The sequence below is a fragment of the Telmatherina bonti genome, assembly GCF_933228915.1.
Source record: "Telmatherina bonti genome assembly, chromosome: 8".
NCBI classification, from domain to species: Eukaryota; Metazoa; Chordata; class Actinopteri; order Atheriniformes; family Telmatherinidae; genus Telmatherina; species Telmatherina bonti.
This window is the reverse complement of record NC_136626.1, coordinates 30,723,713-30,795,801: the sequence shown is the minus strand read 5'-3', so window position 1 is coordinate 30,795,801 and position 72,089 is coordinate 30,723,713. Positions and strand designations below refer to the sequence as shown.

Below are 72,089 nucleotides of genomic sequence, written 5' to 3'. Positions count from 1 at the left end.
ACCACAAATTTAATAAAAGTGTGTAATATGGACAAAATTAGATTTAAAACCAATGAACACTGGCGGATTTCCTTGTTTTACTGTCTGGTTAGGCTCAGCATGGCAGTGTTGAGATTGCAACATGGTAGAGTGGACACGCTTCAGTGGAAATACAACACATTCAAGGTAAGAATAGTCTCATATCTCATGCATTACCCCCCCCCCCCCCCCCCCCCCCCCCACCCCCCACCCCCACCCCACCGCCCGCCCACCCCCAGCTGTTTAAGTTCTCACTATGGTCAAAAAGCTGCAACATACTTCCCCACAGGATTATGTTCCTGCTCCTTTGAGTATTTTTTTTAAGTTTGTTGCCAGTTTACTTGTTGACCTAAAGAACGTTTCACTGCCCATTTCCATGTGTTTTGTAAATTGCAACCTCAAACCTCTTCTGTCTGAGCTAAATGCATAGTGGCATTCAGTGTTCACAGAGCAGATCACATTTCACCCTTATGATTGCAAACCATCAGTCATGAGCAGCTTCTTCATTCTTCTGTCACACTGATCTGTCAGCTGTTATGAAACGTCATGTCGGCTCAGTACAAAAATGGTCCAATCATTAAATACAAGTGGTATTTTAAAAGTATCATTGCTTCTTTTAAAGTTGAATCAAACAACTCCAGACAGCCAGATCGCGAATAATGATTCAGCCACGGTGGGAAACTCCATGAAATTATCAAACCTCCCTGTTGTGCTTTTCACTTAGCCACACTTAAGGCCTATCAAGAAATGTAATGGATGTTTGTAATGCATTTATTCATGCTTTTTAGTAATAATGTATTTTTGACTGATTCCATTAAATGTTCAAGGATATTTAAAGCAGAAGAATTCACTCTAAAACTCTAATTCGTTGGTCATATTCATGATTTAGCGAGAGAAGAAATACTCAGAAATATTGCTGCCTTATAAATGTAGCTTTTATTTTGTTGTATTGGTAAGATTAAATTGACAATGAGACAAAGTGGGAGGGAGTCTAACTATTAACCAACTGGAGAAGTTTCACCCCCAGTGAATTTAGAGGAAAAGGCTAAAGTCTTCCCCGCCACAGTAACAAGCTGCATTAAATGAGTTTTTTAAAGTCGAATGAAGAGGGCTTCCTCTCATTGTTCTGTGTTCCACAGAAAAACAACTTGGTTTGGTTGTCTTGTTGATTCCTTCGTTGATGTTATTTAGCACAGATAAATTCAAATTATTCAGATGCCACAAATTCAGATTTGTTCGTTCAATTATTATCTAGTGTTTCCAGATATTCTCTAGCTTTATCAAAATAAGCTAGCTGTTATTAATATTAAATCTATTATATAATCTTTGACTCTGCATCAACCTTTTTCTAAAACAATTTTGAGACCTCACAAAGTTCTCATTCATTCGTTCATTTTCTGAACTGCTTATTCCAATTCAGGGTCGCGGGGAAGCTGGAGCCTATCCCAGCTGGCTTTGGGTGACAGGCAGGGTACACCCTGGACAGCTTGCCAGTCCATCGCAGGGCCACACAGAGAGATGAACAACCACACTCACGCTCACACTCACACTCACTCCCAGGGGCAATTTAGAGTGACCAATTAACCTAACATGCATGTCTTTGGATGGTGGGAGGAAGCCAGAGTACCCGGAGAGAACCCACGCATACACAGGGAGAACATGCAAACTCCACACAGAAAGGCCACTGACCAAACCAGCCAAGGATCAAACCAGTGACCTTCTTGCTGTGAGGCCACAGTGCTAACCACTGCGCCACCGTGCAGCCCCTCACAAAGTTCTCTTAACTAAAAAAAAACCTTTCCACCAAAAAAATTATAAGATCTTTTTTCAATTGTACAGCATAATTAAACTATCAGGAGTTTCTCAATACGCATTAAAAAAAAAAAAAAAAAGATTTTATAGTCACTTCATTAAGACAATAGTAATTGTAAATGTGATCACTTTAAGGAACTGCTCAGTGTATATGTGGAAAAATGAGTGATAAGTAGTGTCCGCATTACTCCAGACGCCGCACCTATCCGCCTGTCGATCTAATGCTCCATCCTTTCCTCACTAGTGGAAAAGACCCCGAGATATTTACACTCCTCCACTTGAGGTAGGACCTCACTCCCAACACGGAGAGGGGAATCCACCCTATTCCGGCTGAGGACCATGGTCTCCCAGCTGCTTCACTCTCGGCTGCGAATTACTCATGCAAGAGCTGGAGATCACGGCCAGATGAAGCTAACAGGACCACGTCATCTGCAAATCCTGGGGTCACCAATTCCGATCCCCTCAACACCTCGGCTGCACCTAGAAATTCTGTCCATAAAAGTTATGAACAGAATCGGTGATAAAGGACAGCCTTGGCAGAGTCCAACCCTCACCAGAAACGAATCCGACTTACTGCCGGCAATGCAGACCAAGCTCTGACACCTGTCATACAGGGACCTGACAGCTCGTACTCCATATTCCTGGAGTACCCCACACAGGAGGCCCTGGGGGACACAGTCGAACACCTTCTCCAAGTCCACAAAGCTCATATAGACTGGTTGCGCAAACTCCCATGCTCCCTCCAGGACCCCAAAGGGCGTATAGAGCTGGTCCACTCTCTGCGACCAGGACAAAAACCACACTGTTCCTCCTCAATCCGGGATTCGACTACCTGATGGACCTTCTTCTCCAGAACCCCTGAATAAACCTTTCCAGGGAGGCTGAGAAGTGTGATTACACTGTAGTTTGTTGGAGCACACCCTCCGGTCCCCCTTCTTGAAAACGGGGACAACCACCCGAGTCTGCCAGTCCAGAGGCACTGTCCCCAATGTCTATGCAATGCTGCAGAGATGTGTCAGCCAGGACAGCCTCATAGCATCCAGAGCCTTAAGGAAGTCTGAGCGGATCTCATTCATCCCCGGGGCCTCGCCACCAAGGAGCTTTTTAACCACCTCAGTGACCTCAGCCCCAGAGGAGAGAGTCCTTCCCCGGGTTCTCCAGCTCTGCTTCCTCATCAGAAGTCTTGTTGGTAGAATTAAGGGGGTCTTCGAATTATTCTCTCCACCAACCCACAATGTCCCAAGTTGAGGTCAGCAGCTCCCCATCTCCACTGTACACAGGCCTTATGGCCTTATGGCCTGTGTACAGTCGGGTCGCGGGGGCAGCAGCCTAAGCAGGGAAGCCCAGACTTCCCTCTTCCCAGCCACATTTGCCAAGCCGAGATATATATATATATATATATATATATATATATATATATATATATATATATATATATATATATATATAAATATATATATATATATATATATATATATATATATATACATATATATATATATATATATATATATATATATATATATATATATATATATATATATATATATATATTTATATCGGCTTGGCATATATACATATTTATATATATATATATATATATATATATATATATATATATATATATATATATATATATATCTCGGCTTGGCAAATGTGGCTGGGAAGAGGGAAGTCTGGGCTTCCCTGCTTAGGCTGCTGCCCCCACGACCCGACCCCGGATAAGTGGCACGAAGACGAGACGAGACGAAAAAAAAACAAATAAGTCACAGACTGTACCTTTAAGAAGAAAGTACAGTATAAACTTTACAAAAGTTTGCAATACATTCAAGCACATTAAATTTTTATTCCTTTGCTTTTAAACCAGTGTGACACTGCTTCTGTTCCGTGTGTTATTGTTTAAATTATTGGTTTTATTTACTTTTTTTTTGTTTTATTGTAGTGATTTCTTATTCCTTGAGTCATCAATTGTTTTATTGCGTCTTTTTATCTCTCTTTCAACAGTTTTATTCTCTTGATGTTTTGGCTGATTGTTTACAGTGGAACTCTGGCTGCATTTTAAAGGCTTATAACTAAAGTTGAGTTGAGAGTTGAGTTGAGTAATGTCGTACAAATAAATAAATCCGCATGTGATATCAAACCAATCTTGGTTTGATATCACAAGCATATCTCTTTCCTCAAAGCTGCAGTTTTCATTCATATCTGCATCATAAATATGTCTGAACTCAAACAACCAGCCACTCCCTCTTGCTGGGAAACTGGACTTTTTAATATCTAAAGGGTGATGCATGAGTGACAGCTGCACAAACCAGCCTGGAATACACAATATCAAAGTATAACTGTGCCAGCCCTGCTACTTCCTCTCTTGTGACTCCCAGAGATTCATTGCAGTCTGTTGGTATCATGTTGATAGGTTTATGGCCTTTAACAAACAAAGTATTATATCTGCGAGAGATTGCAGCAAGTTCATGTGATTCATATAAAATTAAAGGAAGGGTAAAGTTGACACTGCACGCTAGGGAACTGCAAACGATAAGTGCTCTTTTTGTCATCCTGGGTCTATTTAAAAGCAGCCTTTTTGTATCCTGGGAAGTGTGAGTGGTCCGGTGAGGTTATGGAAATCATGATTGACAATATCTGCAAGTGTATGCTTCTTTTGGATGACACTATAAGTGGTAATACATTTAACAAGAATATAGTATGAAACTTGGTAAATTAGGAGGAAACAGTGAAAGTTTGTGTCTCTGCTACATTGTGTTGCTTAACTAGCTGATAGCTGTTAATCTAAAATGAATGAATACAAAGATTAATTCCGTTGTTGTCCTTTGAGAGTCATAATCAAGACACTTAAAGGTAGTAGTATCAGTCAATAAATAGCTTATAGTATTATAACACACCCTTTGTGGTACTGTTTCCTCACAGTATACCGCTTTAAATAATCTAGAGTAACACTGGCTGAAAAAAGAGAGAAAGTAAGATGGTTTTAATATTAGACTTTTTTTTTAATCAAAAGCTCTGCCAATAAAAAAAGCAGTATACTAGTAATAACAATTTAATGTGGACAATTTAATCTTGGATACCTCCAGATTAGCTTTGCTGAACTATATGCAATAAAGATTAAATATTTGAGAGAAATTTGTTAATGTATCAACCAGTTTTGACAATGGCCACTGAAATGAGCCATTAAAAGTGTAGTATAGCCAAAAATGTGATATTTGAGCTATTTTTAATGGAGTATTACTTAATTATCATTTTAAATAAAAACTATGATGTTGATAAAATTAGCATTTTTTAAGAATTTAATTTTTTTTTTTTTAATTCACCTACAGGTGACATCACGTAGGCTCTGTCCATCTTTTATATGCAGTCTATGGTCGTGACCAAGCCTCATTATGTGACAAACAGGAAACAAGAAGATCAGTATCCAGTAATATCAAAACGGTATGAATGAATGAATCAGTCAGTTAGACAGTCAACCAATCAATCAGTCAACTTTGTTGTTATAAAAGTACAATGACATTTACATCATTTACATGTCTAACAAAGAATTAAGTGAAAACACAGGAAAGTGGTAAAATAGAAACAATAGAATCCTTTTCTGTTCTAACCAGATCCCCTCCTCTGCCCAACTGGGCCCTTAGATCCTGTCCATCAACACCATAAACAAGACTGGGAACACAGGCAAATGGCAGAGTCTTGACTGTGTGTTGAGAAAGTGGAAACAGCTCTTGCTTTGGGCATTCAGAGACCTAATAGCACCCAACAGTCCTCTGGCACCCCATACTTCCAAAACACCCCACAGGATCGCCTGAGGAACATGTTCATAAAGCTTCTTCAAGTCCACAAAACACATCAGACTGGATAGTACAAAAATTGTTTATGAAAAACCATATTTAACAGTACAATTCATGCACTTTTAGCACCAAAAGAAAATACAGGAAAGTAGTAGAAACTGGTTTGTAAGAAAGCTATTTCCCCTAAAACAAGTTTAGAATCAAACCATGTAATGGAATCAAACAAGGCTGCAGATCCTGCTGTAGCATGTTCCAAGTCCAAGAGGCATGATGAGAACATGTAGTTTACCTAGCTCTGTACACACTAAAGGATTACTGAACAAACAAAGTGGAGGGCAATGGTGTTCACATGACAATAAAATATCAGCAGGCTAAAGATGACATATTGTTAAAGCATCAGTAATAGTCAGGCCTGAAATGTTCATGTGGATCAAAAAGAGAGAAGGTTTAAAAACAACTGTACCTTGGGGCACACCTTTAGTGACATTTAGATAAGTTGACTAAAGGCCACTGAGTTGCACAACCTGCCTACAACCAGAAAGGTAGTTTGACAAACCCGACTATGGAAAACTAAAAGAGGCATATTTAATTAGCCTCTGACTCTACTTCCAACCTACTACTGGTAGGATGGTGGTAGTAGAAGCAAAATGAAACCTGAGTGCATTTCCTTCACATTCATTAATTAAAACATAACTTTCAATTTGTTACTGCTGCATGTTTTGTCATTTTTGTCGGAGCTTTTCAGTCACACCAGCATGACAGACAAACACTCTGTAGATATCACTACAGAGTTGTGTGGGCATATCTGGGTGCGCACTGCTGAATTCCTGACATGCGAATTTCATGACATCTCTGATTGTTTTAATGAACTTCTTCGAATTAATGCTATTGTTGTTTTCATGGTGCTTCTTTAGTAATTTGTTATTTTGTGGTTCAAATGTTTGCCATCCCATCTTGAGAAGAATTCCTGCTGGTTTTTTCCACAGCATTCTCCTTTGAGTCCACGTCAGGTTTTGTTTTGTGTGGTTTTTATCCTGTTTTGACCAGCATTTAACTTCCCTTGTTTTATTTAGTTTGTTTCCTGTGTGTGAGCATGTGTGTATGAGGATGTGAGCTTGTTTTAACTTATGATGGGGTTTACTTTAACGAAAACATTATTTGTAAGTGTGAGAACAGTAAATTTGTCCCCAACAGGTACAAAATGACTTTGGATAGTTCAGAGGGTGAGGAGTTAGATTTTGCGTTGGGCTGGGCATTCTGTTGTTGAGTTAGGGTTCGGATAAGAGGCATGCATTGTGCCTACAAGTCATTATAATTGTGTGCATGTGTGTGTGTGTGTATTCCTCAGGATGTGCCTTTGCACTGAAAAAAATTCTGTTTTACTTTTGCCCTTGAGTTAAATCATTGGTACTTCAACAGTCTAAGTGCCCACTAATCGATCCTCTTTTCAGCCCAAATGGCCTCTTGTTGGCCAGTGTGTCACTCTGTGGAAGACTGTGGGAAAAACAAAACACAATCAAACACAAAAAACTTCCTTTTTTACTCCTGACCCTCACACAGCAGTCTCAGGATGTAATAGCTCTTTTGTTAAATAATGTTAAACAAGGATGTGGAAAAGAAAGCAAATGCTTTCAATTCATTTCTAAAGTTTAAACTAGTCCTCCCAAATAAAGCTCAGATAAACTAACATGTGACATTGCATTGATTGTGTCAGTGTCTAAGGAAAAAATACAGAAATGTACTATTAGTGTTTCCATAGAAATCAAATCAAATTTTATTAATAAAGTGTGCAAAGTGCATTACATTATAAAAAACAATTTATACATATTAAAAGTAAACTGTAAGAAGCATTTACATACCAGAGTACAAAACAGCAATTTCAAAACACACACCTCATTATTGGCTTTTCCGGACACACACAAACAATGTGCACGTACATTTCCCTTATCTACCCCCACCCCATTTGGCATAGACATAAACTCCCACCACTCATTAATGTCTCTTAACTGAACATATAAAACTACAAACAGAATAAAAACGTGCTTGATGCTGCTGTAATGAAACAATCCTGAGGATCCATAGACACCAGAAAGCCAGCCCACCATGGCCACATAGGTCAGGGCATTCAAGCTGGAGTCCAGTTACAGTCACAGGGCTGCAGTGCAGGACCCCCATAGCCACCCATACTGGGACTGTCACCACGGCAACAACCCTGCAAGCCAAGCAGTGGAGTAATCCCCATGAGGAAATCACTGGAGTTAAAAAGTCAAAACAAGTTCAAATACATATTAAAAAAAAAAAAAAAAAAAAAAAAGAGAGAACAGATAAGAGCAACAAGAATACAAATACAGGTGAAGAAATTTACGATCAAATTAATTTAAATATAATAGAATAAAATAATATAAATGAGATTATAAAAACAGTGTACTCAAGTTAAGCAATAAAAACACAGAGCCACATAAATAAGTGGTATTTAAAATTAATGGACAACCATGTAAATAATTAGATATGTAAAACTTTGTAAAATCAATAAATTTATAAAAACTGATGATAAAATAAAAAAGATTAAATCAAAATCAAACTAGAAACGCACTCGGTGAGCACAATCTCCACCTTTAAAAAGTTCCTGAATCCAAATGGTGATCACACCAAAATTGAATCAGTTCTTCCTTTTCACTTTTCCAACAACTCTTTGAGTTATCTTGAACACAAACAAACAAACAAACAGATAAATGCTGGTAAAAACATAACCTCTATGTCGGAAGCAAGCTTTTTTTTTTTTTTTTTTTTGTAAGTAATTAATAACTTCCAAATAGACGAACAACTGTGATGTCTCGCAGTGATGATGCAAAAAAGGTGAAAAGTTCAAAACTTCATCTCCTGTTCAAATATCCTAAAATCTTATAATAACTGCATAAAAACATAAAGAACACACTGGTGATATCTAATGTGTAGCAGTAGCAATGCAGGAAAAAATGTGAAAAACACTAGAACTCCTGTGATCATATCTTAATATCTAGTCTTTTCTAAATAAACATAAAACATGAAAAGTCAACATGAGAACATCTGTGGTCACACCTGCAAAACTAAAAATTTCTAAATAAACATAAAAAAAGCAACACTAGAACTCCTGTGGTCCTATCTTAATATCTAATTATTTCTAAATAAACGCAAGTCAAGGCAAGTTTATTTGTATAGCACCTTTCATGTACAGGACAATTCAAAGTGCTTTACATGAAACATTAAAAGCATTACAGAAAAAAAACATAAAAGAAAATACAAATAACAAAATTACCATAAAATCAGACATTTTTAAAAATAATTAAAAGTTAAATTAATTAAAAGTTACTGTGCAGATTTCATGCATAGACGCATGAGAAAAGAAATGTTTTTAACCTGGAGTTTCTACATTTGGTAAAAGTTTAATCTCCACTGGCAGTTTGTTCCACTTGTTTGCAACGTAACAGCTAAATGCTGCTTCTCCATGTTTAGTCTGGACTCTGGTCTGGACTCTGGTCTGATCTCTGGTCTGGACTCTGGTCTGGACTCTGGTCTGGACTAGTTGACCAGAGTCTTTGGATCAAAAAGGTCTGCTTGGTTTATATTCTCTGAACATATCCCAGATGTGTTCTGGTCCTACACCATTCTGGGATTTGTAAACAATCAGCAGCGTTTTGAAATCTATCCTGTAATTGACTGGAAACCAGTTTAAAGATTTTAAAACTGGTGTGATGTGTTCAGACCTCTTAGGTCTAATTAAAGCTCTAGCAGCAGCATCTGGATGAGTTGCAGATGTTTAATGCTCTTTTGGCTGCTGAAAGTCAGATCTGAGTCTTTCAACACTACAAGGTTACAGACTTGATTGGTAGTTTTGAGAGCTCGAGTCTCCAGGTGTTTACCAATGCTGACCCTCTTCTCTTTGATACCTAACAGAATAATCGTAGTTTTGTCTTCATTTATTTGAAGAAAATTCTCTCTCATCCAGGTGTTTACTTGCTCCAAACACAGGCACAGTAAGTCTATTGGACTGTGGTCATCTGGTGACAAAGACACATAAAGCTGCGTGTCATCTGCATAGCTGTGATAATTGATGTTAAAGTTCTGTATTATTTGACCCAAAGGTAGCATATATAAGTTGAACAGAAGAGGTCCAAGGACTGACCCCGAGGCACTCACAAGTCACGGCCACTCGCTCAGATTCATAGCTGTCAATTGTAACAAAATCACTCCAGCCTTCTAAATAGGACCTGAACCAGTTAAGGACCACTCCAGAAAATCCAACCCAGTTTTCCAGCCTGTCCAACAGAATTCTGTGATCTACAGTATCAAATGCAGCACTGAGATCCAGCAGAACCAGAACTGACACTTGACCAGAATCCATATTCAACCTAATATTATTTAAGACTTTGATCATAGCCGTTTCAGTGCTGTGATGAGGTCGAAAGCCTGACTGGAATTTATCAAGATTTCCACTTTCATTTAAAAGGTCATTAAGCTGATGGAACACAACTTTCTCAATTATCTTGGATAAAAAAGAGAGGTTAGAGACAGGTCTATAGTTGTCCATTACAGAGGCATCCAGAGTCCTTTTCTTTAGGAGTGGCTTAATAGCAGCTATCTTTAGAGACTTGGGAAAAATACCTGATGCCAGTGAGCTGTTGACAATAAGCAGGTGATCATTTTCTACAGAGGAAAAAACTACTTTTAAGAAGTCGGATGGGAAACTGTTTCTTGTAGAATTTTTAAATCAATCATATTAAATTCTGAAATAACATCAGAGTTATTTCTAAGTTTTGGACAAAGACTAGCTTTCTTGCTTAAATATGTGACATTAATATTTTATCGAATTGTTTTAACTTTTTCTATAAAAAAGTAAGCATATTCATTGCATTTCTCAGTGGAGAGGAGGTCTGAGCTGAACTGTTTAAGAGGATTTGTAAGTTTTTCTATCATAGCAAACAGAGTGCGGGAATTGTTGACATTCTTGTTAATCATATGAGATAGATACTGCTCTCTGGCCCTGCACAGCTCATTGTTATAATCTCGCTTGTTTGAACAGCTCATAATGGATCTGAAGGTTTGTTTTCCTCCACTTATGTTCTGCTTTTCTGCATTCTCTTTTTAGGTTTACAACCAAACTGGTATTTTACCATGGTGTCTTCTGTTTGCTTAAGTTACTCGTGATTCTTATCATCCATCACATTCAAGATTTTCAGATTGAAATTATCTAGGAGTCCATCAACTGACTCTGAAGTTGTTGTTGGCAACAGAGTTATGACCTTGATAAACTCTGCACTTGTTCTTTCATTAATAAACATAAAACATAAGAAGTCAACATGAGAACATCTGTGATCACACCTGCAAAACTAAAAATTTCTAAATAAACTTAAAAAAAAACAACACAAGAACACCTGTGGTCATACCTTAAAAATTCATATTTTCTAAATAAACAAAAAGAACTCACCAGCAATACCTATCTGTAGCAGTGCCGATTTCTAACCCTGTTTAGAAGTAATTTAATCTCGAAGTACGGCATATTTGGGGGCGTGTCCTTTTGATTGACAGGTACCAATCTCTCGCTTCAAGTAAGAAGAACGTAGAACAACAATTAAATTCAGTACGGTTGTTCTACGTTTTTCTTACTTGAAGCAAGAGATCGGTACCTGTTGATCAAAAGGACACGCCCCCAAATATGCCGAACTTCAAGATTAAATTACTTTTAAACAGGGTTAGAAAAAAATTCACTCCCCCCACAGTTGTCATAAAGGTAAACCTGACCTATAAACCGAAAATAGATTTTTGAACCAGGCTGTAAACATGTTTATTTCTGCCGTGAAGTTGGCCTTTTTAATATGGGAGTCTATGGGGATTTGCTCTGTTTTGGAGCCAGCCCCTAGCAGATGAAGGGGGAACTGCAGTTTTATGCACTTCCGCATAGTCTTGACTTTTAACCGCCGGAGGTTGCCGCTTGGTCAAGACTGAGGAGCTGTGTGTAAACACAACCAGAAATAAGACAAAGACAACCAAAAACCAAACCAGAAGACATTCAAAATGGCAACAGAATGACTTAAATTCAGAATATTGCATGATAATTTGTTTGTTCCAATTTCTAAAGTGGTTTACTTGGTTAAAAATAATCACACTGTAGGATTAAAGTACTACAAAGGCAGCTTTCTGGACAAACAGGTAATTAATCACTTCCAAACTTCAGCAGTGAACAGGCAGTATCCCATCAGGAAATACACCCTAGTGGTGTATTGGTGAAAGAATAGGTGCTACACTGTAGCATTAATTAACTGGACATTGTATGTTTTTTTTTGTTTTTTTTAAAAGCAAATTACCTCCTGAAATGTCCAAACACATGTAGCATAAAAAAATCCATTGTCTTGACCACTTAGTCAATTTAAGAGTCACAAGGTAGCTGTACTGTAATTTTACTGTTGTTTTTGAATGGATGTAACAGAAGTCAACACAACTCTGTTCAAGCATTTCAGCCCTCACCCGAGTTGGTATTAATCAGATACCAAGTAAATCCAGGTCAAGTGTTGTGGATACCAATATAATTATAATACTTTTTGCTAGAAATTTCACAATCATTTAATGATGCTGCCATGATCATTATCATAATAATTGATATTTTGAATATAATTTTGATTTATCAATTTTAATTGATAAATTGAATGGGAGAATTGAGATATTTTAATACATTCTCTTTGTTTGCAAATATATATATAATAATAACATGAACAATGTCGTAAAATAATAAAATAACTATTATTCCCTTTTATGACAGACTTTTTTTAGTCATTTATACATGTCCACTGAAATCACCATAGAGACTTGTGTTTATCAGGAAAATTAGAACAATGCAAGAAAGTTGTTGGGTATTTGACTGTTTCAGTAGAACAGGAGGAAAGTCATGTAAACGGGGAATAAGTTTTTATTGGCGAGCAACCTAGAATTGTGCAGCTGGTTGCACAACCTGAAAGCCAATGCTCTGGTACCTGTTACGCAGTGCTCATTTCGTCAATGGTTGGCCAACTGATGATTCCAAAGATATCAGCAACTGCCTGTCTGTGGACATGAGGGAAAAAAAACGGAGGCCAGTAGCCCTACTGGGATGTTTCATTGGGTCTATTGCCAGTAAATTGTTAAGGTAAGCACTGGCACCCACTATATTCACTGCTTATTTATCTGAAAATGTTGCGATTAAAGAAAAGATTTAGATGACTTATTGAACAGGTTAGAATAACCGTTGGCAATATCTAATAATTGTCTTTTTTCAGCTTCTTCAAACCTGCTTTCATGTCAGCCATTTTGTTGGAATTGAAAAAAAAATCCACTTTCAATCAAAAATGCAATGCAAATAAATTATTCTGGCCCCCTGTAGTAGTTGAGCATGTTGTGAGCATGTGCGAGTAACATTTGCATTACAAAAAGGATATGTTGTTTGTGAACACTGCAAATTAGCTAAACAAAAGCAAAACCTACAGTTGGTTCTCATTTACATCCTTTTGCTTGTTGCCTGGAGTCCTTGGTCAGAAAACTATCACTCTTGTCACACTGGTATGGAACGATACTGATACTAGCACTGGTATCATTGCTATCACTATCAACATTTGGATCTGCCCTGCCCTAAACCTCACATGTTTGTAAAAAGTAGCCCGCTCCTTATAATAAGAAAAAATCCAATGAAGCAGCATGTAAAGAATTCTATGAATGCATTACTTTTAATAAAAATTCCCAAGTAGGACTTTAAAACTAATGACTTTATGAGAGTGGTTGGTCAATGAGGACCATTGCTCCTAAAGGTGGTTCTACAAGTGGTTAAAATGTATTCCTATGCTTCTGTATTGTAGTTTTGGCTAACAGCAAGTTGGGTGATGCAGATTTGCTCTTCTAAAAGAAAACTTGACCCTCAGTTACCTTTCCATGTTCATTACTTCAGTCCCAAGGAAAGAAATCTGGTTTCAGAGAATATTTATTCTAACCAGGCTTGTATATTGTTTTTATTGTCCGGTCCGAGTCTGCAGTCACGAGGTGGGACAGAGGAGGACTGTTGAAATTTTGCATCACTTGAGTTATTTCCCAATCTGAGGTTGGGAAAACAGTGCAGATCTTTGTAGTTGCATCAAACCTGCCAACATGAATATCACAATAACACTGAGGTTTTCCACAAGTTTGGCTCTATCAATCATAATCAATCAAAGTTTATTTCCAAAGCACTTTTCATACACAGAGCAACACAAAGTGCTTTAATTATAATAACACTTTATATATATTAAAGAAAAAAATATTTAAAAACCCTTCACACAAGAGAATATATGGCAACAATTTAAAAACACACACTTCATTATAGTTTTTTTTAACACACCAGATACACACACACACAAAAAGAGCGCATACATTCCCTTTACCTAGCCCTACTCCATTTTGCAAAAACATGAACACCCACCGTTCGTTACTGTCTTAACTGAATATAGGTATCAAAGTATAAAAAAAAATAAAAACATCCGGCTTGATGCTGCGGTGAAGAAATACGATCTTGAGGATCCAAGCACACCAGAAGCCAGCCCACCATGGCCACAGGAGGCACCACTACAGGAACTGCTCAGTTCAGGGCAGGCCAGGATCCACACCACAGCCATAAGGCTGCAGTGCAGGACCCCCACAGCCTCCCAGACCAGGACAGTCACCGTGGCAAGAACTCTGCAAAACAAGCAGGCAAAGCCACCGGTGGAAAGGATCCCTGGGAAAAATCAATCCAAGATCAAATAACCTTAAAAACAATAAGAACAGATGACAAAAATTAAGAAGAGTTGTCAATTAAAATGAAGCCATAGTTTTTCCCGCACACTTGAAAAGGAAAAGTGAGTCAGAATTACGCACAAAGATGAACTGATACCTAAAGTGTTAGGTTGACATCAGGTTCGGAGAATTCACATGCGGACTCGGCTTGGAATTTCAATAATAATTTATTTGCTTCTTTCTGATTCTTGATTCTTTCCCAGGTGGATGCGGAAACTAGGTTTAGTCGGCAGGCAGACAAGCGGGGAGGAAAACCTAGCGGATAGAGAGGCGGGCAGGCAGGCGGGCAGGCAGGCAGGCAGGCCGGCCAGCAATCGGGCAAACAGGCAGGATCTCTGACGGGAAAAAACACACAGGTTATCGACCAGGACTATACACAGGGAAGAATCTTTCAGGCCGAGAGTTGTACCGCAGGAAGTTCAACAATCTGGCGATGAACAGCAGGCCGGGCGGATCTTAAGTAGTGCTGCAGCTGATTGCCAGGATGAGGATCAGGTGTTTAGGATGCCAGGCACGCCCACCAAGGAACAGGATCACAACAGTACCCCCCCCTCAACGGGAGCCACCAGGCGACAGAAAACGGTCAGGATGAGCCCGGCGAAAGTCACGAACCAGGGAGGCATCCAAAATGAAAGAGCGGGGGACCCAGGCACGCTCCTCAGGACCATACCCCTCCCAGTCCACCAGGTACTGAAAACCCCGACCACGACGGCGCACATCAAGGAGACGGCGGACCGTGTAAGCCGGGCGACCAGCCACAAGCCGGGCGGGAGGAGGGGGCCTGGAAGGAGGGACCAGAGGACTGGACGAAACAGGCTTAAGTTGGGAGACGTGGAATGAGGGATGAACCCGCATGGAACTGGGGCGTTTGAGTTGGACCACAGTAGGGTTGATGATCCGTTGAACTTCAAAGGGGCCCAAGTAACGAGGGGTCAGTTTCCGGGCATCGGTTCGTAAGGGAATATTCCTGGATGAAAGCCAAACCTTCTGACCGGGGGAATAATCGGGCGCAGGAGTCCGGTGACGATCCGCCTGGCGCTGATTCCGTTCCCCAGTGCGGAGAAGCGCAGCCCGAGCCTTCTGCCAGACCCGTTGGCAGCGGCGGATGTGAAGCTGGACGGATGGCACCGAAACCTCACCCTCCTGGGCGGGGAATAGTGGTGGCTGGTACCCTAGGGAGCACTCAAAAGGGGACAAGCCAGAGGCTGAGGAGGTGAGAGAATTGTGTGCATACTCCACCCAGTCCAGATGTTCGCTCCAAGAGGACGGGTTAGCTTCTGACACACACCGGAGGGCAGTCTCCAAGTCCTGATTAGCCCTTTCAGCTTGACCATTGGTTTGGGGGTGAAAACCAGACGACAGACTCAGAGTGGCACCAATAGACTGACAGAAAGCCCGCCATACCTGAGACGTGAATTGGGGCCCTCTGTCAGACACGATGTCCGCGGGTAGCCCGTGGAGCCGAAACACGTGGTGAACCAGTAGATCAGCCGTTTCCTTGGCCGAGGGGAGCAACAAAATGCACGGCCTTGGAAAAACGGTCAACAATGGTTAGGATAGTGTCTTTACCTCTGGAGACGGGTAAGCCGGTGACGAAGTCCAGGGCAATGTGGGACCAGGGCCGGCTGGGAACAGGTAAGGGTCGTAGGAGACCGGCCGGTGGTTTATGCGAGGCCTTACTCCGGGCACAGGTAGTGCAGGCAGCTACAAACTCCCGAGCATCCTTATCCATAGTGGGCCACCAAAACCTACGCTTGATGAGGGATAGGGTGCGTGTGGATCCAGGGTGGCAAGCCAGGCGAGAAGAGTGACCCCACTGGAGGACCAAGGAACGGGCGGTATCTGGAACAAATAAACGGTTAGGCGGACCTGTGCCTGGGTCAGGTTGCCGTCGCTGGGCCGCGAGGACCTTATCCTCCACGTCCCAGGTAACTGCAGCAGCAATGCAGGTGGCAGGCAGGATTGTGTCCGTGGAGGGAGCGGAACCTGATGTGAACTGGCGGGAAAGGGAGTCTGGCTTCTGGTTCTTGGAACCGGGTCGGTACGACAGAGTGAAATTGAAACGGTTAAAGAAAAGGGACCAACGGGCTTGACGGGGATTCAACTGTTTCGCGGACTGCAGATACTCCAAGTTTTTATGATCTGTCCAAATGAGGAATGGCAGCCTAGAACCCTCCAGCCAGTGACGCCACTGTTCGAGCGCCAATTTTATGGCTAGTAGCTCACGATCACCGACGTGGTAATTCTGTTCGGCCGGGGTGAGACGTCGAGAAAAATAAGCGCAGGGATGGAGTTTCTGAGTCCTGGTAGATCGTTGAGACAGCACGGCTCCAACCCCCTTGTCCGAGGCATCGACCTCAACCACAAATTGACTACTGAGATCAGGGTGGAGGAGAACTGGTGCTGTGGTGAAAAGTTCCTTCAGTCTAAGGAAGGCCTGATCTGCAGGTCTAGACCAGGTAAAGGGAACCGAAGGTGAGGTAAGGCGAGTAAGAGGGGCTGCAATCTGACTATAGTTACGGATGAAGCGACGGTAGAAATTGGCAAATCCCAGGAAGCGTTGCAGGTCCTTTACAGAGGTGGGAGTGGGCCAATTTACAACCGCCTCGATCTTCTCCGGGTCTGCACGGACCTGCCCGGTCTCAAAGATGTATCCAAGGAAGGTCACTGTATTAGCATGGAACTCGCACTTCTCAGCCTTGACGAACAAGCGGTTTTCCAAAAGTCTCTGTAAGACAAGTCGGACATGTTGTACGTGCTCTGACTGGGTCCGGGAGAAGATGAGGATGTCGTCTAGATAGACGAAGACGAAGCGGTTAAGGAAGTCACGTAATACATCGTTTACCAGGGCCTGAAACACAGCAGGAGCATTGCAAAGGCCGAACGGCATTACCAGGTATTCAAAATGGCCCAGGGGAGTTCGAAACGCGGTCTTCCATTCATCTCCTTCCCTCATTCTGACCAAGTGGTAAGCATTACGGAGGTCGAGCTTAGTGTAGATTGTGGAGCCATGAAGGGAATTGAAAACCGACTCCAGTAGTGGTAGAGGGTACTTGTTCTTCACGGTGATTGCATTTAAGCCCCGGTAATCAATGCAGGGCCTAAGGGAGCCATCCTTCTTAGAGACAAAGAAGAATCCTGCTCCGACGGGTGAAGATGAGGTCCTGATCAATCCAGCTGCCAGGGAATCTGAGATGTACCCCTCCAAGGCCTCCATCTCAGGTCGGGATATATTGTAAAGTCGGCAGGTAGGTAACAGAGCACCTGGGAGTAATTCAATGGAGCAATCATAAGGCCGATGGGGTGGCAGCGCTAGGGCTTTATCCTTGCTGAAAACCTCCGTTAGGTCGTGATAAGCCGTAGGGACTGCGGATAGGTCCGGGGTAACGGGGAGTAGACCAGAAACGGATGAATGGAGGGAACAGCCGACTGAAGACAAGTGGCATGACAGAAAGTGCTCCAGTTAATTATTCTCCCGGTCTGCCAATCCAGGTGCGGGTTATGTTGTGACAGCCAGGGGTGACCCAACACTAGCGCAGATTTAGGTGAGTCAACTATGAAGAAGGGGATGTATTCTTGGTGGTTGCCAGAGACTATCAATCTAACGGGGATGGACTGTAGGGTTATGGAGTAGAGATGGCTCCCATCTAGAGCTTGTACAGACATGGGGGAAGAAAGAGTCTCTGTACCTATTCCCAGGGTGGTGGCCAAGGTCTTATCCAAGAATTTGGCCTCAGCTCCGGAATCAATTAATGCCTCAACAGAATGGGGGGTCTGGTCTGTGAACAGGATTACCGGGATAAGTGTCCTTGTGTGCGGGACCTCCTTGGGGGATGTGGTCGCCAGTACTCCCGCTGCTACTGACGACCCTGGTCTTTTACCCGGTTAGGGCAGAGAGATATCCTGTGTCCTGATCTCCCACAGTAATAGCAATCACCAGAATCTCTTCTCCTCTGCCGTTCCTCTGAGGAAAGGTGAGCCATGCCCAGCTGCATGGGTTCCTCCATAGATATGTTTGTGGGAGGCAGAGGGAAAGTAGTTGCTTCAGAGGGAACCTCAGGATATTGGCTAGACCGCCGTTCTCTGTCCCTTTCCCGTAGCCGGTTGTCGAGTCGTATGGCGAGATATATCAACTCATCCAGAGAGCCAGGTGTGTCTCGGGTGGCCAGCTCGTCTTTCATCCGACTACTTAACCCGTTAGCGAAGATGTCCCGGAGTGCTTCGTTGTTCCAGCCTGAATCCGCAGCTGCTATCCTGAAATCAATGGAAAAGTCAGCAACACACCGATCTCCCTGACGGAGATTAAGTAGCCGTTTGACTGCTTCACCTCCCCTAACTGGGTGGTCAAAAACCTTCCTCATCTCCTCGACAAACGAGGAGTACGATGAGTATCTGAAACCCTGCTGTTCATATGCTGACTCCGCCCATGCCAGTGCCTTTCCTTCCAGAAGCCCAATAACATAAGAAACCCTGGATCTATCATTAGCATAGGTGAGTGGTTTCTGGTCAAAGACAAGGGAGCATTGAAGGAGGAATCCTCTACATTCTCCCAAATTCCCTGCGTAGGGCTTAGGATCTGGGATGTGTGTCTCTCTTACTGTGACTGTGGGACCGTGCTGAGGTGCGGGTGCGTCGGGAACCGGATGCTGGAGAGGAGCAGGAGGGGTTAATCTAGCGATATGCACTGTTAGTTGAGCCAGCTGATAGAGTATGGTGCGATAATTCTGTTCCAGAGTCAACATCATCTGCTCATGTCGAGCGAGGCGAGCATTCTGACCTGAGAGGGTTTGTTGCAGTGGGTCCGAGGCGATTTCCGGGTTCGAGTCCGCTGAATCCATTTGTGGCCAGATTGTTCTGTTAGGTTGACATCAGGTTCGGAGAATTCACATGCGGACTCGGCTTGGAATTTCAATAATAATTTATTTGCTTCTTTCTGATTCTTGATTCTTTCCCAGGTGGATGCGGAAACTAGGTTTAGTCGGCAGGCAGACAAGCGGGGAGGAAAACCTAGCGGATAGAGAGGCGGGCAGGCAGGCGGGCAGGCGGGCAGGCAGGCAGGCAGGACAGCAATCGGGCAAACAGGCAGGATCTCTGACGGGAAAAAACACACAGGTTATCGACCAGGACTATACACAGGGAAGAATCTTTCAGGCCGAGAGTTGTACCGCAGGAAGTTCAACAATCTGGCGATGAACAGCAGGCCGGGCGGATCTTAAGTAGTGCTGCAGCTGATTGCCAGGATGAGGATCAGGTGTTTAGGATGCCAGGCACGCCCACCAAGGAACAGGATCACAACATAAAGTAAAGACTGTTATTCAACAGAACCTTTACGCTAGTTACGTTCTGTCCTTACAGTAACCCTTTTGAGAAATGTGTCACAGGCATGCATTGTACATAAATGTACCATTATACCCAAGAGACTGAATACATTTTACTCTTTGTTGTATACACGTCACCCAGTAGTAAATCATCACAGCTGACTGACAACATATGACAAGTTACTACCCAGTTAAAGTTTAACTTGGGTGTTTGGACATTTTCAAGGTGGGGGGTGAAGATGACATGACAGCCCTTTAAAATGATTAAGCACACTCTTGGTACAATTCAATTCAATTCAATTCAGCTTTATTTATATAGCGTCAAATCACGGCAATGCCATCTCAAGACGCTTTACAGACAGAGGGGAAAACATAATGAAAGCCAATTCATAATAGCCTATAAAAGGAAACCAAAATCTCTCATCCTGAACAAGCACACTGGCAACAGTGGGAAGGAAAAAACTCCCTTTTAACAGGGAGGAAACCTCCGGCAGAACTCGGCTCAAGGACAGGCAGCCATCTGCCTCTGCTGTGTGGGGGGAAGAGGACAGAAAGACAGCAGACAACAGGAACTGCTACTCCCGGCCAGGGAGACCTGCTGAGATAGGAGACATACATGTTAATGATGCAACACTGTTATTGGGGGGGGATAAAAGAGAGAGATAAAGAGAAAGAAGCTCAGTGTATCAGGAAATGTCCCTCAGCAGTCTAAACCTATAGCAGCATAACTAAGGGATGCTAACCATCCCTAGCTATAGGACTTATCAAAAAGATAAGTCTTCAGCCTAGTCTTAAAGGTGGGGAGGGTGTCTGCTTCCCTAACACTAACTGGGAGCTTATTCCATAAGAGAGGGGCCTGATAACCAAAGGCTCTGCCTCCTGCTCGGCTCTTTGAGACTCTAGGAACCACAAGTAAGCCTGCAGTCCGCAAACAAAGTACTCTGGTTGGTATATAAGGAACTATGAGGTCTTTGATATATGGTGGTGCCTGGTTGTGGAGGGCTTTATATGTAAGGAGAAGGATTTTAAATTCTATTCTAGATTCAACAGGCAGCCAATGAAGAGAGGCTAAAACTGGAGAAATATGATCTCTCATGCTGGTTCTGGTCAGGACTCTGGCTGCAGAATTCTGGATCAGCTGAAGGCTTTTCAGGGCATATTTAGGACAGCTCAGTAATAGAGTTACAGTAATCTAGTCTCGAAGTAACAAAAGCGTGAACCAGTTTTTCTGCATCACTCTGAGACAGAATATCCCTAATTTTGGCTATATTACATAAATGAAAGAAGGCTGTTTTAGTAACCTGCTTAATATGTGGGCCAAAGGACAGGTCCGAGTCAAATATTACTCCAAGGTTTCTCACTGTAGCACTGGAAGCTAAAGTAATGCCATCCAGTTTCATTACAAAACTGGAGAATTTAGCTCTGAGTTTTTCAGATCCAACGAGAATTACTTCAGTCTTATCTGAGTTTAAAAGGAGAAAATTTCTAGACATCCAAGTCTTATGTCTATGAGACAATTTTGTAGCCTATTGGGCTGATTTGTTTAATCTGGTTTAAAGGATAAGTATATTTGAGTATCATCTGCATAACAATGAAAGTTTATTCCATGCTGTCTAATAATTTTGCCTAAAGGGAGCATATATAGCGTGAAGAGTACTGGTCCAAGTACAGAACCTTGAGGAACTCCATGACTTACTGTAGTTTGTGAGGAGGACTTGTCATTTACATGAACGAACTGAAGTCTATCAGATAAATATGATTTAAACCATTAAAATTTTATTCCTGAAAAAATACATGAAATCATCACAGCTAAGTGAGAAAGGAATACATGGCTCCACAGCGCTCCGGCTCCTAGTAAGCCTCACTACAGTGCTGAAAAGAAACCAAGGGTTGTTTTTGTTTTCCTCTATCAATGATAAATAATAAGCTGTTCTTGCCGTACGTAAGGCTTTTTTGTATACAATTAAACTTTCTTTCCAGCTTAAGTTAGATTCATCTAATCCTGATGATCGCCATTTGTTTTCCAAACGCCGTGAGGCCTGTTTTAGAGCTCGAAGCTGGGAATTAAACCAGGGAGCCTTCATAGTCTTACCCAATTTCTTCTTCTTTAAGGGAGCAACATGATCCAAGGTTGTACGCATTGAAGCTGTTATAGTATCAGCATGTTGATCAATCTGAGCAGGAGTAAAGCTTAAAGGGGGACTCTCAGTCATGCTAACACATGGTAGAGGGGGGAAAATTGATTCAATTGATTGTTTAAATTTTGTAATATTATTGTCTGATGAACATCTACTATAGTAGAATTTATTTTTGGTCAGTGAGTAATCAAATAAAGTGAATTCAAAGGTTAATAAGAAGTGATCAGACAAGACAGGGTTTTGAGGAAATACTTTGAGCTTATCAGTCTCAATACCATATGTTAGAACAAGATCAAGAGTATGGCCATGAGAGTGAGTGGCTCCATGCACATTTTGTGAAAACCCAATTGAGTTTAGAATAGAGCTAAAGGAAATGTTTAAACTATGATTTTCATGGTCAACATGAATATTAAAATCACCTAGTACAATGACCTTATCAGTAGTCAGCACTAACTCAGACAAGAGATCAGAGAATTCGGTCAGAAACTCGGAGTAAGGTCCAGGTGGGCGATAGACTAATGCTAAAAGGAGCGGTTTCTCTGAATTCCATTTTGGATGAGATAAATTTAATGTCAGGAATTCAAAGGATTTATAGTTAGTTTTGTGCTTAGGATTAATTAATAATTCTGACTTAAAAATAGCTGCAACACCTCCTCCTCTGCCTGTAGTTCTAGGAATGTGAAAGTTTAAATAGTTAGCTGGCGTAGCTTCATTAATACTAACATAATCCTCTTGCTGTAACCAGGTTTCCGTAAGACAGAATAAATCAATGTGGTGATCACCTATCAAGTCATTGACTAATAAAGACTTATTTGGGAGGGATCTAATATTCAGTAGGCCACACTTTATTGTTATATTTTCAGATTTTATTAGATCCATTGTTTTTATTTTTATGAGGTTTTCACGATTAACCCCAGAAGTGTTTTTGTGTTGTTTAATTCTTACTGCTGGGGAGTTGTATAAGGTCGGAATGGGGTTTTGGGTGGGCGGCGGCAGGTGGGAAGCTGCAGAAAAGTGTGTAGGACTACAATTCTGCCTCCTGGTCCCAACCCTGAGTTGTCAATTTAGCTGACTAATAAAAGAGTCCATATTGCTAGATAAGAGAGCGGCTCCATCCAACGTGGGATGGATGCCATCTCTCCTAATAAGACCAGGTTTTCCCAAAAAAGCGCTCCAATTATCTATAAAACCCACGTTGTTATCAGGACACCACCTAGACAACCAGCGGTTGAAGGAATACATGCGGCTAAACATGTCATCGCTGATTAAATTTGGCAAGGGACCAGAGAAAACTACGGAGTCCGACATGCTCTTGGCAAAGTTACACACCGAAGCGACATTAATTTTAGTGACCTCCGATTGGCGTAACCGGTCGTTACCGCCGACGTGAATTACAATCTTACGGTATTTACGTTTAGCCTTACCCAGCAGTTTCAAATACGATTCGACGTCGCCCGCTCTGGCCCCAGGAATGCATTTGACTATGGTCCCCGGTGTCTCTAGTGCCACGTTTCTGACGATGGAACTGCCTATAATCAGGGTTTCTGCCTCAGCGGGTGTGTCGCCGAGCGGGGAAAATCTGTTAGAAACGTGAACAGGTTGGTGGTGGCCAGTGGGTTTTGGTTTGGGGCTGGCTGACCGCCGTCCAGCCCACCTCGGCTCCCGGCTGCGCGGAAACTGCTGAGGGACCACTAGGGTTAACTGCCCTGGCTGGTAGATCTGCACTGGCTAATGGGGGCTTGCTAACTAACTGCTTCCCTAACTGAGTGCGGAGCTGGGGTTCTAACTCACAGAGCCCCGCCTCCAAAGCTGCCAAGCTGCTACACTTAATACACCTACCGTTATCACTAAAGGAGGCGGAGGAGTAGCTAAACATCGGACACACCGAGCAAGAAAAGGCAGGGGACCGGGGTGTGGGAAGAGAGCTAGCAGCCATGCTACTAAACAACTGACTGTTCTTCACAAAGGAAGCTTAAATCTAACCAAACATTTAATGTAACCATGGACATAAAGTTATTGTCATGAAAGTGTTTTTCAGAAACAAAGTCATGTATGACAGTAACAGCACTATCAGTCTGTTTTGCAGAAGAAAAACACTTTCACCACCACATTTGAATAAATTGCGTGCTCTGGAAACTGACACATACTTGCTTTCATTTTTTAAATGCAAGTAACTCTTATTCTCTTAATTAATTCAGCACTTTTCTTAAGAAGAACTTTGACATGAACTGACTCAGCTTTGAAAACCCATTTTTTAGGCTTCCACATGGGATGGGAATTTTATTTAGAACAGTATAAACTCAGACGCCTGCATGCAGAACAGTTTGTGTGGTAAGAAGCTCTTTGTGTTGAGAGATAACTATAGTGCAAAGACACTTTTGAATTATTGGATGCAGCTAAAGCAGGTTGACTTCTGCAATAATCCAGCCCAGTTGGTGGTTAATGGTTGAATTAAATTAACAAGAGAATCCTGTGAAATTGAATGACTTATTATATTTATTCACTATTCTGTCTGAATAATGAATAAATGTATTCCTAAGAGGAACGTAAATACTTAATTTAATAATAATCATAATAATGCCTTACAGCAAGAAGGTCAATGGTTTAAGCCTTGGCAGTGGCTTCTCTGTGTAGAGTTTCCATATTCTCCCCGTGTATGCGTGGGTTCTTTCTGGGTATCCTGGCTTCCTCCCACCGTTGAAAGACATGCATGTTATGTTAACCAAGCACTCTTCTAAGAGTGCATGTAAGCACAGATAGTCGTTTTGTCCTTGTGATGACCCTGTGATGGAGTGGTGACCTGTCCAAGGAGTACCCTGCCTCTGATGATTGCCAAAATAGGGTCCAACTTATATTACTTATATAAGTAATATACTTATATATATTACTTATATATATATATATATATATATATATATATATATATATATATATATATATATATATATATATATAGTTTAAAAACAAAAAAAATAGTTTAAAACTTAATTTTGAGACATTGTCTGACTTGACGACACAGATGAGTTAAATTTACTTTAACTTTTCTTTTCCTTGCTTTCACACATGGTTGATTGCTGTGTTTTATAATGCTTTTACCTCTGATGCCATTTACTGTAACAGTTTTCTTTTCTAGATAAGCAGGATTGACAATGCTCCTTTGCATACAGGTAGAGATACTGACACCAACATTTCTTCTAAAAATGGGCATATACGCCTCAGACGTGAACCCTGACAACATGGTGTTGGGTAAACCCTTCAGGTGGAGAATTTGATCAGGATTGTACAACATATCGACATGTACATGGGTGCATATCCTATTTCATTCGTTTTAATCACACTAATAAGGATCAATTTAACTGAGGTGATGCAACAGTAGTCAATAGTAAAATTATCATTGTAAAATCTAACAAGAATTTGGCTGTTTTTGTCAAGGTTTTGTGGTTCATTAGTTCACCTGGTTTTATTTAGCTCATTAACTGACCTGTGTTTTAGTATTTCACTTTATCTTTTCCAATTCATTAGTCATTCTCATCAATCTTTTCATTGCTGCTGTTGTCATTTTTCTTTTGTTTAGATAAAACCATTAGTCCTGCATCCAGTCCACCTGCTGTTTTGTCAGCTTGCAAATAGGTCCACACCCCCACTGTTCTGTGACAGATTTCTAATTGTCCTGTGACTTATTTCTAACCTGCAGAAAAGAATGTATGATGCAATAATAAACTAGTGTTTGTGTTGATAAAATGTGAATGGTTTGAGTGAAACTTAATGTGTTTTGAAATGCTAATATGTGTCCCTGCTGTTACTTTCCATGTATGAATCACACATAATTCTAACAAGCTTAACTGATAATATGACAACAATGTGTTACAGCATGAAAAAAAAACACACACCAACTGTGTTTCTGAAGGACACAAATGAAACACATTGTTGACTGAACTGTTCCTCCATTCTTGTGACTTCATGTCTCACAGGGAGAGGGTTAATAGCATATATAGGACAAAGGTCATAACAGCTATCTAAATTTGAGGACCTCTGCTTTAAGCAAGAGCACTTTTTGTGTCTTGACATATTTTAATGTTGATAGTGCTAATCAGTTTTTGTGGGTTTTTTTCCCATGGGATCCATTTCGGGGTGAAATCATGTTGGTTGTGAACTGAATTCCTAATTCCATTTCTCAAGTCTGCTCCATTCCTCTCTCATCTTTTTTACTGTATTCTGATGGTTCTCCCATGTTATTACCACCCCCCTCCATCACATGTACAGCAGTGAACCTTAGCTCTCATGTGGGACTATGTGTACCCAGATCTTTTCCTAAGTTGACACTGCAGTATCAGTGGGCATGACAGTGTATACAGACCCCCATGGAAGGGTGAAATTTTACTTCTGGCGGAAGAGGCAAATAAAGCGTCTCTGCCCAGTGTTTAATTGAACATAGTCCACAGCCCTAAAGTGACATGATGTCAGAAACCCTATCATGAGGCAGAAGTGTGTTCTGTTTGTGTTAGCCAGACAGACTTCAATAAGGCAGAAGAATGGCCAAAGTGCCACTTTGAAAGATTTAGGATTGCTACTGGACTAGAGCCAGGGATAAATCAAGCAAATACCTTCATTTGGCCCCGTTTACATGAGACTTTTACATTACACAGTGACATAAGAGCTGTAGCCTAGTGGGAACAAAAGACAAGAGACTTTCAGAGCAGCTACAAATGGATCCAGAGCTGACCCTTGAAAAATCTGTCACCCATAAATATATATATATATATATATATATATATATATATATATATATAATATTCACTAGCATGAGCTGGTAAAAAAAAACAACAAAACAATGGGACTTCCTCAAAAATTATTTCAAGTCTGAAAGTCACAGTTGTAGTATGGACAGCATCAAAGCACACCCTAAACCGAATAAACCTGTCATAGAAGTGGAGCCAAAAAACCTCAGGCTAAATGGAAACAGATAGAAGGCGACAGAGATGCCGCAGGTGTGGTAGAACACCTAAACATCAGCGTCCTGCCAGAGCTGTTATTTGCTGTTAGAGTGTTGTTTACAACTGTGCAAGTAAATGAGCAAGAATGTGAACTAAAAATAGACACAGGGTGAGATGTAATCGGATTACTAGAGAATCAGTATCAAGCCTTAAAAGAAAGTTTTGGGTGCAAGTTTGTCTCCTTTCGCAGTCAGAGGTAAATTTATGACAAAACTAAGCACAACAATTAAAAACATTGTCAAGGCTGTGTATGTAGTGGCAGGATTAACAAAGGAGCTAGCCGCCACGCTAACATAGCTCTGGGACTGGTAACGCGGGTCACCGCAATATCACTGGTCTCAACAGTCTGTGAAACAACAGTTCCCAGTGCCTGGGGGTCTAGAAAGAATGAGGGAGAACACAGAATAGAACTAAAAGATTATGCCAAACCATTTGCCTTGTTAACACCAAGACGTGTTCCTGTCTCCCTCCTACCAAAACGTGGGGCAGGCCCAGTACGTCCGATGCTAAAAACAGCTACAAATAGCAAGCTAACTGACAGCAGCAGCTTTCTGAATTCAACCATTTATGTTTGAACCCGAGCCTGAGAGAGAAGATATGGAGACGGTCAAAGAAGCATGTTTACAACAAACTGTCTCTGAATGGTAAAGTCATCATTTTAATGTTTGCTCACCTTGCTGTAAAGTCAGATAGCATGTTGACAACAAGGCATGTCATTCATGTTAATACATCTCAATTTTATTCTGTTGAACCATTATTTAAACTATGAATGTACTTTTTAAAAAAATCTGAAGTTAGATATGTAAAAAATGAAGTAAGGTTGACCGCTGCATTATATTTCCCTACCAAACTTACACTACATGGCACACCGAACTTACCGTCAATGAAAATAAAATGTCTCTTTTTCATTTCTCAGGTGCTCAAACAGAAGGCTGAGGCTCCAAACTCCCCCGTGTCTGATCCAATATCCCGGCGGGGAACCTGTCTGTTTAAATGCTTTTTCATTTCAAATCAAATCAAATCAAACTTTATTTCTTGAGCACTTTTCATGCCTCAGGCAACACAAAGTGCTTTACAGGATAAAATCAAGTCATGAGGATTAAAACAAACAGTGGATAAAAAGGCATTTAAAAATAATAGACACAAGCTATTTCCACACACTCACACACACACACACAAGGACATACAGCAAAGAACCCACCCACATTCCCTGAAAAACATCATTCCCTGAATACTGTCTCTTTAACTGAATTCTGGTTAATAAAACAACTAAAAACATTAAGTAAGTGATAAAAATTCTGACTTGGTGCTGATTTGAGGAGACAATACCTTGGGATCCATCCACACCAGGAGCCAGTCCCTCGCATGCTCATAGGGGCTGCTGCCACAGCAACCGCACAACTCCCAGGCAGCAAAGGGGCCACCCCGCAGCTGTGAAGCTGCAGTGGTGGACCCCGCGCCACCCAAACAGCAGCGGTCATCATGACAACAGCCCCCAGACCAAACAGGCAGGGCCCCCAGTGTGCTGTATCCCCATAAGGAAAACACTGGAGTTAAAACCAGAAGATGAATAACCTTAAGAAGCAGTAAGAAATAAGAGCAACAATAAAAGAAAATAAACATATATACATAGAAGGACTTCACAATAATGTATTAAAAATAAGAAATCTAATAAAACATTTTAAAAATAAATAAATTAATAAATGAAGTAAATTAAGATAAGTAAATAAAGTAAAATAAAATTCAGTTAAATGCTAAGCTAAAAAGGTGTGTCTTGAGCCTCTTCTTAAAAACATCAACAGTCTCCGCGGCCCTGAGGTCCTCTGGCAGGCTGTTCCACAGTCGAGGACCATAACAATGGAAAGAGGTCTCACCGTATGTCTTAGTTCTGACTTTAGGAACCACTAAAAGGCCAGTACCAGAGGACCTCAGGGTCCGCGAAGGCTCATAATTAAAAAGAAGGTCGAATAAATAAGAAGGCCCAAGACCATTAAGGCATTTATAAACAAGTAAAAGAATCTTAAAATCAATCCTGAAGCACACAGGAAGCCAATGCAGTGATTTTAAAACTGGTGTAACGTGTTCCCGCCCTCTGGTCCTCGTCAGAACTCGTGCTGCTGAATTCTGTAGTAATTGTAGGCTGGAAAGAGACTTTTTAGGAAGACCAGAGAGCAGGGCGTTACAGTAATCTAATCTACTGGAAATAAAAGCATGCATCAGCACCTCTGTGCTGGCAAGAGAGAGAAATGGACGGAGTCTGGCAATGTTTTTTAGATGATAAAAACCGGTTTTTGTTACATTTTTTATGTGTGGAATAAGCCAACCTAAGTCACATGACACTCGTGTGTTCACCACCACACAAACATTTATGTGGCAGAACAAAAGATAGATATAATAAAATAAAAATGGGGCTCATTTGTACACAGCAGGAGGTTAAACCTTGATGCTTGTCCCATTAGTGTCAGCGTTAGCATTATCTGCATCAGGTTACATCACGTCTCAGTCACGGCAAAAAATAACTTATCAGTAGCAAAACTTACTGACTGCATTGATGGTGAGCCGCTTAAAGTTGCAAATGCCCCTCTCTCCAGCCGCAGCAGGGTTGATGTTGTCTTCACCTGGTATTTTCCCAAATGTTTGCAAAATGGAAAAGCAGGCCACAGCCGACAGAGATGCAAGTGCATCTAGCAACAAAAAATAAAGTAATCCACCTCTCCCTGGTAGTTTGGTCTGCTGATGAAGGGAGAGCAAAAACATCCCGGTGTTGGTTTTGGCAACATACAGCCGAGCAGTGGACATGGGACTGCTGTTTTCACATCTTCTCACAGCTTGTTGATAAGTGCGAAAGGCTTCCGGGGATGACACTTCTGACCACCACTAATACACACGTTTTAACTTGAAAGAGTGCAATTTCCTGGTGATGACCCCTGTAATCAAAAGCCCCTTGGAGATCTAGCATCTCATTTGCAAGGGGGGAACCAAAGATCAACTTTAATACATTTTTTTATTAATATGCTGAATGCTGCTTTAATCAACCTTGCTTTGGCACCTATATGCACCAGAATATTTTCAGAAGAGGATGTCACAGCTTCTAAAGGGCCTACATGACATTTATTTATTAATTCATTTTTCAAACCACTTAATCCAATTCAGGGTCGCAGGGAAGCTGGAGCCTATCCCAGCTGTCTTTTGGGCAAAAGGCAGGGTACACCCTGGACAGCTCGCCAGTCCATCGCAGCACCTACATGGTATAGTGTGCTTAAAATGATGCGCATGTTGTGGAAACACAAGCCCATGTTTGATAAAAGACTGCTAGCAGCCATGCAAAAACTGGAACAAGCAGGTGTGAGACTGAAAGCAGAAAAATGTGAGTTTCCTACGATTTCTGTCAAGTTTCTGTGACAAATCATCAATGGAGAAGAAGTGAGGGCTGACCCAGACAAAGTTGGAGCAGTCACCAATATGGAAGAGCCTGTGGATGTCAGTAGGGTCTGAAGATTGGGATTGTTACTCATCTGGGTAAATATTACCCTCACTTGGCTCTAAAGACAAAACCAAAGTGACAACTTTTGAGCTTGGAAAATGTGTGGACATGGGATAAAGCACTGCAAAATGCTGAAAAGAAAAAACAGAAGAAGAGACAGAAACAATGGTGTAACTTCTGTGACTAACACCGAGCAAATGACTTGATCAGCCTAAACCCAGCTGACTCTGTATGGATATCTGACATGAGAGAGAAAGGAGTAGTAAGTGCTACTGCAGAGATAACCTGATCCTATCTTATTGGGACACCAAGAGGAACTCTGCCTCACAATCGCAACCACCTTGTGTCTTTATCAAGCACCTGTAAGAGGCAGATGGACTCGCAGAATATCTTCGCCAGACAACATAACAGAAGTTAGCATGATGAGTTCACCAGCCTCTACACCACCACATGCTCCACGTGTGGAGAAACGATACCCAATCAGAGAGAAATTTCACTCTGGTACCTCAGAGAAGCTCTATGATATTTTGAGCTTTCTGACCTTTCCACAGAGTTATAGTGTGAAATTCTCACCAGACAAGTGAGCGGTGCAGTTTTTTTTTAATCACATAAATGCATGTTTGAGTTTTTCAGCATGTCTCTACATTCAGTTTCCATGGCGCTAAATTATTTGGTTAGGAGATTATGTTCTACTTCCATATTGTCATGATGTGGGAGACTCAGTGACTGGTCGTCTGTTCTAGGTTGTGGACGTTCACAAGAAGAAAGCCACACCCACCATCACTGCTCAGTAAAGACCCAGGAATATTTACAGTGCTAACATGTAGCAACAAAAATGCTTCCTCAGCTGGAGGGAAAGCTGCATTTGTTCAAATTTCTGAATAAAACAACGAGAAGACAGCAATGGATGGAATTTGTTTTTGGGAGCCAGTCACAGCGTTGCAACATTTTTATTTGTGACCGGCACTTCACCTAAGACTGCTGGATAAACAAAGGGTCAGGATGATGGGGGGTGTGCTATTATGCTTTTTCCAACTGAAGAGGCAAATAAGTGTTAACAGCACCTGTCTTTGTCTCACGATTTTTTTTGGACATAGCCCCCGTGTGATAGGCACGTGGTTTAGACCGTTTGCCAAAAGGTGGGATGTTGTTTAATAGGACCTATGCAACCTTAACACATAAACTGATTCACAGGTTAAAGTTTGGGGTCTGCATAACTAAGCAGTTAGTTGAAAAATGGTGCACAAAGTCAATAGCTTTGTAGGTTGACTGGTTTTCTTTGAACAAGAGTCATGTCTCATTACACAGTGCTGTTTACAGCGCTGTGTTAATGCAACAGCATGGCCCCTTTAAGGTCAAGCTTTAGAGGGGGACAGATAGATATCAGCCAGTTTACACAGATCTGGGACACAGGCAGGTCTGAGTGAGAGTGGGGGTTGTTGGAGTAGAGCTTTGAGAAACTGCCTGTTTACCAGTTAAAGTTTATCTACAGGTTGTAACAATAGAATACACCTCTTCTAGCTAAAGGGTAAAGTGAAGGGAGCTGACCCAGGAGTGATTACTTAGCCTCTGTCTACTAACCTCATTTTGGAGGTGGAAGGAGGAAAAGCATAACACTGATTTTGTAAGTCTTTTCACCAACAGAGGAAGTAACAGACCTAGTAACAGAGAGGGTTAATGAACCATCACAGAAATGTTGCTCTTGAAGAGCAAAAGGACCAGACAGAAAGACAAAGGACTTAACTGATCCATGAACACAACCAACCCAGGTCAAATCCCAGGTTCAATCACTGACCTACTTTTTTCTACCAAATGAACAACAAAGGACAAAGGTGTTGAAAAAAGATTTAAAAAAAAAAAAAAAAAACTTGTTTATGGAACACTCATTTTTTGGTTTCCTTGAAAGACAAAATATATTTCATTTGATTATGACGTCACAACTAATCAACTTATCAATATCGATTGGTTCAGCAAGAAGTCAAGCTAGAAGCTAGAAATATACACTAGCTTAGCTATAGGTTGCTGTTGAAGCTGCCTTTGTGTAAATGCAACACACTGCAGGACACAAAGACCTGCAATGTTTTCCAATTTGACATACGTGAGGACCAGGTTACAGCCCTGCCACCAGTGATGGACGGAGCCTCTGTGATGGCAGGATGTCCAGGTATCTGAAAAGCTGGATTGAAGTTTAATTAGAATCAAAAAAGGGAATGTTGTGGATTTTTTTTCAGAAAAATATAAGATGCTTAAATGCAAAGCAGTTTCTATGGCAAGAAAGTAAGCATGTTTAATATAACCATGTGCACAGACAACTTCCACTTCCAGACTTGACTTGTGCACCAGGGAAACTATTTCTGCTGATGCAGATTTACTGAAATTATCAGTTAACATCTGCTTTATACAAAGACAACAGAAAAAATTGTTCTTTTTTTTCTACCTTCTGAAACGTCCTGGTTTTTTTTTTTTTTTGGTTTGTGTTTTATTGTCCCTGTAGTTTTGGGGTGGGGGGTGTAGAGCAGGTTTTTAATGTTTCCTTTCTCCAACACATGACTCAAAAGAAGTCTTTGTGCAGGACTTCATACGCTGTTGATCTGTTTGAGTTATGCGAGTTGGAGCAGGGAAACACTGAAAACCTGCAGGACAGCAGCCAAGGATTACTGGCTGTAGATCACCCTAGAGGAATTTAGACACAACCTCTGTTGTGTCTAACTTCTCTAAGAGTGATCTCTTTTGTTTTTCATAAAACTCACCAATAGATCTTTCTCACCGAGGCTCTTGGCAAATTTTTTTCCTGCACAGCCGTCACACAAACTTATGCTGGATTGATTATAAACAAAAGGGTAACCCAAGCATCCCTTTCTAGTTTTCGTATTTAGCCAATCCACTTATTCTTGTCTCTACACAATACAACCCGAATGTGGATTACATGATTTAATAATATTAGTGAGCCTCTCTAATTTCTCTAAAGTCATTTTACAGTTATAATGCAACCCGTGAAATTAGCCAGACATGTTCCTGAGGAGCTGCATGTGAGAACGTCAACATTCACTCAGGGTCCCCTTGCCAAGTTTAACCAACAAAAACAAATCCAAAAACAAATCTAGACAAAATGATTGTAAGACCATTTCTAAATACAGCAGTAAATCCTTTAGCTTGCATCCTGATAAGAGTTTCTGACTCATTTCTTCCGATCTGTGAATTCCTTTCCGCTCTTTCCACTCACTGGTAATGCATTTGCACGCTGTGCTGACATAAAAGCAGCCAGGAAAAGAACAGGTAGGGAGCATCATTTGCATTTACCAGTCTTAGCAAATCGTAACCAAAACACTGCAATTTCCACAGTTTATGTGTTACATCATGTCAAGCCTGTGCAGTCAACTCAGGCGCTGCAGCTCCAAAGTGTTTCCAGCCTTCAGTGTGAAACTGAGGAGAATTCTTTCTCTAGAGTCACATTATCCTGAGTCATATAAACAAACTTCATTTATATTATTACTGTGAGATAATTAGGACCATGTAACATGTGATTTCATACTTTGATTTGCACTCGAGGCATGCTTGATGAGATTATATTTCCACTGAGACTGTGGCCCACAATCTCCCTCCATGGAAGGCTTGCTTTCTGAAAAACGTATTTAACAGAGAAGACAGAGGTGCAGCAACACCACAAACCTCCTTAGACATTTAAAAATCAATCATAACGCAGTCTGGAATGAAATTAAGATGAGGAAGGGATGACAGGAGAGAGAAAGGTGCTGCAATGGTTACAGAGATGTCAGTACTTTTATGATGCAGCCATGTTCTCCAGGCATTCCCACACGGGCTCTGTGGTGTAATGGACAGCGCGTTGGACTTCTAGTTAGTACATGAGGAGACATTCAAAGGCTGTGGGTTCAAGTCCCACCAGAGTCAGTACTTTGTTTAAAGACCATGATCTGTACATGTCCTGAAGATGGGAACATTTTCATTTAAAATAGGCAAGTTGTTAAGAAGTTTTAGAGTTATAGGGGTGGTTGCAGCTCAGGAGGGCAAGCAGTTGGCTTGCAACTGCAAAGTTAGGGGCCCAATTCCAGGCTTCCCCTGACTATGTGCCAAAGTGTCCTTGGGCAAGATGCTGAACCTTCAGTCTCGCCCCAATGTGTGTATGGAAGTCACTTTGGACAAAAGCATCTGCTAAATGACTATAGATATGTAGGCATTGACAATCATTGTGGTATTTATGCATTTTTTTGGTCATTTCAGTTTGAGTCACAAAGTTTCCAATAAAAAATGTATTCTTTTTTTCACAAGATGTACAAAGTGCTACATTGCCTTTTACTTGTATAGTTTTATTGAACTCTGCTGGCAAGAAACAATGTAAGAAATTATTCTTAAAGGGGTGCTATTATGGTATTTCCAATTTTCTGAGCTTTCTACAGTGTTATAGTGTTGAATACTCATCAGACATGTGAACGACACTGTTTTTTTTATCACCTAAACGCATGTTTGAGTTTGAGTTTGAGTTCCAACACGCTCTCTGTTCGGTTTCCATGGCGACGAAAAACGCGTCGTTTTAGAGAGTTTTTTCTACTTGGAAATCCTTGTGACGTCCCGGGGGATCAGGTTCGGTGATTGGTTACCTTCTACTGGTTAACAAGGACATGTACAAATACAGCAGGCGGGTGGAAAACGTGGGATAAAGTTATTTCCAATGATGGCTGGTGAGTTTACCAAAGAGAGACATCCTGCTGCATTCGTTGCTGTGGGTTGCTGTTTTCCACTTCGTTTTCAGGCTCTGATTCAGGTTCCAACATGTAGGGCTGTATGCTATGTATTGAGATTGTATTTTGTTTTTATTGAGTTCATATTAGCCTAATCCTTCTGTTTATGAGATGTTACAATGACGGCGAAAACAGGTGCGGTGCGCGCTCCCGATGTAGTGCAGTGGCGGGAGGCGGGGCTTAATGCGGAAGAGTCTCAATCCACTCGTTTTGCCCGCAGGCTGATCTGACAGCCTACGGAGAGGGTCGGTCTGAAGTAAATAAAGCAATTTGTGACAATAACTCTATCAATCCCAGCCCTTCTGGTCTCAGAAATAACAATAAATTAGCCTGAAATGCTCATAGTAGTTCCACTTTAAACAGAACACAGTCATAAGGTTTCTCAGCACTACTTCTAACACTGTTTCCCTGGTTTTGTGTTGGGCTACTGAAGCTCTAGCTGTGGCTTTAGATAGTAGATTTCACTTCTTGCAAGTCATAAACATTTTGAAGAATCATCATATCTTAAATCAAACATTTTTACAAGCTCAGGCAGAGAAGTAAAGTTCATACCATCTCTGCAACATCATACTCACACAGTGAGTAAAAATGTGTTTTCAGCCATTTTTTTTTGTCTTCAATGACCAAAACGGTGCTTTAGATCGGCTTAATTTTAAAAGAAACAGGGAAAATTCATTTCATCCTTCACAAAGCATGCACACATCCACATTTATACAGCAATTTATTGGAAATGAGACCAAAACACTGCCAGAAGTCTAAGGGTAGGCATGAATCAAGGGGAAACTGAAAAGAAGACGTTTATTGTGAAGAAGCTGCAGGCATGTGATAGTGTACATGGAAGTGTTTAGTTAGCCAGAGGTGTAACTCAGAGCTTGACAAAAGCTGCTCTATTTTTTTTATATATCTTTTTGAGAGATTGCAGGAGAAGCATCAGTCTTTTAGAAAACAAAAACACATTGTACTTACTTATTTTCTCTTAGCAGGAAACTAATTTCAATGTCTGTGTTGCAGGCAGTAACTGCTAATGGGAAAACAGGAAAATAGGCCACATTATGGGCTTGTTTGCACTTTGGTGTTTAAAGAGAAAACTATCTTTATAGCTTTTCTGTCTTTAGTTAAACATGGACTTGCAAAATCCAGACAATGACCCAAATGCTCTGTTTTCTCTACGTCTGCATGAAGCATGCACAAAGTTTCAGCAGAGTAAAGTAAATTGGAGGAACATAAAAAAAAAAAGTATTTGGTTGTTGTCATCCAGCTTCAGCACCTATGTGTTAATTAAACAATAGAGAATAAACCAGGACGTTGGAGCAGTTCCCATCAAACAGGGTTGGGAACCAGTTTTATAGACGTCACTGAAACGTTTTAGATCAAACATCTTGGGTGGTGAGGACAGGCCATGCAAATTCAAAAGCACAAATCACGTAATCTATTTCAAAGAAATGCTCTGCACCGACAATTTTACTGCACTGAAAGTCTGACTGCACCAGTGATGCACCCAAAGCATTGGAAGTTCTACTTAAAGTAGAAAGATTTTTCCATCAAGCTGCTATAAATTATATTATTCTATCATTAGATTAATATTACTCGTACAGTGAAGTAAAAGGGGGATAGCTGAGGTGGAGCTCATTTTGAACATCTGTTTTCTATATCAAACTGACGATTGTTTTCGTGATGGATTAATTCGATGCTTATTCTCTCCATTTACAGATTTCTGAAAAACTTTAGAAAATTGTCAGAATCTGTGCCACACATGCTTTAAAGACTGTCAAAACAATTTTTCATATTTGTGTAAGATGTTGGATAGTAATATTTAAACAGAAAAATAAATAAATGAATAAAGCTCAAGTAATGTAACGGTGATTCTGGGAATTTGAGACATCCAGACGCTTCGTGCATGAGCCATTCATTTCCCAACCTATTCTTTCCAAAGTTTATGCGTAGAATTGACTGGAAATTGGCATGCATTGGACTGGGAGAGAAAATTCTAAGTGACTGCATCTGTTATCTTTGCAAGTGGATCAGCCACCACAGAAATCAAACTTTAAACCCATTGAGAACGGCTGGAATGTGCTGAGTGTTGTTTACAACTGTGCAAGTAAATGAGCAAGAATGTGAACTAAAAATAGACACAGGGTGAGATGTAATCGGATTACTAGAGAATCAGTATCAAGCCTTAAAAGAAAGTTTTGGGTGCAAGTTTGTCTCCTTTCGCAGTCAGAGGTAAATTTATGACAAAACTAAGCACAACAATTAAAAACATTGTCAAGGCTGTGTATGTAGTGGCAGGATTAACAAAGGAGCTAGCCGCCACGCTAACATAGCTCTGGGACTGGTAACGCGGGTCACCGCAATATCACTGGTCTCAACAGTCTGTGAAACAACAGTTCCCAGTGCCTGGGGGTCTAGAAAGAATGAGGGAGAACACAGAATAGAACTAAAAGATTATGCCAAACCATTTGCCTTGTTAACACCAAGACGTGTTCCTGTCTCCCTCCTACCAAAACGTGGGGCAGGCCCAGTACGTCCGATGCTAAAAACAGCTACAAATAGCAAGCTAACTGACAGCAGCAGCTTTCTGCTAAGTGACTGCATCTGTTATCTTTGCAAGTGGATCAGCCACCACAGAAATCAAACTTTAAACCCATTGAGAACGGCTGGAATGTGCTGGAGAAGACTTGACACACCATTCAGACTCTCCTCATATTTCATTGCATCTTCTACACAGAGTATCGCCTGGAGCGTGGTGCAGCAGTTTACTGAGATGTGTGGATATATAAATTAGATTATATTATGTGACAAAATCAGAATTTATGCAGTTGTGACGGGTTTGGAAGTTAATATTTGATATGAGGATATTCACACGTTGTTATTCCTCTCGGACAAGTTGGAGCATTCTTCAGTAAGACTTTTCTGGGTTTCTTGGAGGACTGTCCAAAGCTCCTCTTTGGTTGTGGCTGCCTGTTGTTCTGTTCTCCAGATGATCCCACACTGCATCATCATTCCATCAGAACTATTGCTGCAGATTTCTGGTTCAGCTCTTGTGTTGTTTTGTGTTTTTCTCTCTTTTTTTCCCCTCCTTAAGAATGGCTTCTTGATGCCCATCCTTCATGGAGACAATTTCTCATGGGAAAAACTGAAAACGAAAAATTACACAGGAGGAAGAACTGGTGTGCAGTAAAACAAACTTAAAGCTATTTTAATTTGACTTATACTTTCTTCCGCTACGTAACAGGAGATGTCATTTAGATATGCTACTTACGATAAGCTTTTAGCCGTAGTAATTCCTGGGTTTATTCATCTATTTTCTTTTGAGGTAAAACAAAAAAACAAAGCGCATTTGCTTTGACACCAGATTCTCTGGTGCTGAGGTAAAGACTCTTGGGGCGTTGTTGACTAAATGACATGTACAACTTGTAATAAACCTCAGCTGTCCAATATCCTTTCATCTCTGCTTGTCCCTGTGCTGCCGCATCACATTTACCTGCATGCAGACTCATCTTTATCACTAATGAAGCAGCTCTTGTCTCTGAATCAGGGCAAATAAAAGCTGCTTAAAATGGTGCACTCCACATCTGTTGCTTATATCGTCAGAGGAAATTTTTTCAACACAGAAACAGTAGAATCTTTGTTTTGGAGGATTAGAGAAGATACTGATGCCCTCTTTATCTAAGCACAGAATAGACAAAACATTTAATTGTTTTGCAATCATGGTTTCATCTGTGGAAGTAGTGTTCCATCTAAAGAAGACATGAACAAATTAAAGCTTTGTCTACATGCAAAACTGCTTTAAGTTTCTTTAAGGACAAATTTTATTTCCCATATTTGTGAGATCGCCAACTCTTACATTTTTCTATTCTGCTCTACAGTCAGTTGGTGGACTTAGATGTGAGACATGAACAGTTAACCACAGCAGTTAACCTAGCAAGCATGTTTAGTGGGTGAGAAGCTGGAGAACCCACAGAGAACCCAAGCATGCACTGGGAGCAGGGCCGGATTAAAATTCCACAGGCCCCTGGGGCCAGAGTGTTCCAGGGCCCCCCCTTCCCCACTGCAACATTGTGAAAATTGTGATTGATACACTGTGAAACAACATTTCTAACATCTCTCAGCCAATGGTGCCAATAGCAACACACTACTGGTAGTGGTGTAACTATCTGGCTTTTCTGTACATTTAGTTTCATGTCCAAACTTTTGGTGTTTGCCCTTCATGCGCCCCAGGTGGGCGTGGGCCCCTGGGCCTGTGCCTATAATTTCCATTGGATAATCCGGCCTTGACTGGGAGAACATGTAAACTGCACACAAGAGTAGAAAGACCACTGTTTTGCACCTCCCCAGCGAAAGCTCAACCTTCCTGCTGGGAGGCTGCAGTGCTAACCACAACGCCACCTTGCTCCATTTTTATTTATACTGCTATTAAAAATGTGAATAAAACCCGTCTTTCTTGATGTCAAAATGTTGCAAACCATTGCAAAGCTTCAACATTAGCCATTAATCTCTTTTAGCTGGCCTGCGGTAAGAAGCTCCTACATTAATAATGTTTCGGGCTACGCCTCTCACAACAATGTGTGAATTATTCATCAGTTTTTTTTCTGTTCAGATTCATTGACCATGGTGTTGTGCACGGTGATCAGACAGAAATAATTGTCTGTTTTCCTGATGTTCATCTATGCAAATGGAAAAATCAATGTGTTATAATTGATGTGTGTGTTACAGGGGTTAATGTTTCAAGGAAGTGAAATTAGAGATTTGGTTTCAGTGCACAAGCCATTTGAGCCTTTTAGAGTGGTCTGTGCTGCTCACACTCAGTGAAATGATAGTAGAGGCTATTGGATCACAAAAGGAATACACTCAGGCTTGAATTGACGTAATCTTAAATGTTTTTAGACATATTTATGACATGCCTTTTATTTTTAAAATTCTTCTGCTGACAGGTTCAAACTGAGATCCTGAGAAAATCATTGCAATCGGTTTGGATGCACGTCAGGCGTTTGACTTGCGTAGAGCGTTCACCGATGGTGACCATCCATTTGCCTGTTGTTAAAGTGTTCTCCAAAGCAGATGGTGGAGTGACAGAGTTATAGTTACAGTAATTTTGTGGTTCATCACCTATGAGATAATGCTACACACAGGTGCGGCCAGTATATAAGCAGGGACAGCATCACTGAGAGCATATGGCCGAGGAACAGAAGAGATCTGAACACTTTTGTTCCCGTCAAAACACCAGATGTGGAGTTACGTCCACAGCTCGAATCAACGACAAGCTTGAGACGTAGACTTTATTTTGATCAAATATCTCCTAATGCACCAAAGTAAGCGTGTTTCATGAGTTATTTTAAACCTGCTGTGACATTTATGGCCTCAGCATGCTCAAACAAATCCAATAAACCACACATCACATTAATCACACACACAGTGACTGGGTTCTGGCTGTTTGGGGTTTGCTTATGCTGCAGTCTTATTTCTCAGAAAAAGGAGCAGTGCAGCATGAAAGGTTAGGAAAAATGGACTGTCATGAAGAAGAAAAAAATCACAGGTTACTACTCAGTTGTCAATGCAACAGTTCTTTTTGAATTTCCCAATCTCAGATGTTTGATTTTGGACTTTCTGGCAGAAGATAAATCTTTATTATGGCAGAAATCCAAAATATTAGAGCCATGAGGGAATGATTTAGCAAGTTAGAGCGTCTCGTACAGGCAGCTGGGCAGCTTTTAAACTTCAACTCAAATCACAGATTAAGCACAACACTGCAAAAACTTTTCTAAAAAAAAATATACAAAAGTTGGGGTAAATGTGGCTTAAATAAGATAAATTATCTGCCAACTGAACAAGAAAATTTGGCTTGTCAAGACTTTCCAAAACAAGTAAAAATACTCTTAAAACAAGAGGAATTCTCTGGCATAGAAACTAAGAATTATCTAACCTTTAAAAAAAATAAGCATATGTGTCAATTTAAGATTTTTAATCTTAGATTTCAGTTTTTGCAGTGAAGAAAATCAAGAAGGTAACTTGAGAAGGTTGGCAGAATCAAATATACACATAATAATGACACTCGGACATTCAGCAAGTGTTTGTTCTTACTTACCTAGAACCAGAGATGCTCACAGTCATGTTTTTGCAGATCAAGTTTCAAGTCTTGGGGCTCCAGTCCAAGTCAAGTCACAAGTCACTTTTATGAGTGATGGTCTGCCGTGCAACATAAGCCATCTGGTCAGCTTAGAAGAATAATATCGGAATTTAAAATTCATACTGGACCTTTATCTACCAGCATTTTTTTAACAGCACTGGGCTTAGCTACGACTGACAAATGCGATGTCTCTCTCTTCATTGCTTTAGTGATTTTGGCGAAACTTGAAGGTAAACATGGAAAGCTATTCAAACGAGTTAATATGCTCTCAACACAAAGCTCCACTGTGAGGTTTTTTTTTATTTTATGGGAACTAAAATCCATCTGGACCCTCAAAGAGCTTTTCAAGATAGGTATCACATTTTTTGTTTGTTGAATATGGAAGAGGTTAAATATGATTGTTAGAGGCATTTAGTTATATTTTTAGTCAAATATTGTGTTGTTTAATTGTGAGAAAGTGTTGAGGATAATTAAGGCTGCTCTGAACTCCAGCCTCTGATTGGTTCTGGCTCAACAAGTCATCCATGCAGTTAAGTTTAACTGTTGCTATGGCGCCCAGAGACCTTGCTTAACTGCATTTACTCATAAAAAGTACCTTTATTTGTTGTTTATCATTTTCTCACTTCCCTGGAGTGTTACGAAGATTAAATAAAAAACACAGAAACAAGCCGAGGCCTTTCAGTGGTTTTTCTGAAGAACAAGAATCAACTATATGCTGTCTCTACAGCTAGAAGGAGGCTTTTATAGAAAATGACACTCTTACAATAAAAATGTATCATCAGGATTTTTCAACATTTAAAAGATGTTTTCAATTTATGAAAAATGTTCAAAATTGTGTATACCAGCCCCCGAATGTCCTGATAAAAATTATTTTATTGTTCAGACAATAAACTTCTGTTCTGCAAGACGTTTTCCATGTTGCATCTGTGGTTGTTTCGTGTCTTTGGTTGTTTTTTTTTTAGTGTCATTTTTAAAGGTTATTTCTCCACTTTTCATTTTTCTTTAACCATATTTAATTACAACCATATTTTCATCTTCATATAATTCTCTTGCATCAGGAGTTGGGTGGACCTGTCTGACACTGCTTGTAACATTCATGAACCAGATGGAGGATTTTGAAGCTTCTCAACGAAAACGTTCACATTCTCAGCTTCCTCTGTTCATGTTTCACCCAAATGATTATTTTAAGTTTATTCAGAATTCTTTTTTTCCAAACAGATAATTATTTCTATTCACTGCAAAGACTGAAAGATGTTATTTCACTTTCTAACCATTCCTTTAAATTACTTTTAAAAAAAAATTAAAAAAAATGCTAATTTTGTTTTGTTTCTTCCATCTTGCAGCAGATGTTGACCTAGTGGCTTTAGCTTTTTAGGCAGATATTTTAAATTAGTTAATTTTGGACTTTATTTTTATTTGTGTTAAACACTCTTCATCTACTTTAACAGGTGCACTTGTGCTATTTAATTATAATCAACAAAACAACTGTTTCACACATAATTTAAACTTTAATACAGCTTTGGATTTAGTGGATATTCTGCTCTTTGTTGTCTCTTTTTTTTTTTTTACTGAGAGCAAGTTTATTAAAAAAACAACATGAGGCAAAATATTACAAGCCCTTTAAAAAGCTTTACAGTGCAGAATACCACTGTTACTAATTTCCCATTAAAACAGTTTTAGACTAATAAAAATCTGTTCACAAATGTGTAAAAGCTGGAAAAGTCAAGAAGCAATCATCTAAAACCCAACAAATATCAGCCAGTAACTGTGGGGAAACGAATTTGTTAGTCTTTTAAAGAAATTTAGCAAATCTCCTTTCTTTTTCTGTCTTTTTTTATAATTTAAGAGAATCTGTGGCACAGGGAGGATTTGGTGAATGATTACCGCTGATGTTTGTTCATTCATCACAAACTGCACCATTCAGCATTTGGGCTCTGGAGAAAACTTCCTTTAATCATGACTTTGTCATCTAAGTTATCAAGTATTACCACTTAGACACAAAATATTTGGTCGAAACCCTGCTTAACTAGGGGCACGGAAATGGAAAAATAAGGGAATTTACTGGCCAAGAGCATGTTCAGCCATGAAAGCTGCTATTGAGATGCTTTATGTAAAATGTAAAATCCACATGTTTCTGGAGAAAGATGTGAAGAAGAGCTTAAAGTTCCCGCCTTCGTTCGAGGATACAGTTTCACCCCAGGAGTATGCTAAAGATGTTCGAAACTATTACATCTAATGTGGATGCTGAAAAATCTTGTTGTGCCAACTATGTTCAAACATTTCTAATGAGATTTTACTCCACGTTCTGCAACATTTAAGCAACATCCATGCTACGGAGTTAATGGGAGGGGGTTATAAGAATTTTTATGAAGAAGGAATAAACTTAAGTCAGTATTAGCTTCATCCTCAAAGTTCAGCTTGTCTCATGTTTTCAATCCAAACAGCATGGATGTATGCTTTTAAATAGGCTCTGTCAGAAAGCAGTCTTCATGCAAACCAGCTTAGATGTTTGACAGCCAGTGGAAAGCTGGACTACCAGTGCATGCCAGTGTTCAAATGATGTTACCATGAGTGGTCTCAGGAGGAGACAACAGACAAAGAGTCACTATGTGGGCTTCTTTCTATCAATTTACCTTTTCTTTTTATCCTAAATGTGCCATGATGACTGTATTAAATAACAGTTTTTATTATAAAAATGATTCTTAAAAGGCTGGAGACACGGATATCATCCTCTCAGTAGAGCTGAATAGGATTTAATTGTGTTACATATTGAAACTTTAAAACATCCAATGTATTACTTTTAGACTCAACCCACTGCTAAACCAGTCAAATGTGCCATTCAAGTCGTTCAGGATCAAACAGACTTCTTGTATCTTTGTCTTGATCTGTCAGTCTGTTTTCCTGTCGGGAGGCAGATAAGAAGTCACAAACGCCTCCCTCTCAGTGTACCGTGTGAGTAATTTGGCTCCACCACTGGCTCCTATAAACATGCTGGACGCGGAGCCAGTCAGAGATACCTGGTCGGCCTGCTCCGTCTCCTCTGGCGCGCTCCAGGAAAACAGCATGTTTGCAGATAGGCAACGGCTGCTGCTGTAGCGAGCTGTGCTGAGCATCTGTGCCTTTAAAGCCTCAGTTAAGTGCGCCTCTGTCAGACCCCGCAGTCAACTTCCCACAACTCCCGACAGCGCACGGCGACTATAGAGTAGAGCTACCTTAACCGTAAAGGCACTGGCTCACCTTCACAGCTAGACCCATGGAATACTAACTATGGAATATCTCTGGATACTGGTGTCTGTTTTTTTACAGCTAACCTTCCATCCAGGTAAGACTGGGCTTTTGCACTTGACGCGCAAGGTTACGTGCGAAACTTGTTGCTGTTTACTTTCGGAATGAGTCGATTGCATTTTAATGACTGCGTGATATCATCACCTGATAGTCCGTGAAGACTAACCTAATCCGTATAGGCTGGTGTGAATTATCCCCCTTGCTTTGCTTCGCCCTCGAATTATATGTGCCGACTTCTCCTTGTTCTGGCAGTTGGAGCTGAAGGCTATACCTGAAGTCCCAGAAACCTAATGAGGAAAGCTGATACTCTGATGATTAGGATGCTGGAGCCTCTTTTAATAATGTATGTTTTACTCAGGGAAGTGGGTGCCGGTGAGAAAAGTCATAATAATTAGCAAAAACTGAACAGCTTGGGGTAAAATAGGGTATTGAAGAACATGGATAACATGTAAATGAACAGGTTCAGGCGTCTTTTTGTCTCCCAACAGCCCCACATAACCATCATTATGAAAATACACTGGCCGTCTCTTTCTCTTCTGAAACATGCAAATAAACGGCCCCTATCTCCAAGACTGTTTGGAAAGCTTGTGTAATTTTTAACTTCGTAGATAAACATGAGAGGAGCTTAAAACTTTTTTTCTTTTTCTTTTTTTTTTCTTTTTTTTTTTTTTTTTAATCCAAACTGCAGGTTTGTGCTTTGTCCATAGAAAAGTCATCTTCCAGTCTGGCTGCTGGGGTCAAAGTCCGACACATAGTCCACTTTATTTCACAGCCTAATTTTTTAAAAGATATTATCGTATTATTATTATTATTATTATTATTATTATTATTATTAATAATAATAATAATAATAATAATAATAATAATAATAATAATGATGATGATGATGATAATGATAATAATAATGTGAACATAGCCCGTGAGACAGGCTTGGTCATTACTTAAGGTTCTGTTTTAAGGACTCTGTAAATATAGAATTGTATCATTGTTTGTTTATGAAGCTGGACTGGCTGGAATATCAAGTTGAATTTATGAAAAAGGTCATTTGATGTAAATAAACGCAGCGCAGAGTTGCGCGTGTTGCTGTTTAACTTTGCGCCCTCGGTGCGCACTGCAGCTCAGGTTTGCACCATTTGGATTCGTTTTCTGTCATTTTCATCTCATCAGCAACTTGATGAAAGTAATTATTTTTATGTTCAAGTCATATTGAAATCGTGTGAATCTGTTATCTGCTGTGTGTTTGGAGGCAGTGTGCATAGGCTTACCTGTCATGTGATGCAATAAGGCACACCATGAAGTTTGCCTTAAGCCCGTTTTACGCAGGCGTGGCGCAGAGCTAATAACCCTCGTTTCATCACGGTCTTGGAATTTCTATACATATGTGTGTGTATCTACACACACCTTAATGTTTAAGTATCACACGCGTGAAATCGAAGATCGTGTCTCTTTTTCTTGCTTTAAATCTCCTCCCTCCTGTCTTAATACAATCTTTACGCTAAATTCCACAGTTATTTGTCAAATATTGACGCACAGATGCACATTCTCTGCAAGCGACTGGTTCCCAGCAGAAGCTGCTTCACGATGCATGGCTGTTTGGCACTGTCATCTACTCCTATAAGTTTATTTCTTTATATCAAGGTGCTGAATGGAGGATGGAGGGAACTTCTTTGTGAGCAGCAACTTTACTCCCTCTGCAGTTTATCTACTGTAGACTGGAGCCATATACTCTTTATGAAAAGTGGCTTTATCAGAGGAAGTGATGTTTTCTCAGGGAGGAAAATAACGTTTGCTCTCCACACCTGCTGCCAGTCGGTGCAGCAGATCCCTCTTAGATGCAACACATATTCCTTTGTCCTTTACTTACCAGGAGGAGCTCAGATGTCTTTAGGTTGAAGGTGCAAACCGCAGCACAAACCTTAAGCAAAGTGATTCCCACCACGGAGCTGGATCCTTCAAAGGATTCCACAATAAATCAAATGGGTCCCGAGAGAGGTTTTTGTTTGTTTTGTTTTGATTTGGGCCTGGCGGTTGGAAATCCAGTGTTTTGAGACTTGATGTGGGCGTTGCTTACCTTTGTGTGAGAGATTTAATGGCTGAACTGTTGGAGTTTTTGGGAAGGGGGGTGGGGGTTGTTGGTCAGATGTCACTGTGTTGTCTTTGCATCAGTGAGATTATTTTTCATTTGTGTGTCTATAATGATGCCAGATTTTTTAGTTTTTAAGCAAAGTCTAAACTGTGCCATATGTCAACCTCTGAATGAGACACCTCAGCTTTTATCTCCATGTTTGACATGCAGCTGAAAACCTTTTCCATCCCATTCTAGGCAACACCAAGCCCACCATCATCCCAGTCGAGCCCCACCTTGTTGTCCCACTCAACAAACCCTTTGACCTGCGTTGCCAGAGTGACCACAGGACACAGTGGAAGAGGGAGGATAGGTCCAAGCCACTGAGAGCCAAAACGATTGATGGGATGTGGACCTTGCAGTTCCCCAGGGCTCAGCCTCTTCACATGGGACGCTACATTTGCCTGGAAGAGAGCTCCAAAGAGCAAGCCTCCATCTACGTCTACGTGAAGGGTAGCTGGATGTGTTTCAGTGCATACGTGTGTGTGTGTGTGTGTGTGTGTGTGTGAGACTGTGTTGTGTTTGGACATGAGAGAAGGAGGAACTGAAATCTAGAGAAAGTGGAAACAGACCAAATCTTTTGGCATTTCTCAGTACTGACAGGAAGCAGAGTGTGTGGGTGTGTTTGGAGAAGAAGGTGTATGTAAACTTGGCCTGGACAGGTACAGTAGATACTGGAGCTTTATTGGGAGCATGACTGAGTTTTTACTGTATTTCCTCCTCTTTGTGACCCCACATCCCCTTGGCCCATTGCCATCACTGCAGGCTCATATCATGTGCTGATCATTCACTCTAGAATCCCCACATCTATCTGCGAGGCAACAAACAATAACTACTTTTTAGAAGAGCTACCAAAATGTAGCATTATATAAAAGCGCCTAGTTTGTTGATTAACTTTAAGAAGGTGATTTAAAGTAATATTTGATCATAACAGTTCAGTTTTCAGCACTAACATTTTCTTTCCCCCTTCAGCAGAGAGGATATTTTTGTTGAGATAACAAATCCTAAATACCACTCCCAACTTAAAACGGAGGCAAATCCGCTCATGTTGTTGTGAATCCTGCAAATTTAAAAAGAAAATACCTCAATTTAACAGTAATAACTAGATGTATGCCTGTTTTTTTTTTTAGATTTTAGACCTGTTTAATTTGGCAAAGCCCCAGTGTTACCACGGCAACAGAAAGTGTGGTTTAATACTACATATCCCTAAATTCCTTGCAGTTCCAAGTCGTTTTAATGTGCAAAGTTTTTACTGGAACAAACGCTGATGTTTGTTTGCTGGAAGAGTCACATTGAACTGCTCTGATACTGCATAAATTACTCCATTATCCACATTTTTAACCTGCTCATAAGAGAGAAAGTTCCATACATGCTTTATCCAGTTCAGGCCTTTCTGCAAACAGGTAAATGGCAGCATCACTGAGAAAACTTCAAATAAAAACATGTTTACTACGAGGGTAAAATGTAGAACCTAACATGCAGGATTTTGGATTGTAGGAGGAAGCTGAAGAGAACTCACATGTGCACAGGGAGAACATGTGAACTCCACACAGCTCAGGTTCCAACCAGGATCTCTCACAAGAAGGGAGAGATCAGTGCCAAACATTAGGTGGAAATACAGATTACAAAAAAGAAAAAAGTAAAAATGGCCTTAGAATATAGATGTAATACTTGAGTTGTTCTAATTGTTACAGAATAAAGTGCAACGGAAACAGAAAAAATAACTAAATTGTTAAAAACATAAAATAAATGACAAAAATTCACCAAAACTTTTATTCCGTGGAACAGATAATTAATTGTGGAATTAATTTTTGGGTTCCAGATTTTTTGCATCGTTGTTAACAACAAAGATTTTACTGGTTGTGTTTTCATTAAACTGCCTCCGTACCGAATAGATAATTGTCACATTGTTTTTTTTTAGAAAATTTCACTGGATTTTCATGGAAACCTGATTATGTTTGATGATAATTGATCACCTGCATGTGCCAGATTCTGTCACACTCCTACATTCATAAAGACACTTTGAATTCAGTCCAAGAATCATCACCTCTAATTACAAAAGCCAGGAAAAGATGAAATTGATTTTGCTGTAAATAGATTGAATGATTATTGCTATACAGGACACAGATTGTGAAGTGTCAAAACAAATAGTTATTTTTATGAAATAATGCATTTTATTCAACACCAGGTATACATTAGCTGGAAGAAAAACAGTTTTGCTAAAAGACTCTCCATATAACTGCACTCCTGTTTTTTTTTCTTTTTGGCTTCTTTTAAGGTCCATCGTTTTGCCAAGAAGTCAAAATCAGAAAACCTAGCTGTAAAGCTTCAACATGTCAGCGTGAAGCCCTGCTCGCAGCTCTCTGACACCACCTGTGTGATCGCATTTTTTTGGCAGATCCCGACAATCCTTTCAGAAAACCGATGGTGTTCAGCATTCTCAGCCGTGAGGGAGACCCTGTTTCCATCCCCTGCCTGGCAACCGATCCAAGTCTGGATAATCTGCGCCTGGAAACATGCTCCGGCAGAGAACTTGCCCATGGCCTCCAGTTTTCTGCAAACCTGGAGCAAGGCATCACTATCCACAACATGGAGAAGGCCTACGATGGCTGCTATGTGTGCACAGGAACCCTGCTGGGGAAAAGCATCAGGTCGCATAACTACGAGCTAACGGCGAGACCAGGTAACGTCATACTGTGTGCATACATGTGAGTCGCTGAGGTTTCAGAGCTTTTATTAGAACTTTTTAAGTTTTTTCCTTTTTGTTTACCATCTTTTTGATGGTGAGTTTTTGATAAAAAAGGTATTTATTTCCTTTTAGTCCCCGTCGCTCCTCCTGTTATTGAGATGCAGCAGTCCAGAAGGCTGATTCTTACCCGCAATGAGAGTCTCTCGCTCACCTGCAACACCACCAACGTCAACGCAGAGATCAGTTTGAAGTGGGACGCACCACTTGGCTCGGTGAGACCCCTCTGCTTTGTCTTTGCTGTGCACTGTGCTGTTGGTGGACCCCCCCCCCTTTAAGTGTTTGCCCTTCCAAAAGTGGCTTAACTTTCACTGAGAGCAGATTTTTCCTCCTTGTGTGTTCGAATGAGCAAAAATGAAAGGGGTCAAAGTTCATTCTGTTTGTGCTTAAGGATCTTGGCTGTGCGTGTGCCTTGCAGACTGCTGTGTGTGTGTGTGTGTGTGTGTGTGTGTGTGTGTGTGTGTGTGTGTGCTCGCATGCAGGCAGTTGTGTGTCTATGTCAGTATTTGCTTGGCAAGGATAGACATGCAGACGGGGTTAATCTCTAGAGATCTCTGGGCGTTGACAGGGTGCCGTCTGGTATCCACAGCAACCAGCAAAGGTTGATGGCGCTTCACGCATCCTGATGGAGCGCTTCACCCACACGCGCAGCGCCACGTTGCACATCGCAGCGGTGCGGCCGCAGGATGCCGGGAGTTACAAATGTGAAGCCAGGAATGAAAAAGGAACCAGCACAAAGTCGGTGTGGCTTGATGTTTACGGTGAGTAAATGACGACAGTTTGCTTGCAGCTGCGCCAAGAAACTCACCCGATGCTCAGAGTGATGAAACCGAAACGAGTTGTGTTGAAATTTTCGCAGATAATACAGAAAAATCTGGTCAAAAGAGCCGTTTGACAATAGAAAACAAGCCTCTGCTCTTCTCTGCGTTACTGTTAAGCTTTTCTCCAACATCTGGACAACATCACATTGAAGCCAGACACTCTTTAGCTTAACATCTAAAGAGGCTGAAAACCAGTAAAACCTTTGTAAGCCTCCTTAAATGTCTGAAAACATCTTGGTTTATTTTTCAACGTAACAATTTTTAGCTTGTTACCCTGCATGTGGAATAATGATAAATTCTTTTAAAACTAGGTAGGTAAATGTTTACTGACCGTATGCTTATATGTTACATAAAGAAAGAAAACTGATATTACTTTTGTCCACTGACTCTTGACGAGTCAGCAGATAAGCAGTCTTAAATCTGTATTTATGTGACACTTACTGGCTGCTTGCTTAAATCTAAATTTTTATAATTTCTACTCTTTATAAGCATAAAACTGAACAAACATGATTCCCACATTCTGAAATACCATATGCAGTCTTTAGATGCACATTGCTTTGTTTTGATTTCCAAGTAAGTCTATTAAACCATTCTGACTCGAGCTAATATACTTTTAGTTAGCAGTGATGTCATGACTCTCCTCTATTTCAGAACGAGGATTCATCAGCTTAAAACCCACAAACAACAGAACCATCCATGTTCGCGCAGGTGAGAGCTTGTCTCTCAAAGTTAGCATGGAAGCGTACCCGAAGCCGGACACCTCCTGGAGCTTCATGGGCCGAGAGTTGAAAAACACAAGCGACCACGTCATCAGCACGCAGAGCAATGAGTACAGGTGTGGGAACATACCAAGCTGCATTAGTCCTGGCATGTGGGGGGAAAAAAAAGAAAAGTTTTGTTGCGCTGGCTTTGTGGAATTTAGCACCTTTGAACTGGCAGCAGGTTGCAGCTCTTTGAGAAAAGCAGCTGAAGCAGAGAAACCAACGTTTCTTGTAAAACAGCCCTTGCCAGATTATAACTTGCAGTTGCCTTTCAAAGGAAATTAAACTGTGACACATCCTACGTCGCTGCAGAAAGAAACATTATGTGTTATTCAAACCCACATGCCCCCACTCCCTTCAACATTTCTGATAATGTGGGAAGAGTTAGGACGCAACCTTTTAGCCCCAGTTGGAGGTGACTCACTAAAACAAATGTTGTGCAGATGTGTGTATTAAAACATATTACCCAAAGAAAAACCTGCCATTTAAAGTCAAAATATCCCAACATTTTGAACATTTTTTCTAGCTTGCACTGACTAAATAAATAATAATCTTTGTCTATTTCAGTGCAATTTAATAAAATATATATTCTTGTTGATTTTGTTTTTAAAAATATCAATACATGCATTCATGCTAAACAAAAAAAAAAAAAAAAAAGTAAATGTTTTTATGTTTAGTTACAGCAGCGAGCTGAGGCTGGTGCGGCTGAAAATGTCAGAGGGCGGTGTTTACACCTTCCAAGCCTCCAATGGTGATGCATCAGTTAATCAGACATTCACCGTCTTTGTGATCAGTAAGTTGTGTTGTGCTTTTTCTGAAAGGTTTCCTGTTCCCCTAAGCCACAAAATCACACTGCATTAATCTTCAGCAGCTGACATGTTGTTGGGGGACGGGGGATGGGGGACTTGACCTTTTCTTTGTATGAAATGAGGTCCAGCTCTCCACCTTCACCACACCCTGCAATCTACACCTCATTAAGCTTTACAGCACTGCCGTAGAAAACTTTATTACACCTCACCCTGTTTGTCATTTATGCATCACCTGACTTATTCTGATGTTAACTTTTGTTTATTAGGCAAACCTGAGATTAAATCTCAGGAGGGTCCAGTTGATGGACAGGTACGCTGCGTGGCTGAAGGATTCCCTGCCCCCCAGATCAAATGGTACTACTGCGAGCAGATGTTTGTCAGGTGAGCTCTTTTAAACTGATTTCCATGAGATATGTAGATTTCTCTTTCTGTTTTTTTTTTCTTATCATCACACGGGCAAAATGTGCAAAGCCAAGCTAGTTTTATTTGTTTAAAGCATTTTAAAAACAGCACCAACAAAAGGTCTGGACATACGAGTGAAAAGCCTTAGTGATATGTGAGATGTATAAAATAAAGGTTAAGTAAAATAAAGTACAAGACACTAAAAACAACCTATAAAATCATTAAAACATAAGACAAGCTAAAAACAGTAAAACCCATATAGAATCAACAGGTCACACTGGGTAAAAAAAAACCCGACTAAACAGGTTAGTCTTAAGATCAGACTGAAAACAGTCTTTCTAATGTGTGTCAGGAGCGACGTCCGTGATTTGGGCCAAAGCGGTAAAAGGCTTTCCCCCTCTGAGTCTCTGAGTCCTCTGCACATCCAGCAGCAGCTGAGTGATCGGGAAGAAGTGAAGCAGTTTAAAGCAGTATAAAGAAGGAGTAAAAAAAAAAAAGCAGGATAAAAACCGGGAGTAATGTGCTCTCTCTTTCATCGACGAGCAACATTTTACACCAGCTGAAGATGGGACAGAGAGGCCTGACTGACACCCATATACAAGGAATTATAATTATCATGATAATAGTAATAATAAAGGTATGAAGGCATTTAGAAATTGTTGTTCTAAAGTCATCCTTCAACAGGATTTTTTAACTTTTGCCAGCTGTCTGAACTGGAAGCCATTATCTATCTGAAAGCCCAGGTCTGACAGCAAACTTTCCATGCTTTGCCTGAAGGTCCATATCCTCAGAAGCAAGCCCAATGGGAACTTTAGGACCAAATACCATCAGTTCTGTTTTTTGTTCATTAAAATAAAAGATAAAAAATTTGAGAGCCACCCAAACTGTTCGATCTTCCAGTCAATCAAAGCTCTAATGCAGAATGCAGCCTTCCGTTTTAGTGGCACATAAACCTGAATGTCATCTGCATAGCAACGGAAAGCATTTTTGTGCTTTTTAGATAATAATCCAAGGGACAAAAGACACAAAGAAAAACACAAAGGACCAAGTATTGACCCCTGCAGGACGCCGCACAAAGTGGAGCAGATAAAGATGTAAAATCATTAAATCTAGCACAAAATGTTCCCTGAGTCAGGAATGATTTAAACAGGTCCAGGGCTGAGCCGTGCATGTCTACACGATGCTGCAAATGAGAAGTGAAAATATCATGGTACACTGTGTCAGAGGCAAGAACTAAAATAACATTGTCACCTGACTCTTCAGCCAGGAAGACGTCATTAAAAGGCCAGAACAACACAGATGTAGTGCTATGTCGAGGCTTAAACTCGATCTAAAAAGGCTTTCAACTGAAAATCAACAATTTCCTTCAAACGTTTGGAGCAAAACGGAAACTTAGAAATCAGCCTGAAAAGGTATAACAGAGGAAATCCAGACTGGTTTTTTTTTTTATAAAAGATTGATTAGATATCGGATGCTCCTTATAATCACACCAGAGGACCGGCTGCTGTTAATATTTACTATCTGTTATCCTAATATTTCTAAATATTAACTCATCATAAAATAGAAGTATTTAATCAATATTAGTGTTTGCTTATGCGATACCACAGTACCTGTGCTAATCAAAGTTAAGTTGCTATGGAGACCAATCCGGATATTAGATTTGTGTCTGCATGCATTCCATTAAAGCCTCAATCAAGCCTTTTTTACTTGATTTAAACATTCAATCTTCCACAAAGTTTCGTTGCTTTGAACTCGAGGGTCCTTAAGGTCACATTAAAGACACATTGGCTCGATTCAGGAATAATGATGAAGGTGGAATGTGGGATTGTGGGATTTGACAGGGCTGACTTGTGATTGGTTAACAGTGATAAAATGACTTCCATGTGACAGGGGATTGTGGAGAGTTGATTTGTGATTGGTAGGGGACCGACGTATCTGCCTGGATACAACTAAAAGCCGCTCATCCCGTGTCAAACGTAAAGTGTGCCAAAGAAGGAGCACGTGGTTACCGTAGCAACAGCAGTGAGCTATGTGAGCAACATGGGTGATGAGTCATAAGTAATCCCAAATTTATCCAGTCATTTTTAAAAAGAAAACTGCATTTAAATCAGTTTAATAGTCCTAACATGCACATACAGGCATGTTAATGTATATATGCACATGAACAGAAAGTAATGTGACCAAAGAGAGCATATCACCAGGGACCACATATGCAGAAGAAGCTTTTTGTGGTGCGATGCTGTGAAAAATGCAGCTATGGGCTCATTTTACACATTTCACTATTGTTTCATGAGCCAGAGAAGGAATTCCCCACTTTTTATGACTTCTGGTGAAACTTAGAGCTGGAAATTTCCTGAAATATGAGATTTTCATGGGTTTAGCATTTTGTTTAAAGCTCTGTAAGTAAAAAAAAAATTAAAAAAAATGCTTTCATGTCTTGGGAAAGGAATGTGGAATGTCCTCCAGAGGTAGAGGAAGGAGATGTCCGTGTGTCCCGACAGGAGACAAATCATCAAATAACTTTGTGATCCCATCAGCTTTACATCAGCAATAATCTTCTGCCTTCAGGTGCTCCCAGCAGATGAATGCTACCCAAGAGGAGCGCAACGTCATCACAGTCACATTGTTTAGCCCCACATTTGGGAAAACAGAGGTGGAAAGTCGGCTGAACGTCAGCAAGGGACGCTTCAACACTCTGGAATGTGTGGCTACGGTGGAGGGAGAACAAGCCTTCACACTCTTTTCTATCACTGGTGAGCTAACGTCACGTTCATGGAGTGCGTGCACACAAAAAGCAGCTTCTGCACACAGGTAGCGCTGATAGGGGCCACAAAGATTTAAAGATGTCGGTGCCTGTCAGTCGCGTGTTTTGTTGCTGAATTCATGTAATCCTTTGCATGCCCTCAACGTTGGATTAGGTTTACATTCAAGCGCATCAACGATGCAAAAGAGTTGACGACTCTGAAAATCTCTTTTTGTCCACAAACCCGTTTCAACCAGATTTTAGTCTCATTTAAAATTAGAACAGTAATCCCTGAGATTTTTTTTTTAAATGGTCTGTAACGCCCTACATTGTGTTGTAACTTTGTCTAACTGGGCGTGTCCCACAGCGAACCATACCAGGTATAATACCTTTAGCTCAAAATATTTACTAAAAAACACTGTTTGGGATGAGATTGACCCATAATTGTCACCCTGTTGCGAGAGCGTGGTTGGTTGGACTGTGTTTTGTAAACATTAGGGAAGGGGGACTACCTCAAAAGCACCTGGCTATGATAAGATGTTGTCAGTCAGAAAAAGGAATTAACTCCAGCCCTTTGTGTACTTTATGACTCCAAATCCGCTCCCTTGTAACGGCCTCCCCATCTGCCGTACAATGTTCTCAAAAGTGGTGTGAGAGCAGGAACTGAATGTACTCCACTGATGTCCCTGCCTGAATTTGGACTCCCAGGTTCATGGAAGACACAGGAGGCTATCTGTTGCTCCAGTGGGTATGTGGGTGAGCATTACGAGGAAGCCGGGTTGCAGCCGCACAGGACGGGCCCTTGGGAGCGTGTGCCCAGGATTTTTGCACCTCACAGACGAACAGCAGACCAGGCGGAGGCGCTGAGTGTGCAGCACAGTTGGAGTCCTGGCGGTGCCGGGCATTCTGGGGCTGTAGGAAGCTTGGAGGTGTCAGTGAGCTGCAGCAGAGAAAACAGAGCTTTAGAAACCACTGACAGGTTTACAGGGGATTAGTTCCTGCAGACTCTGCATTCTCAGATTTGAAGTGGAGAGAAAGCTTCTTATCGCTAAAGAGCTTATTACACCCCCGTGTACAGAGGAGCAAAACAATGAGGCATCACAACCAGGCAGACACAAAGGAACAGAACACTGATTAACCATAATTACTCACCAGCACAGCTGTAAAAGCAACTGCAATTCAGTAAACAAATCCTGCACAATCAATGGGATTTAGGCAATAAACATAATGAAGTGCAGAATCTGCAAACAAAGAAGAAAAGTGTTGAATTCTACACCATGTAAACACAAGTAATTCGATTAGTTTGCTGCTATTTGATCAAAGTGGGTCTCACTGTGGCTTAGCCCTCTCTGGCTTTCCAGTGTCATATAGAGTGTAAACATGACAAACCAGGAAAGGAGTCCCTGACGGCTCCATCGTTGCTCTATTGTCAAGCATTATCATTTCTATCCTCTTGCAGAGCGAAAAGTTCCCCATGATCTGTTTACACCTCTGCTGATTGGCTCCGTGTCAGCAGCAGGCATTCTCTGCCTCATCCTTATCATGCTGTTCTACAAGTACATGCAGGTAAGACAACAAGTTAATTTTCCTGTGTGGCACGCCTTCTTTCCCTTACAAGTCAAAGATGAAGCGTGTTATGATTTAAGTTGCATCATGCTGCGGTGTCTTTTATTCCGCTTTGTTTACACCAGAAACCCAAATACCAGATTCAGTGGAAAGTCATGGAGGGAATCCACGGGAACAACTATGTGTACATTGACCCCACTCAGCTGCCGTACGATCACCAATGGGAGTTTCCACGAAACAACTTGCGCTTTGGTGAGCACACCGCACTCCTTTACCAACACCAGTTAGACGTCAGCGCTCTCGCAGGGCTTCCATAATTCCATTAATCCATCATTCCTGATGCACTGCTGTGTTTATGTTCTGGGTGTCATGGTTTTGAGCCGTCATGTGTTAAGTGGAAGTCACAGTAGGAGCAGTGATATGTGGAGATGAATGATGTGTGTCTCAGTAATGAGAGCAAACAGAGCAGTCAGTATGACATCACAGCTGCAGCCCCTCAGGCTACCGCACGCCGATTGACTCCCATTGTCTTCAGTGTCCATGAACACAGCATTTAAGGTTTTTAGAAAACCCCAGTTATTACCGACTTACTAGTTCTATAGTGCATTAATGGTAAAAGTCCCACACCTTCAATCCCAACAAAATATTGTTTAAATATTCTGGGTGTGGCTTTTCAACAGGCCTCCTCAAACAGGATCCTGCATGTCCTGGTTGCCTGTGTACACAGGCTAGGGGCTAAAACTGTTGCTGTCCTGGGAACATTGCCATGGAGCCTGCTTGTGGGAGGGGAAAAGGACATGAATTAAACGTTTTGCTTCTTGTCATCTTGTCTTCAGGGAAGACGCTGGGATCTGGTGCATTTGGGAAAGTGGTGGAGGCCACCGCATACGGACTCTCCCAGGCAGACTCAGTCATGACAGTGGCAGTGAAAATGCTCAAATGTAAGCTCAGTTAACAGATATGCAAATAAACTGGGACCCACACACACACACACACACACACACACAGCATGTAACGTGTGCACAGTAGTTCTTTGGGATTTCTATATATATCTGCAGGTGTTCAAAAGCAGGCAGCTGTTGTGTGGATATTTTTACTTGGTGGTTTGAAGACTTCTGCTAAAGTAAATAAGGCTACGTTCACACTACAGGCTGAAGTGACTTGAATCCGATGTTTTTGCCCCTATGCGACCTGTAACCGATCTTTTCTTAACAGTCTGAACGACACAGATCTGATATTTTAGAATGCGACCCAGGCCGCTTGGATATGTGGTCCTAAATCCGATATGTATCTGATCTTTTGCCATGCGACTTCAGTCTGAACGGTCAGGTCGCATTGATCCGACCGACGCGTCATTGACACACGACAAACTTAAGTATTCTGCGTTTGTTGTTTATGAACTCTTTATCGGTAAATGTGTTCACATCACTCTCCCACCAATCCTGACTGCGACTCCGTACCCAAACGTTTCTCTCTACAGTTGTTGCTGCCACAGCTCCACAAAAGGCCTTGAACAAAACTTTTACTTTCCTCTTCAGTAAACGTCTCCTTAAAACAAACCCATTCCCAATGTTGTTGCTACAGTTGGACAAAACTTTTAACTTTTTTTTTTTACTTTTACGGTTGGAAAAAAACTTTTAAAATAGCAAATGCTCTGCTGCCATTCATATTTACTTCTGCAAACATAAAGACGTCACATGCACGCTTGCTGCACGTCGCCGTGTCTTCTACATGCGGGACGCTTCTGGTGTGCATAAGGTTCATACAGGAGATCACATACAAGTCACATTTGATCTGAAATGTGAACGAACTTTAAAAAAATTTGGATTTCACAAAAACATCCAATATGAGCAGCAAGCCCTGCAGTCTGAACGTGGGCTAATTTAACAAATATCTTGTATTATAAACCAGCCTGCAGCTAGATCCTTTTCCTTTAACCAGTAGAAAAACCAGATCACAGTATGTAAACATACTTCCATTTAAGCAGACTTTTCTTCTAATCCTTTAGTAAACACTGAATTTGTTGCTTTTTTTTTATTGCTTTTATTTTTTTCCCACAGCAACCGCTCACGCCACAGAGAAAGAGGCGCTGATGTCAGAGCTGAAGGTCCTCAGTTACTTGGGAAACCACATGAACATTGTCAACCTGCTGGGAGCCTGCACTGTTGGAGGTTTGGCAGAGATGTTGTCTTGTGTTATTGGTTTTCGCCACTCCCCCATGTTCAGACATTCTGTTTGTCGAAGTTCTGCTTCTTTTTGTTTCACTGCAGCTGTTTGTTTTCTGAAAATTGGGAAAAATTACTTTAAGCAAGCGTGTTTCTTTGTCTGCAGGCCCTACGCTGGTGATCACGGAGTACTGCTGCTTTGGCGATCTTCTCAACTTTCTCCGCCGAAAGAGAGAATCCTTCATCTGCTTCAAGCTTGAGGAAGACTACTACTACCGCAACATCATGCAGCAGAGAGTCGCAGAGGGGTCAGGTTCTTTATGTTGTTTAGGAAGTCATTAACTGCTTGTAGTAGAGAAAAGAGAGTACTAGTATTTACAATCCAGAACGTGCGTAGGAGGAGGGTATTTGGACAGCAGTGTGCTTGTGTGAGGCAGCACTCAGCTGAGACCAGACTGCTCCTTTCCTCCTCACAGTGACAGATTGAATGGCTACATGACCATGAGGCCTTCTGTTGCTGGCAACCCTCCGTTCTGCTCATCCTCTGAGAGGAGACGCTCACCACGCAAAGGCAAGCCAGCCGGCCATTCATCGAATTTCCACAAACTTAAAGTGTGCAGAAATCAGTCAAATTCAACAGAAAACTGACTTTTACCTAATTCTCAGGTGGGTCCTTCGCTGAAGCGAACGAAGAGAGCGAAATGTTCGATGAGGATGATTTGTCTCTAGAATCTGAGGATCTTCTCAGCTTCTCATACCAAGTGGCCAAAGGCATGGAGTTTTTAGCTTCCAAAAATGTGAGCATCTGTCTGAATACTCCCAAAAGCTACCATATCCTCTGATGTCCGATGACCCTTTTGTTGTTGTTGTTGTTACGTCCAGCTTGGATCGTGTTTCCACCGCTAGTAAATGGATCTAAAATGCATGTTTGAGCATGTTGTTGAAACATTTATAAGCTGTAGAGGCAAGACAAAGATACGGTGACCAGTGAGCTCAAATGTCAGCGGTTGTGTCTCAGTCAGTCATGGAAAATTCAGTATCAAAGCACATTTGAAAACATCCATATTCATGGCTGATATATTACTATTGTCCGTGTAGCGTTAGGTTTTTAATGGTGCATTTGTTTTGCAGTGCATTCACAGAGACCTCGCTGCCAGAAATGTCCTACTGACTGATGGAAGAGTGGCAAAAATCTGTGATTTTGGCCTCGCAAGAGACATCACCACAGACTCCAACTATGTGGTCAAAGGCAATGTAAGTCTGCACTCTAACTCAACATTTTATCTTCTTGCAAGCCGTTTCTGTGTAAAATCTAAAGCACAAATGAATCTAATCTAGACTATAAATGTCACTGGACTGGTGATATGCTGACAGCGACAGTAGAGCAGATGTTTTAACATGGTTGTCAGACCTTTGTGCTACTGTTCAGCACTACTGTTTCTGAAGACCTTTCATTCTCACTCAGTTTGGCATATTGAAGGTGACAGAACAACCTGGTTAGAGTTATGAAAACTCAGTAGTGTAGCTGAAAAGCATGCTCTTATAAGCCTGCACAGAGAAAGAACATACCTGAGGTAGGATTGTGCTTTACTATTTGAGGCACATTGGTCCTGAATAAGCATCTGTGTGTGGCAAGTTCTCGGTGAGACAAGGTTCTTTTGTTTTAGTGTTGATTATAAACATGCCCAAAGTCTGCCAATAGTTTAAAAGACTGCTATGCAAGCTGTGTGACGGTTTTAAAACTGAGATGCTATCTATTAGTCTTATGGTTTTCAAGAGCTGAATCAGTCTTTTAGGTGACATAGAGCTTTACTGAAGAACCCTACAAATATGTAGCCTAGCCTCTTGATTTTTTTTATATTTGTGATCATACCAGAGCTTGTGGCGTTCCAGTGACTACATGTTGACAAAGCGTCTTTTGATTTTAAAAACATAATCAATGTATTGGCCAAAAACAATGATTTATTGTGCATCTCATAAATGAATAAATCCAACTGTCGAGCCAGGTACATAGTGGGAAGTAGGAGTTCTCATGAAACAGCCAGTGGAGGGTTGTTTACTTCAGCATGCTTCCTGTAAAAACAGAAGCTCCTACATACTTAATAATACTCATAAAACGTTAGGAATATTCAACTTTGGGGTGGAATTTATACCCTGATTTTATATCCTCAATGTAGAATCATTTTAATTGCAACCATGTTGTGGTATTTCCTTTATTTCAAACAAAAGCTAACAACAGTGATAGGTAAAGCAGAATGATACTGTCTCTACTGCGTGTGTTAGGTGTTGTCTCATTGGTCTTATGATGTCAAAATGTGACCAGTATGGCGAAAAGTAATGTGTAAATACACGCTGTCATCAAACCAGGACATTCAGTGATGGATTCGTTTTCAGACAGATCTTTTTGTTTGGTTTTTGTTTTTGGTTTTTTTTTGGGGTTAATCTCTTTTCAGACAATAGCTTGTTGCGCAATAAATACTGAAAGATGGAAAAATTGAACATATGGATGTAAAAGTTTACAGAAGGTTAAATAAAGTTCACCTGTAAAGACATAAAAGGTGAGATTTAGGTACATTCTGACATCATGCAAAAGTCAAATATCCCTTATCTTCGTGACGATTGTGTGTAGTTCAGGGTCATATACTAACACATCTGTTTGGATTTCATGTGAGTCAGGCACAACCAAGTCCTGAGGTGTAACTACTTTTGTTCTTGCAGCTATTGACTTGCAAGAGCAGAAAGTTTTTGCTCATTCATCATGTCAAAGCTATTTGATGTTTACATCTGCATGACGAACCTTCTTTAGATGTTTTTTTTTTTTCTTATTCTGCTCCCTTTAGTGGCTGTTAGTTACTTTATCCTAAAAGAAAACACTCTGTGCGTGGCTTGTGCCAAGTCAATACAATCATTTCCATACAGGTGTTGATGAGTGTGTGTGTGTGTGTGCAGTGACTATAAGCTACCAATGTAAGACCTAACCTTTTTTTCTAGGAGTCATCATGGTTGTCACAGATCCGCGGTGTTTGTTAGTCTTCAGAGACCTCGGGGGAATATTTCATGCATGCCTGATTTTTAGTTCAGTCTGTTCATTTAGCATTCCTCAATCATATCCAGTTTTGAGTCAAACATAATTTAACCGTTCATCTTTTCACTGTTTTTTTCTTCTTCTCAGGCTCGCCTGCCGGTGAAATGGATGTCCCCAGAAAGCATCTTTGAGTGTGTGTACACATTTGAGAGTGACGTGTGGTCCTATGGCATCTTGCTTTGGGAAATCTTCTCACTTGGTATGTCTCTTTGTCCACTATGCTGTTTTATGAGTGTGTGTGGCTGGTTATGTGTGTGAACTGCATAATGTGACTGAATATTTCTGCTGGGACATAGGAAACAGTCCTTATCCTGGTATGCCGGTGGATGCCAAGTTCTACAAACTGATAAAAGAAGGATACAGAATGGATGCTCCAGAGTTTGCACCCAGTGAAATGTGAGTTTTTCTTGGTGTGAAATGTGAGTGTTTGAAAGGATCATCTAAAGGAGGAAGGGGTTTGGTTGGATAGATGGAGGTGGTCAGACTATGAAAGAATGCAGTGTGGGGGATTTGAATTGCAGCCTGCTCTCATCCTGTTGTATTTGGCTTCTCGGAAGAATGATTAAAAACGTTAGGAATATTCTTCAGAGAAGCAAGAAACGAAATAGTACGCACACAAGAGGATGTGATATCTGTGGACAAATAAAACTGTTTGTTTGTGTTGCTTTGCAGGTATCAGATTATGAGGTCCTGCTGGGATGCCGACCCCTTCAACAGACCCCCCTTCAGGAAGGTTGTAGAGAAGATTGAGCAACAGTTGTCAGATGCCACTAAGCATGTAGGTTGAACCTTTCTGATAAAGGTTTATTTTGCTGAAAAAGTTTAAAGATAATATGTTGTCATGTTTTTTTTTCTGACATTAAGTCATTTTACTATAATAACAAGCTAGACATCATTAGTATAGATGAATACAGATGCCGACGCAACAGGCCTGTGACTGTGAGGCTTCGTAAACTTGTAGAATAAGACTTCAAATTTATTTCCTGAGAGTTCAGAAATCATTCAGTTAAAGTTGTGCGACCAGTTACAGGAATATTGTGGCTCCCAGCTCACTTTGTAAGTTAATGCAAGACCGAATAAGCTGTGGTGACAGACGGCAGATTGAACCTCCAATTGGTCACAGTCTTTTATCCAACTGGCCATCAGTCTTTAACAGTTCTTGCAGACATGAGCTTAATCAGAACAAACAACTTGGCAAATGCATTTTCTTGCAGTCTTAAATAAGTAAACTGATCTTGCTCTTGTGTGCATTGATTGTAGAGCCAAGAAATAGTTGAAGTGTTCCAGCATCTATAGAGCTCATGTGTTACCCTGTGTTTTTTTTTTTTTGTTTTTTTTTTTTATGAAAAGAGAAAGGTTACAAACTGGGGATTCACAAAAGATGTCATGCTGCATTTCAGTGAAAAGATGAATGGTTAAATAATGTTAGGCAACTTTTTGATTCAACTGCAAATGAACTAAATTGGGTTTTTGCCAGATTTTGTTTTTATGATGTAATTAAAAATGTTAACCAGGCAACAAATTAACAAAATTGAGAAAAAAAAACATACAGTATTACACTGTGGTATATTAATTTAAAGGTCGGGTAGGAGGTCCTGGAAAAAATAGGACCTTGTGCTGCACCAGTAATATTTAAATTAGCTATTTAAAAATAGACAAATCAAAAGCTGTTTCTTCAGACTTCCCCCTGAAACCACGCTTCCAAAGCAGAGAAACATGCAATGATGGTTCCAGAGGGGTTGAGGGTGTTGCAACCGGAGTGTAAAGGGGATCTTAAGAAATATAGTAGAACTGCTCTTGGATAACACCTCCTTCCCTACCTTTCATCATAACATGTTGGTATGTTGAGCTTATCAGCATACTTGTTTTATAGTTAGCCGTGACAAAGTAAACTTGTTAAATACACATGAACATTATCTCTATTTGACAAAAACATGTTAGCAAATGAGCTAAAATGTGCTCCTAGTGGCAGGGTAATACCACAAGAGTTCACTTACCGAAGCTGGACACTGAACAATACTGGAAAGGAATATGGGAGAAGGAAGCAGCTCATAACAGTGAAGCACAATGATTAAAAGATCTAAGATCAGAACCACCACAGTTGCAGACATTTAACAAAGAATATCAGGAACGAAGAGGAGGACTGGATCTTCCTCGGACATGATCCACACCTACTGGTTAAGGAAGCTAACTGCACTCCATGAGCAGGCAGTAGCACATATGTACCTGCTACTGAGTGATGGGACCCACTCTGAATGGGAGACCAAGGGCAGAACAGTCCTAATTCTGAAAGATCCCCAGAAAGGAGCAGTACCTTCCAAATATGAACTGATAACCTATTTCTCCACAACATGGAGGTTTCTGTTGGGCATCATCTAAGACAAATGGGCACATGAATCAATACATGACAGAGACACAGAAAGGCATCGGTAAAATTTCCAGAGAAGGAAAAGACCAGCTGCTGGTTGACGGAACTGTTACTCCAATACCAGGCAGCCAAACGTGTGCCCCGGCTGGATTGATTATCAGAAAGCCTATGACTCAATGCCACATACAGCACATGGTTCCTGTAATGCCTGAAGCTGCACAAGGTCAACAACACTGTTAAGTCTTCATTGCTAACTCAGTAATGTTGTGGCAGACCACTCTTAAGGCCAACTTTGAAGCAATTCCACAAGACTCCAAATGTGGCATATATCATGGTGATGCTCTGTCCCTGCTGCCATGGGTAGCCACTCAGGAATGGGCCCACTATCAGTCACCTCTTCTAGATGGATCAAAGTGTATGCTAAGACAGAGCGAGACATCAGCTTACTTATCACACCACCGGGCTCTACAGCAAGGACATTGAAATGTCATTCAGACTGGAGAAATATGGACAAAGGGTGACAAAGACAGGGAAGGTAGTCCATACTGAGGGCAATGCACTTCCAGAAGGCAGAACATCAGATGTTTAGGAGAGTTACAAGTACCTAAGATATCATAAGCAAAGGAAAACCATGAAGCGGCCACAAGGAAAGCTCCAGCAGTCAAATATCTGCAACAAGTAAGGCAACTCCTGTGAAGTCAGCTCAGTGGTGAGAACAAGATCCGGGCAATTAACAGCTATGGCCTCCCAGTGATCAGATACCCTGTTGAGATAATAAGCTGGTCAAAGGAGGAGCTTCAGACGACAGATGTTTAAACACGAAAGCTGCTCACCATGTATGGAGGGTTCCACCCCAAGTCTAGTGTCCAGAGGCCATATGCTAAGTGCAGATAGACACTCTGAGGACTTGTGACCATCAGAGCCCGTCACATGGCTATGTGACTGGCTCGCATCCAGTCACACAGGGACCTCACTATCCAACATGAAACATCCAAGCTCCACGAATACAATTATGAAGATGGCCCAAAGAATTGAAGCACATAGTGAATGTGTCAGGTGATGGAACCTGAAAAAGGAGGAACCATCTTGGTACCAAAAACCTGCAGTGTGGAGCATGCAGTAGATAGCTGAAGTGGTGGATATTAAGAATTCCTACCAATGGCTAGAGAAGACTGGACTGAACGACAGCACAGAGGTGCTAAACATGGCAGCACAGGGGCAAGCCTGAAGCACCAGAGCAGTGAGGCTCAAATCTCCCATACTGAGTGGTGTGGTGCTGTGGTAGATACTGGAACAGGGAAGTGGAGAATGAGAAAGCAAAGGTCCTGTGGGATTTCTTGATACAAACTGACAAAATGGTCAATGTTTGTTCTGGGTAATTGGCCAACCCCCACATTGCTGGTCAATCCTTTCCCCTCACAGACATCTCCAGTTCACAAGAGTAGACAAATAGACAACTGAAAGTTTCAATATATCAACAGTGTTATGGCTTAGCTTCCTCCAGTAGCTTTTGTGCCACAAACAGGCCAGTTTTACATCAACTACTGACATTGGTTCTGCCAGTACCTCCCTATCATAGTGGGAATGGTATGGTGGCACCATAATAACAATTTCTGATGCATGTCCACAGTATCTGGGTGCAAGATACTCTCTGGAACACAGTCCATTTAATTGTGACTTCCCCTGTATACATGTTTGACAATTATTCAGTCACTTCCTAAAACAGTTACATCACAACCAGGTGACTCACAATGTAAACTTCCTTAAGAGGAAGGCTCAGCTGGTAATAAATGACACATATTTACATCTAAAACAACTTTAACCAGGGTTCAGTATCAGGAGATGACAAGAAATAAGATAGATTCGCTATTAATTGCAATTAACTGTGCCGTTACGTGATTAAACATTGTTTAATGAAGATAAATCACCCGACAGCCAGAGTTTAGGTTAAAAGGAATTTTAGTTAGCTAGCTTCTGCATTATGAAAGAAATATGTCCTATGTTTGAGTATGGCTGGCCCACAGTCCCACCTGTATGTGGGTGCACTAATGCTATCATCCACATGAAGCTGCAATCTTATTACTGCTGCTTTGTTTTTGATGTACAGACCAGCAGGGCTCTCTTGCCTGTCTTCAAAGCTAATCAAGGCTCATTTGTTGTGGGAGGGAGAGTGGAAGATCAACTCACTTGCATTCATTTTGTGAGACTTGACGTAGTGCAAAGGGCCACTTTTACTTTTAGTAATAGAAAGTTAAGTAATCCTAACTTTCTCAACAACAGTATTCTTCCTGATATTTTATCACTTCCACTCCTGTCCCAAAACATTTTATTTAGACGACATACTTCCTGGGGATAGTATGGCATGCTTTGTTTACAAACTAAGCCTGAGGAATATGGACGCAGGCCCTTTGCCAGTGCAGTGTGGAGCAGCGAGTGTGGAAGGTTTCAGTCAGGTTGGTCGTCTCATCTTCTCTGAGTTGATGCTATGCAAAGCATCGTAAATGCACATCTATTTTAGATATGTCTCCCGGATTGAGTTGGGGGGTAGTAGTGGCCCAGGTGGTAGAGCTGCTTGTCATGTGAGCTGACAGTCTGCGGTTTGAGTCCTGCTCCCCTGCACTGTTGCAGGGAGACACAATTGTTCTTTCATTTATCCAAAGCCCAGATTAATGCAAAGGAATGCGTCAAGAAGGGCATCCAGCATAAAACATGTGCCAAAAAGTTCAACTACAAGATGATTTGCTGTGGCGACCCCTCAGAGGCACAAGCTGAAAAGGACAACAACTTGCCTCCCTGATTGACTTAGTTCATTTAAAAGGCGTGATACTTTTACCATTATAAACTATTAACAAAGTTCTGAATGTGTCCTCATGAGTGTGAGCATTATTAATCCCCTGAACTCACCTTTCCCTGTTCATACTGTCACCTTGTTGAAGTTTCATATGGCCTTAACATTGAGTAGCTATGACTAATCCACCCAGGCAATGGCCTTTTGTATGGCTTGTAGTTGTGAGTGCTTGCGTGCTCGACCAGTTTAGAACAGCTGCTAACCGTGACAAGCAAATGGATTACTTGTTGTGCGTGCTTTACTCTTTGGTTAGTTTTGCAGATGGAAAGTCATAATTGGCTCTTCCAACCTTCTAACTGGAGCGTAGATGGTTCTTTGCAGATTAAAAGGAAATCTCCAACCATAGCATAGCCCTGATGGCTGATGTTCCTCATCATTTGTCTTGTAACCATAGACTGTATATAGAGATGGACGGAGCCTCTGTGACGTCACCCGCTTGGTGGGCGGTTCCTACCATCGCCATCTTGGCAGCGTCATGCGTGTCGTCTCACTCGGAAAGTACAAATATGGGCAAAGAGGTGGAGCTGAGAGGGGGCCTGTGAGCGTCATGGTGGATGATTGACATCGAGCGAACTCCAAGCTTTCTGTAGCTAAAAGCTTACCGAACTTACCCGGAGATAACAGGAGCTAACCAGCTAACGGAAGTAAGCGGGCTAAAGCTAAGTCATGTTGCTAACCGTCTAAAAACCGCGGTTGTTTTACATTCTTCTGACTTGAAGCCCAAAATTGGTACCTGTCAATCAAAAGGACATGCCCCTAAATATGCCGAACTTCAAGATTAAATTACTTTTAAACAGGCGAGTTAGAAAAAAATTCACTCCCCCCACAGTTGTCATGAAGGTAAACCTGACCTATTAAACCTAAAATGGATTTTTGAACCAGGCTGTAAACATGTTTATTTCTGCTGTGAAGCTGGCCTTTTTAACATGGGAGTCTATGGGGATTTGCTCTGTTTTGGAGCCCCTAGTGGATGAAGGGGGAACTGCAGTTTTATGCACTTCCACATAGGCTTCACTTTTAAAAGCTGGAGGTTGCTGCTTGCTTGTAACATAAAAGAGGCGTCATATTGACATGTTAACAAAGTTAAATACATGGCCTTTAATGGAGAAAGATTTTACTGTAAGCTACCAGTAACGTTAATTGTCTTCTTGTTTTTTCATCCAGCTCATTTACAGTTTTGCTTTCTTTTTCAGATTTATCTGAACTTCAGCTCAAGGCTCCTTGTGACGCCCAGAACGAAGAAGGAGCCTGCTTCTCAAAGCACAGCGAACCACAGTTTCAACTCTCTCAGCAGGAACAGCGCTCTGACACAGCCCTTACTGGTGCAGCACGAGGTCTTCTTGGAGGGCACAACACTCCGAGCCCAGCGGGTGTAAGGACCCGCCTCACCTATCTAGCTGCCTCATAAAGTGCCTGTAATGTTCCGCCACAAACCATCCAACCACTTCACCCTTCCGCCGCCCCGGTACCAGAAGCAGTTGTTGTCATGTTGCAGAAGGAACGGTAATTGCCATTTCATAACCAAAAGAACTTCAGAGGTCAAATGGTTTTTATCTTTGCTATCACTGATCTTGCTGAGTAAGTACAGGGAGTACACTTGGACTATGGCTCCCCTGCTCAGAGTGAAGAACTGTTAAAGCACCAAGGAGGGCGGAGGAACAATGAATTGTTATTCAAAAACTGTCATAAAATACATTATTACACTGTTATCTGTTTTGTTACTTTTTTTTTTCAGTTACATGCTTTGACACATTTCATAAAGGTTGTTTTGTTTTGTTTGTGGCAGTCCATATATATATATATAACTGTTTTGTTTGTTTGTTTTTTTGCTGTATATCAGAGTTCTCTTTCTTTTTACATTTTGTGTTTTTGTTATTCTTTGTTGTTTTCTTTCTGTCATGGAAATTTAAGTCGCATTTTCTTTTCGGTTGGCTGTTGCAAATGTTGGGAGGGAAAGAAAAAAAAAAAAGCACTTGAGGCACTTAATATTTACGTCACTTCACACACCATGTAATACTTTTTTTTTTCTCTCTTATTGTCAGTATTATTTCCAACTGTTCAGATCTATGCTATACGAAGAAGATACTGTTTGGGGGCCAATTTAAATTGACAAATGGAGACACTGATATATAAGCTGTTAGACAGCATGGTCGCTCAGACGTCCGCAAGTGCTTCAAGTTGATTAGGAGATATGTTTCTGCTCTTGTTTTATATCAGAAGTCACAGATTAGAGAGCAAATAACTGGACCTTACTAACACATACTTTGACTCTGTGCGTGATCTCACACACACACACATTCACACGCAGTTATATGTAGAGGTGTGGCACAGATGCAGTAGATGCGGTACGCTTGCTTTTTATTTATACGCTTGTTTATGAGTATATATAAAAGATCAGGTGTGAGATCACAGCCTGGACGAAGCTGTTTTTAGTGTTCTTCTCAGCTTTTGTCACATGAGCAGGTCATTTCTAACGGCTGGACTGCGACAGAGAAACCAAGAGGTCTATTGTAAAGGTGTAGCCTATGAAACTGTTCAGGTTCGCACGATTCTTCACATCGACTATATTTGTTTACAAGCGTCAGAAAGGTACTGCCATTTCTAAGATGACTTCTTTGCTTTTTCGCCCTCTGTCCCTTCATGAAGAACCAGGAAGCTGTTTTCGCCGACAGGCAGTCGGTGTGTTTTCACTCCCCTCATGTTAGAGCTGTAGTTCTTCACAGTGCAGAACGTTAACATGTATGTGGTCAAGGCAATGCTAACGTGATATGCCATTAAGTGGACTGCAGTGTTCCCTGAGGTGACAAGCCAGAGGAAAACAGAGAGGCTTCAGGGCTTTCTGTTCAGATGTTGACACTAAGCACAGAGCTTAGTGTGTCGGTCATCTCATTGTTCTCCGGCCAGTAGCTGGTTTCCTAGCAGTCCCTCTTTTCTTTGTATCCAGCTGCTTCCTCTGTCAGAAGCGGGACTTTCTGCACCTCTCAGCCAGTAGTCTGTATCAGTCCAGACCTCTTCCCACTGGTGGATGTTGTTCTGAGGAGTACAAGGAAAGTGTCCTGTTTGTTTGTATGAACACGTGTGCTTGGCTGTGTGTGTATTTGTGTGTGTGCGTGTGTGTGTGTATGCACGTCCACTGTAATGTGTATGACTGTATGCCTGCGTAGTTAGAAGAATTACTGTCAAGAGGTGCCACTACTAAAGATTCATTAAGTCATTTAGGCTACTTAAACCCTACAGTCTTACTGCTCTTTTCATTTTGTAAATATTAATGTGCATTTATTGTAAAGTAACGTCGGCTCTTTTAAAGATGTCTATCCCAATGAAGTCATGGTACATTGATGTAGAATTTTAATATGCTGTATTTTCTTATGTGTGCACACGTATCCTACTGTAGAGTCAACTGAAAAGCTGCTTCTGTCTCTTGTCACCATGGTAACTTTAACAACAGCAAAAATGATTCATCCTGGTTAACATTCATACTTAAGCTAATTGATCATTTCAACCAGTTTTGCCCATTTGCTTGGTAACTCGTAATAATCAGACGTGATCATCAGTGTTCAAGGGTATTTCAAGCAACAATGCTAAATTCTGGATCTGGAAAGGAGATTTCTCCAAATAATAGAGATTATTTTTCATTTCATTTCTCCACTATATCTGCAAGATTTCATGCATTTTGCTGCATATTTATTGAAAGCTTTAGACTTATTGTGTAAATCTGATGTGTTGCTATTAAATGTGTCAATGTAAATAAAATTGTGTATATTGAATTGCAAATTCCGGTTTATTTGTAATTTTATTTTGTTTTGCATTTACGTTCAGTGATTTAGCAGACCTTCTTAACACTTGTAAGGAGAATTATCTATATGGATTAGAAGTGTAGAAGTGGTGGCCGGAGCTGCAAAGCATGTCAGGGTTTTACAGATGTTAAGGCTGCTGTCCTGCAGGTTTAGACGCTTCCCTGCTTCAACACTCCTGAGTCAAAGTAATGGCTCCAACGGGTTGTTGCTAACTTCTGGACATGACCCATTAATTTGACTCAGGTGTGTTGAAGCAGGAAACATCTAAAGCCTGCAGGACTGTAGCCCTTTGCGGACCGGAGTCTGAGATCCCTGCCCCACTTTCACTCTGCATCCATGTACTGCTGGCCTGATTTTGGTTTGGGTACTGGAAGCACGGAAACCAACTTGAAGTCATTACTGTGGTCTGTAGCAAGAGCTGGGTGGCATCCTGAGTCAGACACAGCCGGATTAAAATCGTGTAAAAATTATAAAGCTGTGTTGTGCACAACGGTATGATTAAAAGACAGATTCATCATGTTCAGAGATGGATAACTGGTCATCCTTGGTGTCCTACTGTCTTTGCAGGAGATATTTTATTTCATTTGTTAGAACTGCTGTCTATACTTCTAAAAAAAAAATAAAAAAAAAAAACAACAGAACTGCTTTCTTTATACTTAAATATGAATTGCTTAAAATCAGGATATGAGTACTGTACACCTACCTACTTGTTTAGGTACACCTATTCAGTTGCTTAACACAAAGCTAGTTAATCGACCAATCACAATTTTATTATTTTTTAATATTTGAACAGTAAAAGTTAACCACAAAAGTTGACCATTAGCTGAAGCTGCTCAGGTTTTATTGTTACAGAACTTTATGCTACATTTGGTTCAAGTATTGCTTCCCCAGATTAGGTTTCAAGTGTTTGGATATCCTCCAGTTCAGGTTGTGCTAGGCATAATTTGCTGAAGCAAAACAATGAAGTCTTTTAGTGGCCTGAATTTGAGAAGAATACACAAATTACAAAGAAAATACTGTTAAGTCTCATGTGGACGTGGTTTCTGGGAACCACTGTAGAAAAGCAGTCGGTTTGGACACTTCCAAACTGCAGAATCAGCTGAACTCATTTAACCCAAGTTAGTTTGCTCAGTGCCGAATCTGCAGCAAACTCTCATTTCATACCTCAGCTGATTTTCTTTCACCGCCGTGTGGATTCGGCTGACAAGCAGAAAGAAGTTAGCGGGAAAATATTTGTGGTGGATAGCACCCATGTTACGCTTTTTTTTTTTTTTTTTTTTTTAAAAGTAATTTCATCTCATGTAGTAGCTATTGTGTT

The 72,089-nt window shown here is 40.9% G+C and overlaps 1 protein-coding gene across 1 annotated transcript; it reads left to right on the top strand.

Annotated features, from left to right (window-relative positions):
* Positions 1-44,517: 44,517 nt before the first annotated feature.
* kita (KIT proto-oncogene, receptor tyrosine kinase a) lies at positions 44,518-68,350 on the top strand (the record flags this gene model as incomplete). The annotated part of the gene is made up of 21 exons (XM_079245300.1): positions 44,518-44,572; positions 46,859-47,113; positions 49,059-49,343; positions 49,482-49,621; positions 49,975-50,167; positions 50,879-51,062; positions 51,666-51,781; positions 52,064-52,178; positions 54,768-54,952; positions 56,402-56,508; positions 56,634-56,760; positions 57,345-57,449; positions 58,569-58,679; positions 58,840-58,981; positions 59,150-59,244; positions 59,340-59,470; positions 59,805-59,927; positions 61,846-61,957; positions 62,055-62,154; positions 62,431-62,536; positions 68,168-68,350. The coding sequence occupies 21 exons, from the start codon at positions 44,518-44,520 to the stop codon at positions 68,348-68,350; spliced, it is 2,970 nt and encodes a 989-aa protein (XP_079101426.1).
* Positions 68,351-72,089: the final 3,739 nt, after the last annotated feature.